Source organism: Bactrocera dorsalis, chromosome 6 (assembly GCF_023373825.1).
Source record: "Bactrocera dorsalis isolate Fly_Bdor chromosome 6, ASM2337382v1, whole genome shotgun sequence".
Classification (NCBI taxonomy): domain Eukaryota; kingdom Metazoa; phylum Arthropoda; class Insecta; order Diptera; family Tephritidae; genus Bactrocera; species Bactrocera dorsalis.
Window position 1 is genome coordinate 35731448 of NC_064308.1, and position 72089 is coordinate 35803536.

A 72089-nucleotide genomic window follows, 5' to 3' on the forward strand; every position below is an offset into this window, starting at 1 on the left:
GGTCGTCATCAAAAGTGGTCTCTCTTCTTTTCCTTGGTAGGGTTTTTTCCGTGGCGTATCCCAAACGCAGCGCACAACCTTGTGGAGGGGATGTTTCCCCTTTTCAAATGGATGTTTTCTGACTATCCAAAAAATACCTGGTCAAAGACCGAAAGTCGTGAGCTGCTTCACCATATGTAAAGGAATCGTTTATGACCACTCCTAAGTAAATGGCAATCGGAGAACTTTAAGGTATAGTTGGGCACCTCCATTAATAAAATACTTCATTTTTAGCCACTAAATTGGGGTTTGCAGTTAACAATTCAGTAATCGAACGCAATAAATCAATAAAATATCAATTCGTAATGACTACTTTTGTGTTAATTGCGTTTTTTGCCTCGCTTGTGCAGAATAAACTTAGGAGTATAATTTATAGTTGCGTCGCTATTGCTGAGACAAATCGTAAATATTTTGCTGTATTTAGCGAAGTTGTGTCTCTTTATCTGAGAAAGAGGTAGTTTAAAGATCTCTTTTATTTAAAATGTGTCACTTTATTTAAATAAGATATTCTACAGTATGGACGACGATTTGCTGTGAAATTTCAACAGCAATCGTCATTCGCGTTCTGTTTTTGTGGTTAGTGTGCAATATACATATGGTGTATTAACAATATCCTTATATTATGTGCGATTTATTTCTTCTTGAAACCACATTCTTTTCACCTTATCATGATATGAACTAATTTTCATATATATGTATGTCGAAACTGCGACAAAATAGTTACACCCTACCAAAAGTGTTAAATTTGTTCCGATTATATACGCGAATATTTACAGTTAACTTTAACCATGTAGCAAAACTTAAACAGGTCATAAATAAAATTATTTATTTTTATGTTTTATTGACTCCTTAGAGTAGTAAATAGCAACTAAGTACAAACCAGACAGTGACTGGGGTTGCGGGCATCACTACTAATGTGACATACTAAATTCAGATATTCAGTGGGTAAACGTGTGGGTAGCGTGAAGATTCTACCCACTCACGTACGTATACATGTGATCATACATCTTTGTTGCGCTCATTCAGCAGTGTCATGTAAAAAAAAAGTATATCTGTCCTGCTCTAATATACCCAATCGACGGCTGATACAGGGCATTTTTTGATTACTACTTTAAAAATTTCTAAAATTACAAAAAAAAACTTTTTAATTTTTAAATTATAAATTTTATTATTTTTAATACATATTTAAATAAAAATGTAATTTATTGTAATTAAATATCTTAACGCTAACATTGTGTAAATAAAAATATATTTAATTAAAAAAAATAATTTCATCAAAAAAAAGATTACATAAAGAAAAGAATTATTAATAGCTGAAAATAAAAAAGGGAAAAAAGATTATAAAAGACAAATACCTGAAATAAAATAAAGGTTATTAAAACCTGAAAATAAATAATAATTATATTGAATTTGTAATAGCTAAAAGAAATGAAAGATTAATTGTATAAAACGATAATAATATCTGAAAGAAAAGATTAATATTATCTGAAAAAATAAAATATATTAAATACAAATAGAATTCACTCTGAAAGAAAAGGTAAATATTATTTGATCATTTAAATTATAAATCAAACCTTTGTTTTCACATATTATATTGGATTGTGCAGGCCGCCTTAAACGCATAAAATACATATGTATGTATTTATTTTTTTTTATAAAAGCTTACATAACAATAAAATTATTACATAAACTAAAGATAACGCAGCGCTAGCATCGGAGGCTTTCGGCTTTTTAATAATTTGCCCCTACCCAAAAGTTCGACCCAAATTGGGGGACATCAAAATTCGTTTTAGAGCAGCCTCGACCAGCTCCTACTATTTTTAGTCATCGTTTTTTCACACCTACAGTTGAGCGATCGTTTTTTCACACCAACATGCCCGAAGCTTCGCAGCAAATTAGACACTCGCTACGGCAAAATTTGTTCTTGCACTGAGCAAAAAAATGGATAAATTTTTTATGCATGAAAATGAAAATAATCTTGCGCAATGTATGTTGTGCAAGAGTACTTTTAAGAGTAAGCGTCTTTTCAATTTAGAAAAGCATTTTTTAAATTCTTATAAAGATATTTCTAATCTTGAAATTTCCGAAAGAGAAAACAAATTAGCGAATTTAAAAAAAATCAACATTTACAAAGCAGTTGATACTGAACAAAAGGGTAAATAAATAAAAAGGGGTCGTTTATAGTTGTTCTTTATTTTCGGTGTAGCTGCTTTGTTTACTTTTTGTTTCGCTGCTTACTTCACTTCTTGTTCTTCTTAACTAACATTTGTATAATTTTGTGCGTGTGGTAGTTTGGTCGACACTGTTTTAGAGGTATGGTTCCTTCGGCAAAGTTTCTTATTTTGATCCCTAGAATACGATTTTCACAGAGCAATGAACGATTTTTAAATCGACACAGGCGAAAGCTTATAGAATGACAGAAATTATATTAAGAATGCCATAGAGAGAGACTCACGGCAAAAGGCCAGGCACTTCATTAGGGTTTCCTAAATATTCTACTACTAAAACGGCCAAATGCCTTAGAAATGGCAAGAATGTGTTGCCGTGTTATGCTATCCGCTTTATTACTTTAAGGGGGTATTCTACTGTAGATTTTTAAAGTAACGCAGTACCTAGCCCGGTTCGGCCGTATCGAATTTTTTAAAAGCGTTTTTCTCGAAACTACTTTCCACACGGTACCGGCATTATCTCAAGTTCTATACAACCAATTTACTTGAAATTTTGTGAGAACCTTCACTATATAACCCTTTATCGTTCCTGCCAGCGTTGTGTGAAATTTTTCGTTTTTAGTATTTAAAAAAAAATCAGGAATTCCAAAAAAAGCGTAAAAAATTATTTTTATTTTCAGGCAGTCGCCATTTTTCAAAAAAAATTTTTCGTGCTCCATGAGGTAGGGCATCCTTACTGATTAAGAATTTCTTTTGATTTTTTTTCAGACCACCAGGAGAGTCAGGATCAATGTCACCAGGATGCGCCATTTATTTTTACACCTGTCTCTCCCCCCTCTAATTATTTTAATTTTTAATATTTTTTTGTAAAATTTTTTTTCTGTATTCTTAAGATGTCAATAAAAACACCATACAAAATGGATACTAAAAATATTTTTTGGTTTATTTTTTAATAAAATTCAAAAAACTGCTGAAAATCTGATTTCTAGACTGGAATATCCCCTTAAGTACGTTTTTGTTAAATTTTGAAATATTTTTCGAAAATTAAAGTTCATAAAGATGTCATTTAAATAAAATTTTATTTATTGTAACAAATTATTGGTAAATCTTTCCTATTTTATTAAAAATATTTGATGAATATATCTATTTTTTTATATATATTATATGGGTATCCTGGAAAACCGAATACCCAAAAAATATCGGTAACGCGCCTGTATTGCAATTTCTTTACTATTTTTAAGTCCTTTTATTTAAATCTCTGTGCCGAAAAATCAACTATGTCGATCAGGTGATCTCAGCTGTTGACGACCATATGATTCTTTTGTTACTTGTATGATTCTACAATGCTCTCGAATAACTAAACGGTTTAATTCTCTTCACTCATATTTATCACTGTTCCTTCAGAAATCCGCAACTGCACTCATGTGCTGAACACAATGGCGACGACAGACTGCAAACGACATCTGTCAAATATTGAAATACACACGTTCTTAAGTTATTTTGACAGCTGCACGACTACACGACTGCAGGCCGACAGTTGTCGCTCTCGCTAACTTCATTATATTCTTATATTTGCTAACGACAGTATTACGATAGTAGACTTGACAGTAGAGTTGAAGGCAGAGAGATGAGGTAGAGTGGTGATGCCACTAAAAATGTAAAATTATTGACAGCTCTAACAAACTTGACGTTATTTTACAAATAAAAGCATTATATAACTCTATTATATCATTTTTAATAAGTGTGTTAATAAAGGTGTGGTATAGCCTGTGTGGTATAGCCTAGAATGCTTTGAAGCTGCTGGAGTGTGGCTACGACGCTGCTAAGGCCTGAGACGCGGCGTGGACGCGGTCGTGGTTGCTGGCGTCGTGTTGATGCCCCATTGTGTGGCCGTCGGGCACGGGATGATGATGGCCCACTTGTTCGACGGGGCCGTGCATCCCGGCTTACTGGAGGTCGTCGTATTGCGCCGCGGTTGCGGCCGGAAGGTTGTTGACGGGTGTCATTCCGAGTGATTCGGTGCAACATGGTGTGATGCGGCCGCATACAAATTTGGCAGAGATTGCCCGACGTACACTCGTGCGTTTGGTGGACAGGCGTCAGGCAATTCAGACAATGGCCGTGCGCCTGCACGACCAACTGGCGTTGTTGAGGTGGCAATCCCTTAAAGATGACGCATTGTGGCAGCCGGTGGGGTCGACGACATAGGGGACATCTACGGCGTGGTGGGTCGACGACAAGCGCGGGTGTTGACGGCAATGCGGCCGTTCCACTCTGAGGCACCGTTGGGGTGGTTGTTCGGGGCGCAGCAACTGGGGCAGCCGCTTGGCGTGGCACATTGACAGCCGAACGAGTGGTTGGTGCTGGCATGTCTGCATCCATATTTATCTGTTTGGAAGAGTGTCATTTCAATTAGAATTTGGTTGCTTATAGGATATATGAGCATGGCTGCCACGTTATGCGGCATGAGTGGGTCGTTAGATTAATCGACTACATTTGTGTGGTATTTTAAATATATGTATATGTGTATACGTATTTATATAAATTTTTATTTTATTTGTTTTTATATTCGGTTTATTTAGCGGTTTATCGGTTTTTTTGTTTCGCGGTTATCGGCGATCGGTAAAAAGCATAGTTTGACGAGCGGTCTTGTTAGCTTTCCGGATTGCGTACGGAGATCGACTTCTCCTATGCGGCCCAGCCGCCATTCGGTAGGTGGCAGGCAATCGTCGTGAATCAGGACACAATCTCCAACTTTTGGCGCATTTTCTGTATTTTTCCATCGGTACCTCTTGTGGAGGTCCATTATATAGTCCTCCTTCCATCGGCTACTGAAATTATGATGGAGAATTTTAATTCTTTCCCATCTATTTAATAAGGAAAGCGACTCCACGCCTGGCTCAGGTGAGGCCAGAATGGGTGCTCCTTTTAAGAAATGCCCTGGAGTTAGGGCTGTGAAGTCGGAGGGATCTTGTGATAGTACTGTGAGCGGCCGTGAGTTGAGAACGGCTTCAATTTTAGCTAATAATGTCGTGAATTCTTCATAGTTAAATTTATAGCTGCCGGCTAGCTTCTTGAAATGAGATTTGAAGCTCTTTACAGCTGATTCCCATAAACCACCCATATGAGGAGCGCTTGGAGGTATAAATTGCCAATTGATACCTTGAGGGGCGTACTTTTGTACGATATCAGGGGACACTTGTTTTAAGAAATCCACAAACTGTGGCTCGTTGGGCTCCTATGAATGTTTTGCCATTATCGCTCATGATTTTGGAGGGGAAGCCACGTCGAGCGACGAAACGAGCAAATGCCGCGAGAAAAGCCTCCGTCGTCAGATTAGTACACAGCTCAAGGTGTACTGCCTTTGTCGTGAAACATACAAAGACAGCCACATAGCCTTTCATGAGAGTGGGAGATCTTAGCATGGACGCCTTTATTTGAAAAGGCCCAGCAAAATCGACACCTGTGGTCGTGAAAGGCGGAGCGAAATTGCAGCGTTCAGGTGGAAGTGCTGCCATAATCTGAGTTCGCATTTTTTGCTTATGCATAGTGCAGATTTTGCACATGAAAATGCATTTTTTGATCTGGGGCTTAAGACGGGGAATATAATACTCTTGGCGTACCATATGTTGCATGAGGCGCTGCTCTGCGTGCAACATTAATATATGGATGTAATTCAGGAGTAATGTGGCAAAAGGAGACTTCTCAGGTATTATGATGGGGTGGCGTTCGTTGTAAGTCAGGCTTGAATTAGCGAGCCGACCATTGGCACGAAGCAGACCTTTCGTGTCTAAAAATGGGTTTAGTACTAAGAGTGAGCTCTTTTTGTCAATTGGCTTCGATTCTCTTAGTAACGATATGTCGCGACTGAAGTAGCGCGTTTGGGTTGAGGCGATAAGCGCGACCTTTGCTTTTTGTAAGTCCTGGTGCGTCAATGTATCGCAATGAGTGTAAGTTACTCCTTTAACTTTAAGTTTAAGTTGCTCAATGAATTTGAGCATATATGCGACAACTCTGAGGGCTCGGGGGAACAATGAAAATCGTTCAAGGATTTCATTATCATCCACTATTGTATGATAGGTGTCGATTTTTCGACTTTCTGGGGCGATTATGTTGCGCATTGTCGATTGTGGCCAAGAATCTGAGGATTCGGTTAACCATCGGGGGCCATTCCACCAGAGCGTGGTGGTGGCAAGATCCAGGGGTTTGCACCCTCTTGTACCTAGATCAGCAGGATTGTCGGCACTGGCTACGTGTCGCCATGTGGCTGCTCCTACTAGGTCAAGTATTTGAGAGGTTCGATTAGAAATATATGTTTTCCACGAGTGTGGTGGCTTTTCTAACCAGGCTAGAACGATTTCGGAATCGGACCATAGATATAATTTGCATTTGGTCATGTTCATGTGGGTCTGCACTATGGAAACCAGCTTGGCTAGTAGCAGAGCGCCACAGAGTTCAAGTCGTGGTAGACTTATCGTTTTTAGAGGTGCTACTTTTGCTTTTGCAGCTAGTAGGTGGCTTGTGGTTGCGGTGTCGCTTTGTGCGCGCACATAGTTCGTGGCACAATATGCCTTTTCAGAGGCATCGCAGAAGCCGTGTAGTTCCACTTTGTATTCGGGGGAATAATTTACCCACCGTGGAATTTGTATCTGCGAGATGTCTTTTAGATTATTAGCAAACCGGGACCACTTCTCTAAGCGAAGAGGTTTCACTTGTTCGTCCCAGTCTGTTCCGTCTAGCCATAATTCTTGAATCAGGATTTTCGCTTGTATCATAATTGGCGCAAGCCATCCTGCGGGGTCAAAAAGTTTTGCCGTTGAGGATAAAATTTGCCTCTTTGTTATGGCGGATAATGCGGTTATGGACTCTGTCGTGTATGAGAACTGGTCCGATATCGCATTCCATTGGATGCCCAGTGTTTTTGTTATACTTTCCTTTTCAAATATAAGGAAATTAGTATCCAATTTGTTATCGTTTGGTATATTTTTTAAAATACTTGGGTGATTAGTTGTGATCTTTTTTAGGGGAAACCCTGCGGTGTTGAGGGCCTTTATCACTTGTGATAAGGACTCGTATGCTTGTGAGAGGCTGTGGCTCCCAGACAGAATGTCGTCTACATACGTATGTGTTTTTAAGACTTGTGTTGCCAGAGGAAACTCTGACTTTGTGTCTTCTGCCAGTTCGTGGAGTGTACGAATGGCGAGGTATGTGGCACAGTTTACGCCAAAGGTAACTGTTTTTAATTTAAAGTCGCGTAATGGACTATTGGGAGATTTTCGGAAAATAATCCGCTGAAAATCTTGATCATCTTTATGAACGACTATTTGTCGATAAATTTTTTCAACATCCCCATTGAATACGTATTTGTATATACGCCAATTTTATATGAGGAGCATTAAATCTGGTTGGAGTGTGGGGCCCGTGAATAGAATATCATTGAGGGAATTCCCCGAACTAGTGCATCTGGAGGCATTAAAGACAACTCTAACTTTTTGGTTTTTTTGTCAGGCTTTACTACTGCATGGTGTGGCAAGTAGAATGAGTAATATTTGCCTTTTATGATTTTTTCGCATGGGCTTACTTCCTCCATGTGATGTAAATGGAGGTATTCTTCTAAGACACCATCATAATGTTGTTTGAGCTCACCTTTTCTAAGTAGGTTTTTTTCCATACTTAGAAACTGCTGTATTGCAGAGGTGCGAGAGTGACCTATGGCGAGTGTATCTGGAAATTGTTGTTTAAATGGTAGTCGTAGGACATACCGACCATTTCTTGATCTAGTAGTTGTGGCTTTGTAAAAGTCTTCACAATACTGATCTTCTGGCGTTGTAATGGTAATGGGGGGGAGTTCTTCTAATTCCCAAAATTTCCTTAATTGTGAATTAAGGAATTCATTGGATATCTCTTCCACTTGAGTTGTCATGGCGGTAACTGGTTCTGTTACTAATCCACTTAGTATCCAACCGAATATAGTATTTTGTGCTAGAAGGGTGTTTGAAATTTTCTCAACCCCTTCTAGAATAATTTGAGGAATAAGGTCGCTGCCTAATAGAAGATCTATTTGAGCGAGGGTGTTGCAGTTAGGATCTGCTAGCTTTAGGTGTGTAAGCTTTTGCCAATGCTTGCTATTTATATGATAGCTTGGCAGCATGTTCGTAAGTTGCGGTAAGACTATAGCTTCTGCTTGAATGCGCTTATCCGCTTGGGGGGAAATTAGGGTAATGGGGCAGATTTTATTTGAGTTTTGTACTACTCTTTCACCCATTCCCGTAATTTCATAATTGGCATGTTTTGTTGGCAGTTTTAGCCTATTTTGTGCCCTAGACGCTATGAATGATCGTTGTGATCCTTGGTCTATTAGGGCTCTCAATTTGAAAAGTTCTCCTCGGTGTTCGATGGAGATAACTGCTGTGGGTAGTAGTACCCTACTTTGGTTCTCGCTGTGAAGCGTTTGTGTTTTTAAAGCCTTTGAGCAACATGGTGTCTCTTGGCAAATTTCGGGATTTTGTGTTTCGGGAGTTGCGGTTGCAACTAAACCCGTGGCTCTTTTGGAGAAAGCGCTACTTTGGGGTGTGCTAGGAAAGTTATTGAAATGCAACATTGAATGATGCCTCTTGTGGCAATATACGCAATTGAATTTGCTTTCGCAATTATTGAGATTATGTGAGTGGGACAAACAGTTTGTACAGAGTCTTTTTGCTCTGACAAAGTTGTTCCTTTCATTGATATTAAGTTTTTTAAACTTTTCGCAAGCTTTCAGCTTGTGCCCTCCTTTACACAGTTCGCACGACGTTTGTTTATATTGTTCGGATGTGAACGTTTGATTTTTAAAGAAGCTTCTGTTTAAATTGTGGTATTACTAGCTTGGGGTCTAATAAAACTTCGATTTAGGTCTTGTTGAACGTTTTTAGTTCTGACCATTTTTTTATCTACCCTTTCCGCAATTTCATATTGGGCAGTTAAGAAATCTTTCATTTGTTGCCACGTTGGGCATTTTCTTCGTGATGAGAGCGATTGCTCCCACAGAAGCAAAGATTTTTCCGGTAATGCCGCGGAGCATATATTTACTAGTATGGGGTCCCAATTGTGTGTAGGAATATTCTGTGTCGCTAGAACCGACAAGCAATTTGAAACAGTGGATTGAAGTTTTATAAATTCTTCACTTGTTTCTTTCTGAATTTTTGGTAAATTCATTAATATTGTGACTTGTTTGTCGACTAATATTCTTTCGTTTTCGTAACGAGCTTTTAGAGCTTCCCAAGCATAATTGAAATTTTCGTCATTAAGAGCGAACTGTTTGACTATTACGCCTGCTTGACCTTTTGTTTTGTATCGGAAGTGATACAATTTTTGCGCTTGTGATAATTTAGGATGGTTTATGTACACGGCCGTAAACATGTCCCGGAAGGACGGCCATTGTTCATAACCTCCGTGAAATATTTCTGTATCACACGCTGGCACTTTAAGGTGAATGCCGGAACTCGCCTCTTGGCTTTGAATTGGAGGCAGCTCTACTCTTGGTTGTGGAGTAGGTGCAATTGCTTTTATTAATCTCAATTGATCGGAGATCATAGCTCTCGTTTCCTCGTACTGGTCTAAGCAGTTTTCGTATTTGGAGCAAGCCGAGGATTTAAAATTTTCCGGAAGATCTGATTCGTCAGATTCTAGAATTGCGTCATACGCAGCTTGGAGACGTGTCCAGAAATTGCTTAGATTTTCCTTTTTGATTTCTAGTACCGATTCAGAATTGTCCTGAATCGGTGAAGATGAAAATCGAGTGCAGTAATGAAATGTCTTTAATTTTTTTTTGCTTTGTAGCACCTTGCTTTGAGCGTGTAGCTTCAGCAGGTGTACATGGGCTCTTTTCTTCAGAAATCATTTTTTGTACTTTTAGATATTGAATCGATTTAGATTCCTTAGAATCTCCGTTCATTTAGATAACCAAAAATAAATATAAATAAAAATTGAAAATATGAGACAGAAAAAACTTCTCTCAGTGTATTTATGGAGGTAATAAATACGTTCGAATCTTTAAGATACGCGGTTTGTATGGTTGTTGTATACACAAGTATCTAATAACGAACGCGTATTTCGTTTTCTTTATTATAATATTGTATTTTTGTTGTATCCGCAAGTTAGGAACCAACGAACGAGCGTTTCGTTTTCCTTATTATAAAATTGTATTTTTGTTGTATCCGTATACGCAATGGCCGAACTAACGAGCGAGTGTTTCGTTTTCGTTATCCCTAATAGTTGTGCTATTAGTTTGTTTTGTTTTCTTTTTATTTTATATATTGTTTCGTATTTCTAATAGTAGTGCTATTAGTTTGTTCTTGTTTTTTCAATTTTATTTATTGCTTCGCACTCGTTCGTTTATAATTGCGTATACGGGCGATAATAAGGAAAGAGAAAAGGGTTAATGACCTTTGTATATAAAAGATTTTTTCCGTTTGCAATCCTGCTTGCTTGTGCTTTAGCAAGAACAAGAGGTATTGCTTGAAATATGCCGATTTGGCCTTTGGATATATAATATAAAATGAAATGTTAATATGCCGTATATATTTGTAAAAAAAATTTTTTTTTTTTGTTATAATTGACAGAATGTAATTTATCCTTATTAAACGGTTGCATTTACCGCACCGAATTTTTTTTTTTTTTTTTCGAAATATTTAAATTGTAAGTTAAGATTTTATTTAATTATGTACCCTATGTACATACGTTATATATCTATATCGGCATAAGCAAATTGTATGCCGTGTGTATGTATATATATTATTTGCCGTACAAATAGCGCGGGAAAAAAAATTGGTTACATGCAGGTATGCACTCTAAGTACACATGAGAACATATGTAATCTTGCAGAAATTTATAATTGTTATTTATACATACATATGTGTGTATGTTGTTTTCCAACTTTGGTTGGTACTTATATGTCAATATATGTATAAATAAATATAAAATATGAATATAAGTATTTGCATATATGTATGTTGTATTTTATGACTTTTATTTTTTCTTTTACGGATCGAATTTGTCCAAGCTTACTATTTAAGCAATCCTGCTTATACTTTTGGAGTATAAGGGGTATTGCCGGAAAACGGGGTCAAGTGTATACTTGAAAAATTTTTTTTTTGTTAAATTTGTGTGTTTGGATACACAAGGGTAAGCGTAAATAGGACCTTTTGTATTAGATATGTATATGCCAGTATATATATAATTATATTATAGTATATACTGTTCATACATATATGTGGATGTACAAATATATATAGCGTACCAAACTGTTCTTCGGTTTCCCGGAAATTAACCGTAAGTTGAAACAGTTTGGCAGCAACCGTTCTTTTAAAAAGTTAACCGACTTGAATACAGTTGTTATGTATATAAACTGTATCTGTTAACCAACATACAAATATGGAAATATAATTTTTAATAAAAAGTGGAGTCGATACAACTCACTTTGAGCCGCTTCAAGGGGCTAAGGGATGTTTCTGCAGATAAAGGTGCCGATGCCTGTTATTCGTTTCCTTCCGTTTTTTATGTTTTTTGGTCTCCAATCTGCTTTTTGTTGTGTTGTTGCCGATGATGGTTTCCTTTCCTCTTTTTTTCTCTCCGGTTGTTGTTTGGTTCGTATTTACATATGTGCAGATGTCTTTAGTAGATATACTTTATTTTCACAATTATTAATTTTATTATTTATTTATTTTTCTTTTTGAAAATTATTGCACTTTGAAGTCACCTTTCTTGTTTGTTTTTAAGCTTCGCGCCCGTTTTAAAGTTGAGTTAATTTTCGCGCCCGGGTTTTTTTTTTTTGTTTAGTTGTTCAGCACAGTATTGAATTTTTGTATTTATATGTATATTTATACATTTATATGTCACACTGTTATATATTTTCCTTTTTGATTTTGATAAAAATTATAATTTTTTTTTTTATTTTTTTTTGATTTTGATATAACGGTAGGGAACCGTTTCGTGTTTTCCGTTTTTCAACTTTGTATGTATGTAAGTTTTTTTGTATGTATGTAAGAATTTGTCACTTCACTTTTATTTAACTTGCATTAAATTTTGGTATATATGTATGTATGTATGTGTAGCCTCACTTAAATTTTTAATACCAAGTTTTGTAGGCTAGCCTCACCGCACTTTTTTTTTTTTTTCAATAGTGCCGTTCTTTGCGGCTCGAAGGACCAATGTTTTAATCACTGCCTGCTTCAATTACCACACTTGTTCGCTTTGTTCAATTTAAAATAAAACACCCAAACTCCGATTTTACCACTTTATTCGTGTAGCTTTGGATCGTATAAATTTAGCACTTATTTGGTACGTTTTCTCACCGATTAGTGATTATGTTATACAATATGTATAAATTAGTTTCCAATTGACTCTATTTCATCAACACAAGCACTACTATGATATAAGTAAGAGTTGGCTTCGAATGATGGATCGAGCTGGAGCGCTGCGTAGCGGTGGCGAAAAAGCGACGTAGATTCAGAGGCGGTTGAATCAGAACTGACAGGTGTAAAGCGGACCCTTTTTTAGTGGAGTGATGTGGTGTGTGTTTTAGTGTGTGGATCCTGCGCTCGCGCGTGTGGGTGGTGTTGATGTGAAGTGTGGTGATGTCGAGGTGAGTGTGGTGAGTGTGCGTGTTATTGATGGGTGTAGGTGTGGTGTGGGGCAGGCGACTAAGGCTCATTTAGCCAAAAACAAATAAATTTACCTATTTACTTATTTTTTGCATAAAAATTTTCACTTTGAACCTGTTTAAATGAGTTAAACTTCCACCCACTCTAACAGGCGCACCCTAATAAGGCAGCTAAGTTCACCACAGCTGAGAACCCAACACACAACTCACCATGCCTATACACCAACAAACTCCTCAAGAATGGAAAACGGGAAACATTCAACATTCCATTTTATCACTTTTCGTTTTGCGACTCATCCCGCGCGTTGGCAATAACATCGTCTGGACAGCTGATTCGGTTGTTATACCGCTTCGCACATATGTTTATTCGCATGTGCATGTTTTTATTATACTCGATTAGCTGGAGGGGAATCGGAATATTGGCGAAATTTAAAATGATATACTGACGTATTGGTACTTTGAACTTTTCGCCATACACTCGTCGCATATCAACATATGTAAACGCTTCTACGTAACTTTGGATAAGCCGTGATCCTGAACTACTTATTTAGACATCGCTTCGTTCTATATCGATCCCGCATTTGTTTCCCTATTAGAATAAGTTGTAGCCGGAGTTTATATTACAAATAAATTAACACTTGTGTATTTCCTATCCGCTAAAATAATGCTTTTTAATTTGAAATATTAGTCGTGAGTGCTAGTGACTCCTAAAACTTAAATACAGTGGTGTGATTCTCACTTAAATATGGTCCTTCGAGCCATTCCGAATGGCACTATTGGTTTCGTCCAAGAAATCAAAGATACATTAAAATCGTGATGGCAAAATTTTAAAAAAGGCAAAACAAAACAAAACCTGGTGCAGTGCGGTGATGTGACAAAATAATAACTAATAGATGTAAAAACATAAGTAAAATATACAACAAAAGAAAAAAAATAAATAAGTATAGTGAAGCAAACAAAAAGCAAAAAAGTTTAGTGACTCGGCAAAAATATACTTATGCATATATGCAAAACTGCGGAGACAAAAACAAAATATACAAAATTTTACAAACACAAAAAAAAAAAAATAAATCGGGCGCAAAAAGTAGAAGCCCTAAACAATAACACAAAAAAAAGAAACAACCAAAGTGCGATAACGATGGTGAAGTAAAACAATATCCAGTGCAGTGCGAGAGCTGACAAATAAGTGAACAGAGTGGAGAAAAACAAAAACAAAGTGCAACAAACAAACAGTTCCAAAAAACAAAAATAAAACACACAAACCGGGCGCGAAACCACCAAAATAAAAATATTATAAATCCAACAAACATACGGGCGCGTATTTAAAAACATAAACATACATACAAACAACAATAAGCACAAGAAGTCAGGCAGCTGGAAGACCTTGGAAGGAGGAAAGGGAATTGCCAAGAAAAGGGGCATATACACACATTTTACGTTATACCCTACAAAACCCAAGTGAGCGTATTCAGTTCATACAAACTTAATTTATATCACATATGTATGTATATTTACCAAACTTTTGAAAAACCTTTAAAACAGTTCGGTAATATACATACATAACCACATATGTAAATATAATAAAAATCTCAGCTCAATGCCTATTCTTGCTTAGCTTTGTGTATTCAATCACACTTTTTCCAGCAAGACAATACTGCTTATTTCAAATATTTACTTGCAAACATTTTTGGAAAATATTCTTCTGTTTTATAAAACAGTAAGCTGGATAGCAATAAAGAAATAAGCAGAGGCAATTTGCAGGTATGAAATGCAAAAACATCAAATTGAAATAACATAAAAGTAAACGTATATACACACATATTCCTGTGTAATTGCCTTGCTATTTTTTATATATTAAATTACATATATACATACATACATATGTATATACAAATATATAAGAGGACGACAAAAAATATCAAAAATATTTTTTCTATTCCGTTTTCGCGCCTCTCTCCTCTCGAAAGAATATAGACACTCATACGGGTGATTTTTTTGAGGTTAGGATTTTCATGCATTAGTATTTGACAGATCACGTGGGATTTCAGACATGGTGTCAAAGAGAAAGATGCTCAGTATGCTTTGACATTTCATCATGAATAGACTTACTAACGAGCAACGCTTGCAAATCATTGAATTTTATTACCAAAATCAGTGTTCGGTTCGAAATGTGTTTTTTATCGACAAATTTTGTTCAGCGATGAGGCTCATTTCTGGTTGAATGGCTACGTAAATAAGCAAAATTGCCGCATTTGGGGTGAAGAGCAACCAGAAGCCGTTCAAGAACTGCCCATGCATCCCGAAAAATGCACTGTTTGGTGTGGTTTGTACGCTGGTGGAATCATTGGACCGTATTTTTTCAAAGATGCTGTTGGACGCAACGTTACGGTGAATGGCGATCGCTATCGTTCGATGCTAACAAACTTTTTGTTGGCAAAAATGGAAGAACTGAACTTGGTTGACATGTGGTTTCAACAAGATGGCGCTACATGCCACACAGCTCGCGATTCTATGGCCATTTTGAGGGAAAACTTCGGACAACAATTCATCTCAAGAAATCGACCCGTAAGTTGGCCACCAAGATCATGCGATTTAACGCCTTTAGACTATTTTTTGTGGGGCTACGTCAAGTCTAAAGTCTACAGAAATAAGCCAGCAACTATTCCAGCTTTGGAAGACAACATTTCCGAAGAAATTCGGGCTATTCCGGCCGAAATGCTCGAAAAAGTTGCCCAAAATTGGACTTTCCGAATGGACCACCTAAGACGCAGCCGCGGTCAACATTTAAATGAAATTATCTTCAAAAAGTAAATGTCATGAACCAATCTAACGTTTCAAATAAAGAACCGATGCAAATTGCAAATTTTATGCGTTTTTTTTTAAAAAAAAGTTATCAAGCTCTTAAAAAATCACCCTTTATATACAAGCATACGTCACACAATCTTCTTATGCTATACCCTATCAGCATTGGGTCAATTAGATATGAAACTTATTTAAAACATAAATAAAAGATCAGGAAGAAATTAACAGTACCACAGATTATGAAAACAAATATATAATTTATTCATTTATTAATTCAGCATATATATGTATACATATTCGTATATATGTACATATAAATCTTCAAAGTCCACATTGGCATCTATTCGGCAATACCACTTGTTCTTTGGCAAACAAAAACTAGAAGGATTGCATACAAAAAGCAAATTGATCTCTCTAACGAGCTCTCAATTGCTTACGAATAAAACATAATCATAAAATCACACAAACAATTGGTGCATACTTATGTATGTAAATAGCGCATTGATTTGTTCAACGAGCTCTCAATTGCACAAAACATAAGTACTTTCATAAGCACATACATACAAGTCCAAGTATGTATTAGGGTATACCTAAATATAAAATATTCGGACATCAAATATTTTAATATACATAAAGCGCGGTTTTGAATAGTAATTAACTATTCACACATATATTTAAAATTAAATAAATAAAAATAATATTGTATTAACATTGCAAGTAAATACAATACGATATTAATAAAATATACGTTTGTACCGATATAAAAACTCTTATATATTTAAAAGGGTATACAAATTATTACACTGTATCGCTTCGAATAGATACTACAAAGTAGTTTACACAAAGAAAAATTAAATTTATTTTGACAAATACAAATATTTTTATAATATAACAAAAATGGTTAATAACGAAAAAAATCAAAATACACCTACAGGAGCTACACGCTCAAAACAGGTTGTTAAATATATTTCACAAAGCGACAGTTTATTACGATACTGCACTAGATTTGCCGCTTCACCGATTCACGAAAACTCGGAATCGTTATTAGAAATAAAAAGCCAAAATCTTAAAAATTTTTGGACTCGCCTCCAAGCGGCTTATGTCGCCATACTAGAATCTGACGATTCAGACTTGCCACATAATTTTAAATCATCGGCTTACGCAATATACGAAAACTGCTTAGACCAGTACGAAGAAACAAAAGCTATGATCTCCGATCAAATAAAGCTAATAACAGAAATTGCAGTAGAGTAGAGCTGCCACAAACAGACAGTCAAAAGGCAAGTTCAGGCATCTACCTCGAGCTGCCCGCATGTGACACAGAAACCTTTTACGGAGGTTATGAAGAATGGCCGTCCTTCCGGGACATGTTTACGGCCGTGTACATAAACCATCCTCAATTGTCACAAGCGCAAAAATTTTATCACCTCAGATAAAACAGTTCGCTCTCAATGACGAAAATTTCAATTTTGCTTGGGAAGCTCTTAAAGCACGTTATGAAAACGAACGAATATTGGTCGATAAGCAAGTAACGACACTATTAAACTTGCCTAAAATCAAGAAAGAAACAAGTGAAGACTTTGTAACACTACAATCCACTGTTTCTAATTGTTTGTCGGTTCTATCGACACTAAATATTCCCACAGACAGCTGGGACCCGTTACTTTTATGGGAGCAATCGCTCTCATCACGAAAAATGTGCCCAACGTGGCAACACATGAAAGATTTTCTCACCACCCATTATGAAATTGCGGAGAGGTTAGAAGAAAATATAATCAAAACTAAGAACATTAAACACGACCAAAATAGAAGCTTAAATAGACCCCAAGCTAGAAGCAAAACCAAATCAAACAGAATTTCTAACAAAACACAATCGTTCAATTCTGAACAACGAAAACATACGTCATGCGAACTATGTAAAAGAGGGCATAAACTTAAATCTTGCGAGAGGTTTAAAAACTTAAAAGTTAACGAACGAAATAATTTTGTCAGGTCAAAAAGACTTTGCACAAATTGTCTGTCACATGCGCATACATATAAAAATTGCAAAAGCAAATTTAATTGCTTACATTGTCACAAAAGACACCATTCAATGCTTCATTACAGCAGACATCCTAACTCACTCCAAAAAAGCGCTTACACAAAAAGAACCACGCGTTTAACAAAAGCAAATTCCGAAATCCACAATTCTAAAAATTGCCAAGGCACACCATGTTGCCCAAAGGCACAAAAAGTTCAAACGCTCCACAGTGAAACACAAAGTGGACTATTACCGAACTAGTCACCACCATACCAACTCAAGTTGAGTATAATGAAAACAAATACCTTAATTCACAATTAAGCGAACTGCAAACGTTAAGAAAACTACCAATAACAAACAAAACTATAAACGATCAGTATTATGAGCACTTCTCTAAAGCCACAACTACTCGATCAAATAATGGCCGGTACGTCGTACGACTACTACTAGAGCCACAATTATCCAATACCCCACATAAAGGTAGAAAAAGCAAGGTCAGATTCCCTCGGACAACCTCATTTAAAAACACAAATATATGTTCGTAACCTTTCGACCCCGCAGGATGGCTTTCGCCAATAATGATACATAAATCCTGCATAAAAAATCACAACGCCAAATTAGTGTATAGGCACTAAAACATACCAAAATTATCTCAAAAAAAAAAGAAAATCGACACTTTTCTTACAATATTGCCCCACAGAGGCTTAAATTTTCAAAAAACAAATAAAATCTCAGAAGCAGGTTAAGGGATCACCATACTCCCAATGCGATACATGGACGCACCTACTCTTACAAAGCTAAGGTCGCTCTTATCGCTCCTTATATGGGTGGGTTATGTAAATCAGCTATACAAAGCTTCCAATTAAGTACACAAAATTATCTACTCCACGAATCGAAGCCGTTCTCTATTCACGGCCACTCTTTCGCAAGATCCCCCTATTGTCACAGTCCTAACTCCAGGGCTACGGAGTACCTATTCTGGCCATATCTGAGCCAGGCGTGGAGTTACTATCCTTTATAAGCCGATAACGCAGAAAAGGCAAATAATAAACAACCGGTATATCATACCAATGAAATAAGAAATTTTAATAACCGCTAATGAATTGAATAAAAGCTAAAAAACGCATACACATGTTTGCTATAACAATAAGCCGGATAAACCCGCTAAATATAGGTCCTAGCCATACGCACCTAAAAGTAAATAAATAACGAATATTATGTTAATAACCAAAGGCATTTTCAGGATTCACAGCATGTATTCTGCGCCCTCGGCAACTCTAATAGCAGTACGCCGAAATACATGCAATAGCATATACATACATGCGGAATACTAGGCAAAATATTTGCCTAGGAGGCCCAGGATGTTTAAATGAGTTAAACTTCCACCCACTCTAACAGGCGCACCCTAATAAGGCAGCTAAGTTCACCACAGCTGAGAACCCAACACACAACTCACCATGCCTATACACCAACAAACTCCTCAAGGATGTTCACTGTCGTGCTGGTGCAGTCTGTCGCGGTCATTGTGTTCAGCACATCATCCAATCTAAACTAATTAGATATTACGGGAAACCTCCACAAGCAATAGATGTTCTCGACCCTACAAGAACTGAATGATAGAAACTAACACAATAGCAATTTTCTCACTAACACAAATGCATAGACTTCAGAAATTATTGTATACCTATCCATAAATAAGAAAGAGACGATTCAGATTATTTTCTTTCGGGCTATGATTACACGTGCAAAACTGAAATAGCTGATATACACACAGTGTAGACATACATGCATACATACATTGTAAGCCGTTGTAATGCTCGAAAATTCTACGAAAAAATACAGCGGCTTCAAGATATCTTATTCTTATTAAAGACGAAGATATAGTGGAAGTAAATAAAACAAGTGCAAGTTTGAAACAATAAAAAAATAAGTGAAATGAAAAGACATTTTCATAATTGTCTTTCTAAAGAAAAAAGGACTTTCCAGTCCAACATAAAAGTTTTTCAAAAATATTTGAAAGGGGAAAGTGAAAGAGGAAGTGGAAGTTCTAGTGCGTTTTTTGAAAGGATTCCTCTTGTAAGCAATAGGGAACCTGGTCCTTCAGTGGTAGGAAATTATGAAAGTGATGCTAGTGATACTTTGAGCATTTCTAGCGATGTATGTAGGTACTGATTCTGAGCCCGAAGCGTCCACCTCTATAGGGTTTAGTGTCGTTTCAGAAAATAATGGCGAAATAAATAAATACAATGAAATCAAGTCGTGGGCTATCAGAAACAACATATCGCAAATCGCTTTAGAAGATCTTCTAAAAACATTGCGCAAAGTAGGTGTTGATGGTATGCCACTATCTGCAAAAACACTATTAAATACTAATTTATTATTTGCTAACACCATTTTTACACCATCTTTTTAACACATTTTCCCATTAACTACTGATTTGCACATTCCACTTTCAATTCCACACCTTTAGCAAATTAATATACAATTTTGGTTTTATTAATATGACTAAAACTGCATATAAATGCAATATAATAAAAAATATAATAACAAATATAAAACAAGCAAAAACTCCAAATGCAATATGTGAAGGTGGTAAGTTAAAAGGAAAATACTCATCGAAATAAGTATAAATATATCAAAAATTATTAATTTTTTAGTAGAGATTCCAATCAGTGAGAAGATTGAGCGGCGCCAATATCCAGTGGGAATATCAAGAACATAACAAAACACAGGTAATTTTTAACTTAAAGCTTCTAATAAAATATATAATAACCTTTTAAATTTAAGATATTCTTGAAGCGTTAAAAAGGATCATTGCGGGCCGAAAGAACATACATGAAAGGCTAGACAAATTGAAGGAAAATGTATTTTTAAATTTCATTTTGCAGAACCAAAAAACCCTTAGTGAAGGCCAATCGTCACTAGTTCACAACCAAACCGCTTTATTTGAAAAACTTAATGAGATGGAGTCGAAAGTAAGTGTTTTACAATATTGTATGTATGTATACTCAGTAATAAAAGTAAATCTAAAACTTTATTTATATCTTTTCGTCTACAACAGTTGCGAAAGCGGAAGATAGACTGCAAAGCCAAGACAATAGTAACCTAAAAAATAAAATATAATAAGTTTACTACTAGTTACAATACTTTTACTTCTTTTAAGACTACATTCCTCCATAAACTTAAAGGCGCCAGTGATAATGTGGCGGACGTAATACCGAAGGTTTTCTCAGTTGAGCTCTTGAAAGGATGTAATTGGGATGGCAGGTGGACCAAGAAATCCCTATGCAAGTTGACGCTGGTTGATGCCATTTTAAAAAGTACATCTTCTTCTTCTTTACTGGCGTAGACACCGCTTACGCGATTATTGCCGAGTCAACAACAGCGCGCCAGTCGTTTCTTCTCTTCGCTACGTGGCGCCAATTGGATATTCCAAGCGAAGCCAGGTCCTTCTCCACTTGGTCCTTCCAACGGAGTGGAGGTCTTCCTCTTCCTCTGCTTCCCGCGGAAGGTACTGCGCCGAATACTTTCAGAGCTGGAGTGTTTTCATCCATCCGTACAACATAACCTAGCCAGCGTAGCCGCTGTCTTTTAATTCGCTGAACTATGTCAATGTCGTCGTATATCTCGCACAGCTCATCGTTCCATCGAATGCGATATTCGTCGTGGCCAATGCGCAAAGGACCATAAATCTTTCGCAGAACCTTTCTCTAGAAAACTCGTAACGTCGACTCATCGGTTGTTGTCATCGTCCAAACATCTGCATCATATAGCAGGACGGGAATTATGAGCGACTTATAGAGTTTGGCTTTTGTTCGTCGAGAGAGGACTTTACTTTTCAATTGCCTACTCAGTCCGAAGTAGCACCTGTTGGCAAGAGTAATCCTGCGTTGGTTTCCAGGCTGACATTGTTGGTGGTGTTAATGCTTAAGAAGTACATACATATATATAATTTCAACTTAATGTTTACTAAAAATGTTTACTAATATATATTTTTTCTTTAATTTAGATGTGTTTCAACAACAAAGGTGTAGGAGTTTCGAACAAAATATAAAGTGGTCAATACAGCTCAGCCATCACAGATTAAAGCAGCGTACTTATTTAAAAAACAAACGGAAACAATAATTAAATTTAAAAACTAAACAAGTTAAAACAAAAAAAGGAAGCTTTAATTTTACATTAAGTTTTTTTAGACACTCATGCATGATGTTGACATCAAGCATAACAGGCATTCATGACAGAGATTTGTATCATTAATAACACAAATTTTTATTCTAAAAACCGTTGGAGTGAGCAGTGTAGCTATATGTTGTTCAGGTTGTTAAACCCAGTATGTAAGAAAGAAATGCAGTATCACATGTATGCAAAAGTTTTTGTCAACTTTTTCATATTGCCTTTGATCATATGATTATCATCGTTCTTGTAGGGGAGACAATTTATTGCCAGCAAACTCGTCAATTAAGACAGTTTAAGACGAACAACAATAACATTGCTGGCTATTAATGGTGATGTTGACGATTTTATAGCTGTGCTTTCATTTCAACAAAAAATGCAGAAATTGAGAAACCGTTTTTCAACTTGTTTCCGATAAAATTCTGGTTACGCATTTACCTTATATTGAGAAAATCTCTCTAAATAAAGTTTAGACTTGACATGAAAGATATTTAAAAATAAGATTATCGGGAATAGCCGAGAGTTAATTAATCACAAAAACTGTATACATTTCATTGAAACCTACCGAACGGTTTTCGAGCTAGAGTGGTAATCAGTTTAAGAGCCATTTTTTCAATGTCAATATTAACAGCCATCTGTCTGTTCTGGTTAACTTAAATAAGACACCTTCTTTCGGTAAAGAGAAAAAACGCATTTGGAGTTTTACGCTCAATGTACTGGATCGCTTGCAGCTGCTGCTAATTATCTGATCTCAAAATTCGGACTGCCCCTAATCCCATAAAAACATGAATGGTCTGAGTGTTTTTCCAAAGAAGGCCTCCGTTCGGACCTTCAACGAGACTGAAAAAGTGCCTGGGCAAATTTTAACGTCTTACCATGCTGTAGTTCGGTCGTTATGCGGGCACATAACGGGACATATCGACAGGATAAAATTTGTAGCATACTAACTGTCAAACGTACTGCTATTGTCATTGCCAAATCTGTATGTGGGCATTTGCTATCATACTATAATCATTTGCGCAAAGGCGTAGTGTAGGTATGTTCGAGCTGATGCAGCGCATGCTTTGAACTCTTGAAAAATTTATTTTATCATTTGCGAAATGCCGTCGGGTAGGTAGCTGTGTGGCGCACGTTTTAAGCTCTTGAACTCCTTAAATTTTTTGAGTGGAAAATAAAAAAAGGATAAATATCCTTTTTTGTAAAAATGTATATCTGGGAAAAATTAGAAAAAAAGAAAGGGAGAAAGTTCCTTTTTTTACAAATGTATTTCTGGGAAATATAAGAAGCCATATTTTTGAACTACTACATATAAAAATAGCGGCTTACATCTTATATACCAATTAAAACAATAAATTTAAAATGAGCAATAATATTTTGATTTATGCTAGTATAAGTTTATTAAATTTAAGACTTCGCTCATTCACAATCCAATTCGCATAATTTTTCTGTAAATTGACAATATTAAACTAAATATTAATTTTTTGGAAAAATGTTATTTTGAAAATGTACTTTATTTTTGTAATATAACACAATCGTCTTAATACTCGCTCTTCCAAATTACATATTACCCAATTGAAAATGTCGTCGGCATATGTGCAAATGGGATATGTTGCCTTTTCGAAATTTTCATAAAAATAAAAACTGCGCTGTCAAACTGCTGAAGTGACAGTTTATAGTTTACAATATATGGCAAATTAATTAGTATTCTATATATAGTAAGCAATGAGCAATGTGGAGTCTCCACTGGCAGTAGGCACAGCAATACAGTTAGTATGCTATAAATTCTATCCTGTCGAGATGCCCCGTAACAAAATAGCGTTTCATCAATACATAGTATCGGGCATCTCGACAGGATAAAATTGCCTGTGGAGACTCCAAATTGCTTATTGCTTACAATATATGGAATACTAATTAGTTTGCCATGTATGGTAATCAATAAGATGTCACTTCAGCAGTTTGACAGCGCAGATTTCATTTCTATGAAAATTTCGATGAGACAACTGGGATATGCACATACGCCGACGGCATTTTCATTTCGGTAATAAGAAATTACCTCATGTGTAGAAGTTCACGCAAGTGAGGAAAGTACTCTGATTGCCATTCACTTGGGAGTGGCCAGAAACGATTCTTTTACATGTGACTCAAGCAGCTCACGACTTCCGGTCTTTGACCAAGTATCCTCTGGGTAGCCTAAGAACATCCGTTTGAAGGCGAGCTAACGTGAGAAGGCGAAGCATACCCTGCATAGGGTTGTGCGCTGGGTTTGGGACCCGCCACGTAAAAAAAAACACCCCCAGTGAATAGTCAGAACCAGCCTCGGATGAGAGACCCCCCTTTTGATGACGACCATGGCAAACGAAATAAGGACTACGAATTGAGGGCATGCACCTGGAATGTCCGGTCCCTTAACTGGGAAGGTGCCACTGCCCAGCTGGTTGATGTCCTCGTGAAAACAAAGGCTGACATCACCGCCGTCCAAGAAATGAGATGGACGGGACAAGGACAGAGACGAGTAGGTCCTTGTGACATTTACTACAGTGGCCATATAAAGGAGCGCAGGTTTGGTGTGGGATTCGTGGTGGGAGAGAGACTCCGTCGCCGAGTACTATCATTCACTGCGGTGAATGAACGTCTAGCCACAATCCGCATCAAAGCGAGGTTCTTCAACATATCGCTGATTTGCGCCCACGCCCCGACGGAAGAGAAGGACGATGTGACCAAAGATGCCTTTTATGAGTGCTTGGAGCGCACTTATGAGAGATGCCCCCGTCACGATGTAAAAATCGTGCTTGGCGACTTCAACGCCAGGGTGGGCAAAGAAGGTATCTTTGGTACTACGGTCGGTAAATTCAGCCTCCACGACGAAACATCCCCAAATGGGTTGAGGCTGATCGACTTCGCCGGGGCCCGAAATATGGTTATCTGTAGTACTAGATTCCAGCATAAGAAGATCCATCAAGCTACCTGGCTGTCTCCGGATCGAAAAACTACCAACCAGATCGATCATGTTGTGATAGACGGAAGACACGTCTCCAGTGTTTTAGATGTGCGTGCGCTCCGAGGTCCTAACATCAACTCGGACCACTATATTGTTGCAGCCAAAATTCGCACCCGCCTCTGTGCAGCAAAAAACGCACGCCAACAAACACAAGGAAGGCTCGACGTCGAGAAGCTGCAATCACAACAGACAGCCGAACGATTCTCTACTCGGCTTGACCTCCTGCTCTCTGAGAGCACTCGTCAACAACTCGGTATAAGGGAACTGTGGGACGGCATTTCAAACTCCTTACGTACAGCTGCAACCGAAACAGCTGCCTACCTCGCAACGTTACGGTCGACCACAACACGTGCGGGATGGGATAGATACCGAGAGTTGAAGAGGGAAGCGAGACGCATTTGCAGACAGAAGAAGAAAGAGGCCGAAATGCGTGAGTATGAAGAGCTGGATAAGCTGGCTGACAGGTATAATGCTCGAAAATTCTACGAAAAGATGCGGCGGCTTACAGAAGGTTTCAAGACCGGAGCATACTCCTGTAGAACCCCCCAAGGTGATCTAGTTACCGATGCCCAGAGCATACTTAAATTATGGAGGGAACACTTCTCCAACCTGCTGAAAGGCAGTAATGGCACAACACCGGGAGAAGGCGAACCCGATTCCCCAATCGATGACGATGGAGCAGACGTTCCACTCATCACCTATTTGTCGATTTCAAAGCTGCTTTCGACAGCACGAAAAGGAGCTGCCTTTATGCCGCGATGTCTGAATTTGGTATCCCCGCAAAACTAATACGGCTGTGTAAACTGACGTTGAGCAACACGAAAAGCTCCGTCAGGATCGGGAAGGACCTCTCCGAGCCGTTCGATACCAAACGAGGTTTCAGACAAGGTGATTCCCTATCGTGCGACTTTTTCAACCTGCTTCTGGAGAAAATAGTTCGGGCTGCAGAACTCAACAGAGAAGGTACCATCTTCTATAAGAGTGTACAACTGCTGGCGTATGCCGATGATATTGATATCATCGGCCTCAACACCCGCGCCGTTAGGTCTGCTTTCTCCAGACTGGACAAGTAAGCAAAAGAAATGGGTCTGGCAGTGAACGAGGGCAAGACGAAATATCTCCTGTCATCAAACAAACAGTCGTCGCACTCGCGACTTGGCACTCACGTCACTGTTGACAGTCATAACTTTGAAGTTGAAGATAATTTCGTCTATCTTGGAACCAGCGTAAACACCACCAACAATGTCAGCCTAGAAATCCAACGCAGGATAACTCTTGCCAACAGGTGCTACTTCGGACTAAGTAGGCAATTGAGAAGCAAAGTCCTCTCTCGACAAACAAAGAACAAACTCTATAAGTCACTCATAATTCCCGTCCTGCTATATGGTGCAGAGGCCTGGACAATGTCAACAACAGATGAGTCGACGTTGCCAGTTTTCGAGAGAAAAGTTCTGCGAAAGATTTATGGTCCTTTGCGCGTTGGCCACGGCGAATATCGCATGCGATGGAACGATGAGCTGTGCGAGATATACGACGACATTGACATAGTCCAGCGAATTAAAAGACAGCGGCTACGCTGGCTAGGTAATGTTGTCCGGATGGACGAAAACACTCCAGCTCTGAAAGTTTTCCTCGCAGTACCCGCCGCGGGAAGCAGAGGAAGAGGAAGACCTCCACTCCGTTGGAAGGACCAAGTGGAGAAGGACCTGACTTCGCTTGGAATATCCAATTGGCGCCACGTAGCGAAAAGAAGAAACGACTGGCGCGCTGTTGTGGACTCGGCTATAATCGCATAAGCGGTGTCTACGCCAATTAAGAAGAAGAATAAGAAATTTAGAAGAGCGAGTATTAAGACGACTGTGTTATACTATGAAAATAAAGTACGTTTTCAGAATAACATTTTTCCCAAAAATTAATATTTAGTTTAATATTGTTGATTTACAGAAACATTATGCAAATTCGGTTGGGAATAAGCGAAGTCTTAAATTTATTAAACTTATACAAGCATAAATCAAAATATCTATGCTCATATTAGATTTATTATTTTATTTGATATATAAAATTTATGCCACAATTATTATATAGTAGTCCAAAAATATGAATTCTTATTTTTCCTAGAAACACATATTTAAAAAAAGAATTTTTCGCCTTTTCTTGTTTTCTCCAGATATACATTTGTAAAAAAAAGGATCTTTCAACGTTTTTTATTTTCCACATAAAAGATTTAAACATTTCAATAGATCAAAACATGCGATACATACATACATCAGCTCGAACCTACCCGACGCCTTTTCGCAAATGATTATGTTACGATAACAAATGCCCTCATACAGATTTGGCAATGGCAATAGCAATAGATTTAACAGTTAGTATGACATATATTTTATCCTGTCGTGATGCCCCGTTTACAAGCAAGTCGATTGTTTCGTCCCTAAGTCCCTTTGTATGCTTAAATCTTTAAAACTACGCATCATTAATCATAACTTCTTACTGACTACATTTTATAATCTTAGTGCTATTTATACTTGTGGAGTGCGGCTGCTGTTATCTGCTTGCAACTTATTTGTTGTAATTCGATATCTGTTATCTTGCTATCACTTGTTTGTTATTGTTGAGATGCGGAGGTGGTTATCGCAGTGAATTATTCCATTGCCAGATGTTTGTTGTTTATATGTCGAGAATGCATTTCTAGATAATGCATGTTTGGTTGGTATTGCAGGCATAGTTCATTTCTATTGTTCGACTGATAGTGCATGTCAAAACAAGTTCTATCGGTTTACATAGTTCGTCTTCGTTAAACAATAATACTATGTTCAGACCGAAAATTTCAAAGATTAGATTACATTTAATCATTTCATAACCCAACAGTGTTCTCACTGCGGTTAGAAAGATCAAAAAACAGCTGTTATTGTCATTCAAGAATTCACATGGCTTAATATTTATCAAAAGAAAAGATTGTCATATGATATTTTGAAATAAAAGCCGTCTTTTTTAATATTTTCCATGTAATAGAAATAATGGATGCATTTTTCATTTGTTAAATCGATTTTCAGGTGAAATTAGATTCATTGCTTTAAAAAAAATTTGTTTGTTTACATTTTTTTCCCTTTGTAGTGTCTAAATCAGCTGTGATAACGTAACAGATTTCCAGTGCTGACTAGTATTTTTCCAGTGCTGACAAGTAGATTGCGCAAAATCAGAGTCGCACGGACAGATTTAGCGTGGATCAGTTTCAAATCATTTCAATGAAGTGATTTGGAACTGTCATTTCTGTATGGCGAAATCTTGATAAATTTTTAAGATTAGTGGGATAATCCATGCAACAGCCGAAATCGTGTGATTAGGTGTCGGTCTGAACATAGTATAAGATGTATGTGAGTGTGTATGTGGGACCCGGAGCGAGGCTATGTCCTTAACTCGCGGCTTACAATTGAAATTTGGATATTTTCCTTCCTATCTTCCCTGACATTGGCTCCATTTGCAACTTTGGTTTATATTTAATTTTCTCATAAATTTTTATTTGCTCTTCCCTTATACTACTCATCGTCATCGTTAAGAAGATCGTAGTGTGTCAGTAGTCTGTCTCGATATTCTTTTTTGCGTCCATTTGTTGGTAGTTTGTTTGTTGGCTGTTTCTTTTAACATTATCACCGTCATGCTCAAAATAGGCGGGGCCTCCATTTTGAGTACTCTTTTACAATTATACAATACAATACAAGGCATAAGTACTTATCTTAATATATAAAAATCACGTGTCACGATGTTTGTTTTCGATGGACTCCTAAACTACTGAACCGATTTTAATGAAATTTTCAACACTGTGTGCAGTTTGGTCCAACTTGAAAGATAGGATAGTTTATAACTCTCCTTATAGTCGCATTATTTATTTATTGCAAATTATTTGTTTATTATTAGCAAAGAGCGGTGGTGGCGCTAACAGCGGTATTGAGTGCGCTATGTTACAGTAGATGGCGCTACAAACATTAAAAACATTAAATACGTTTTTTGAAGTTTATATTATTTGTGGTAAAGTTATACGAGTCTATGATTTCCAAAAAAAAAAAATAAAAATTGGGCGGGGCGAAGATCGCCGGGTCAGCTAGTAATCATATATAATAATGTTAATTTAATAAAAAAAGGTGCGTGGAGTCCCTACGCGCGGAAGAAGTTATTCTTCTTAGTGATATTCAGAAGCAAAATGCTAGACAATCATACATACATACATATATTATGTCGTTTGCACATTTGTCTGTATGTTTGCGAAAGCAAGTGTTCTACAAAGGAATATTTCTATACTTAAACAAAATTATAAGAACCATCGTATGTTTCTTACATGCATAACCAAACCATACTTAAGTCAGCGCATCCTAAAGCTCTTGTTATGCATGCTTGACTCAACTCAGCTTCGAAAAAGGTGACTTGTGAAACGTAACTGCAATTATACTAAACACAGCGCGTAGAAATCAGCTGTTTTTGAATGTTGAGAGAGCACACAAATGTGACATTTGACTTGATATGTGAAGCTTGTGAAAATTTAATCAATATTAAAACAAATTGTTTTGCTGAATATATTAACTTTAATAATGGATAGTGATTTATTCCATGAACTATTATATTTAAATATTCTTCGCCTTCAAAGAAGAAAAGTATTAAGAAGACGTAAACGCCGCTGGTCCGTTCATCCAGCAAATCGGGATAGAAACCCAAATGGTTTCTTCTGGAAGAACTTTTTAAAATTAAAAGAAGACGACCAAAAACTATTTGCTTTAACACGGATGAATCGGCCAGTATACAACCTTCTTTTAAATATTATTAGTCCGTTTTTAAAAAAACCAAAACAACAAATTGGCGTCGAGGAGCGAGTGGTTATAACTTCAATGTAAGTAAAACAATCCTTGAAGTACATATATTCATTTAATTGTATTCTCATTTATTTTTTAGGTACCTCGCTTATGGAACACCTTTTGAGATCATAGCCTCGATGCATAAATTAGGGAAAACAACAGTGCGGAATATCGTACTTGAAACGTGTGAAATATTTTGGTTACACCTGTGTCCGATATACCTTAGCGAGCCAACTACCGCACAATATAAAGACATTGCTGCAAATTGTTTAAAACTGTGGAATATACCCAACTGTGTCGGAGCAATTGACGGGAAGCATATAGCTATTATTCGTCCACAAAATTCAGGCTCGTTATTTTATAACTATAAAAAGGTTTATAGTATAGTTTTAATGGCATCCTGCGACGCTAGGTATACGTTCACCTCTGCCAGCATTGGTAGCTATGGCGGACAAAGTGACGGAGGTATTTTAAAAGATTTGCAATATTTCAATATTTACTTATTTTTATTTTATTTCAAGGTGTCTTTCAGCAAACTAAATTTGGTCAAGCACTCTTGGAAAACAAATTGCCACTACCACCAAGAGCTCCATTATGGAATGAATCCTCAACAGATTTTCCACATTTTTTTGTGGCCGACGCAGCGTTCCCATTGAAGGAAAACTTAATACGGCCTTACCCCGGTGCACAGCTGCCACGAAACAAAGCAATTTTCAATTACCGGTTATCCCGAGCTCGTAGAGTAATCGAAAATAGCTTTGGTATTTTAACTGCTCGATGGCGTGTTCTACAAAAGGTAATAGACTTTAGCCCAAAAGAACTGCGAAACAATTGTGTTAACCTGCTTGGTTTTTCACAATTTTGTAATGTTGAATGACCATGATCGTTGGTATTGTCCAGATACATTTGTAGACACAGACACCGCAGACCATGGAATTTAATGAGTGTTGGAGGTGCATTACATTCAATAAGTACAACTCGACGCATTCCGTGTAAGGGATTTTTTGGCAGATTATTTTATAAATCAGGGAGCGGTTTCATTTCAAGAAGATCGTATTTAGTGTATAGCAATGTTTGTGTATTTTATGCATTTGAAATATATACATATTTTTATGTATAAAATTGTAATCTAAGTACCTTTATACTATACTTTTTGTTACGTTAACTTTTTTGTGATATTTTATTAAACCATGGATATATCTATAAATATTGTTTTATTTACTGAAAAAGATGGTAATTATCTGTATTAGGAAGATTACACAGGCATATGGCAAATGAATTCTGTAAAGTAATGCTTCTAACGAAAACATATGTATAGGGTGATTTTTTAAGAGCTTGATAACTTTTTTTTAAAAAAAAACGCATAAAATTTGCAAAATCTCATCGGTTCTTTATTTGAAACGTTAGATTGGTTCATGACATTTACTTTTTGAAGATAATTTCATTTAAATGTTGACCGCGGCTGCGTCTTAGGTGGTCCATTCGGAAAGTCCAATTTTGGGCAACTTTTTCGAGCATTTCGGCCGGAATAGCCCGAATTTCTTCGGAAATGTTGTCTTCCAAAGCTGGAATAGTTGCTGGCTTATTTCTGTAGACTTTAGACTTGACGTAGCCCCACAAAAAATAGTCTAAAGGCGTTAAATCGCATGATCTTGGTGGCCAACTTACGGGTCCATTTCTTGAGATGAATTGTTGTCCGAAGTTTTCCCTCAAAATGGCCATAGAATCGCGAGCTGTGTGGCATGTAGCGCCATCTTGTTGAAACCACATGTCAACCAAGTTCAGTTCTTCCATTTTTGGCAACAAAAAGTTTGTTAGCATCGAACGATAGCGATCGCCATTCACCGTAACGTTGCGTCCAACAGCATCTTTGAAAAAATACGGTCCAATGATTCCACCAGCGTACAAACCACACCAAACAGTGCATTTTTCGGGATGCATGGGCAGTTCTTGAACGGCTTCTGGTTGCTCTTCACCCCAAATGCGGCAATTTTGCTTATTTACGTAGCCATTCAACCAGAAATGAGCCTCATCGCTGAACAAAATTTGTCGATAAAACACATTTCGAACCGAACACTGATTTTGGTAATAAAATTCAATGATTTGCAAGCGTTGCTCGTTAGTAAGTCTATTCATGATGAAATGTCAAAGCATACTGAGCATCTTTCTCTTTGACACCATGTCTGAAATCCCACGTGATCTGTCAAATACTAATGCATGAAAATCCTAACCTCAAAAAAATCACCCGTTATATACTCGTATTTTATTTACCGACAATAAATCATGATTATGACGGTATGTAATTAGTAAATAAGGCATAGGCCGTATAATCACAAGTACATACTTTAGGCAAAATAGGATAAGTTTTCCCTATCAAAACGCTATCATTCTTTAAAAATATTTGGTGAATGTTTTTTGCAACTACACAGTGACAACAACCTTCCAATCATTAATCACTACCAACATAACCACATAGCACACAATAAATAAAAGACAGACAAGAGTTATAAAAACAAATTATTTTATTTTTTCAAAAACATTCTTAAAACCCTTTTGAACATTCTTAAAACTATTTAAAAAAATTAATGTTTTAAAAATTTTAAAACTATTTTTGAAAAATGAGATACATTGTTGTTTCTTATGTCTAGGTAACAAGCCTTTTAAACATTTTAAAACTATTTTTGAAAAATGAGGTACATTGTTGTTCCTTATGTCTAGGTATCAAGCGTTTTAAACATTTTTACATATTAATTCAATATATGTATAAAACAACAAACAAATGATTTAAAAATAAAAAAAAAATATTCGGGTTCCGATTTAATAGCAAATAACGAATTTGTTAAAACTTGTATTGCTTTCATTTGCTTTACCTCGCTCATACCGTTCATGATAGAGGTCAACATAACACCAAACGACCTCACCGCCTCGCTGCAATTGTTCCTCTCTGCACACATGCTTTTGTATAGCTCGCACGCTTCTTTGAAACAGCTGTCGTCATCGCTGTTTGTTTTCTTGACTCTTTTCCGGATCGGAGTTGAAGACGACAACTCCGAAGGTGTACAGAAAAAACAGTCTTTGCTTAAGTCTGTACTGTGAGAGTTCACTTTTGACTCTGATTTTCTTTATTAAAATTTCTTCCCTCAATACATTTCTTAATTCTAATTTCTTAACTATGTATATATGTATATGTGTGTATGCTTAGTGTGCATACACATGTGTAAATATGTATTATATTTTTATTGCATTTTTCAGATACCAACGCATTGATATTTTATAGTTTTTTTAGATTAGTGCATCTAACGCACTTATCCACATACGTACACACGCTTGATACTTTCTTATCTGTTGCTTGTGTGCATTAATATTTCGAGTATGTATATTTTGTATTTTAATATTAGTATTATGTATACTCTAATTTATGAGTTTTCTTTTATGTGCAATGATTTTCACATTTTTATGAGCAAGTCTCATATTACAATTTTGTTGCGTATCATTGCACTTGACATTTAGTGGACTGTATATACTTTTTATTTAATTTATTGTTTACATGTATATTTTTATGTATTAATGTAGTTGTGTCAAAAATATAATTTTGTATATATAATTCTATCTTAAGGTTACAAAACTTTCATGTTCATATCTTTATGAACATTCTGCCAGGGGCCAAAGTTGTATCTTAACTTTACTTGTATATTATGTTTTATCTATATCTATATCTACATATATACATATATAAAAGAAAGTTGATGTTAGTTACACCATTTATAACTCAAGAACGGCTGAACCGATTTGGCTGAAAATTGGTGGGGAGGTAGCTTAGAACCAGGGTAAGGACATAGGATACCTCTCTCTTTATGTCAAAGTTTAATACACCTTATAAATACAAAAAATGTATTCAAAATCATAAGAATTTATTCAAAATTCATGTTTGTAGGAATCATTTAAATATACATATGTATGTTTACAATTAACAGAGTCTTCTCAAAAATAATAGAATTGCTAAATATTTGGAATAGAAGAAAAGAACTGCAACCAAATACGCAGTGAAATAGATTATAACTGGCTCAGGAATCAATCACTGAGTATATATTATAACACATGCATCCCAAAATACTGATGTCATAACCTTTCCAGCCGACTTTTTCGTCTTTCCACGCCTGAGAACCGGTTCATCATGTGCAGTCCTCTACAATGACTGTCGATTGGACTCCGGGGGGAAATGATGGAGCTATGTTTCTATCACTGACGAAAAATTTCGGCTTTATTACGATTAGAGAGCACTTAAACACTTCTCAGAATCAGTTATTCGTTGTTTTTGTTGGATTATGAACTTGCGAGGCACTCACTTTGCACAGAGCTTTCGCCTCTTTAAACTTAGCAAATATCTTTTCATCGGTGGATTTCCCTGAGCCCAAATTCAACAGTATTTTCCTCCAAAAAGCAATGATTTATTAACACACGAAATGCTTTATGATCCATTTTTTTTTAAACTAACACAAGTTGCTTCACAAAATATTATATCCCATTAACTAATAATTATAATCCAATTAATAGAAATCACATAGATGGTAGTAGTATTATCTATTTATTAGCCACAGGGAAGCGTGGACGGGTCCTCTAGTTATTAATATTTTTTAATTATGTCTAACTGGAAGTTCAAATGGAACAGTCACAGTTCTTGTTACACATTTGGATCTTATATATAAAATAGTAATGATTAATGCTATTATCAAAACTAATGTTAGCGAAACGTGACCACTTACGTGATGAAAATTTATACTTTTTAATTTTATATTTTCTGTTTTGAAGAGTTCTATTTGTTGTTTAAGATGTACGATATCTTTGGTATTGTTTATTAATGTTGAATCAAAAGGTTTTATTTGTAGTTCTGGAATATCTTCAATATCTTTAACCCAAGAAGAGGATAGCAATTCTTTTTTAATTTCAGATTGTACGTGATGAGATGCTGTTACAGTTACTCCTTCATGCCGGACTGTGCATCCTTCTCTTATTGTCATAATGCCTTGACTAGGGATTTCCATATGTATTTGTTGATTATTATCACATTCTAGATATATCATTGCTTTGCTAAATAATTTGTAAAGCCACCGATTTTGAGAAGATAATTTTATCCAAACGTTTTCATTTGTAGAAGGTTTGAAATCACATGCTTCATTTTCTAATTGTTTTAAAGCTGCTACATCACATGAATTATCCGTCGCTGATTTCCAAGCTAAATTTCCAGGACATTGGTAATGATTCTCTGAGTTATTAGAACATTTATCTAGATCTACTTGGTTTATAAGTGAATATTGATTCAAATCAAACTTGTATATTAAATATTCTGCCTTTATTTCTGGAATAATCATATTCCCTTTGTAATTTATTGGAAGTGGATTTAATTTATATACGTTTGACGGTTCATACGATATTAAGGGAATTTCTAGGTTTATGACTAGCCGTGAATCAACAATTAAACCTTTAGCAGTCATCGATTTATAAATTTCTTTTAATTCGTTACCCGATTGTCTTCCAGGTAGTATTAATTTGTGTGGTAGTTTGTTTCTAATAAATTCAATTTTTTTATTAAGTTTCGAAGGCTTTAATAGTTTTGGATTTATGCGACCATGATTTATGTCAATTAGAAGATTAATTATTGAAGTTCAGATTTCTTCACATTCGTCCATAACTATTCCTATTGAAATGGTTAATATTTGAAACATCAAGGTCATTCGTTCAGCATTTTGATCTTTTATTAGTTCGTTATAAAATTTATTAAGTTGTTGATTCATTTTCTCAAAATTACGGTTAACTTCATCTGTTGTCTTTTTTAATATATTTATGGTAGAATCAACTACCGATGTCTGCCTTTTAAACAATTTTGCTATATCTTTTTGGTTGTCGAAAATATTTCTAATATTTGATTCCATATTTTCTCGGTCATCAGCATCCATAATTCCGAATAATATATGGTAAATTGAACCAACGAATTCGAATGGTGCTCGCTTTTTTCTATTTTGTTTTTTCATAAACAATTCATTATTTGCTTTAAGACTATTATATTTGTCATTTAAAGTTGCAGTAATCATTATGCAGGCATCTTCGTAATAGGTCAATATTTTGCATTGATTTTCAAGTCTGTTAATAAATTCTTGTATTTTATGCATCCGATCATAATAAGTACCTAATTCGTAATAGACTATTAAATTCCATTTTGAATTTATTATGTCCATTTTACTAATCGGTTCCAAATATATTGCTGTATTATTTTTTAGTTTAGTCACTGAAGCTCCTGATTTAGATGTATCATTAATGTATAATGACTTAGTTTGTGTTGCAAGCATGAGTATCGTTAAGAACCACATCATCAATTTGCTTGATTTACTCGGTCGTTCTGAGGTTGCAGTATTTTTTGTTATTCTCGAAGTCAGCAAACTTGTCACATGATTTGCTTCCTCTGCTCTACTGCTGTTTGTTACCTCCAGTGGGCATAATTTGTGAACGGGCCGTTTAAGTATGCCAGTTTGTAATTTTAGAGTTACAACTCTTATATTTTCATCCTTTACCGGATGAGTTTCAATAATTTTTCCTAATGGCCATTTGGCTGGATGAGTTTCTTCATCTTTAATAATAACTATTTGTCCTTGTACGAGATTAGCTTGTTTGGTTTTCCACTTCTTCACTATCTATCGCACATAAAGGTCGTGAATTCAGTACTGCTTCAATCTGTGATAGCAAAGTAATCATTTCTTCAAATGTCAATTTAGTTTCGCCTATCACTCTTTTTAAATGATATTTCACCGACTGCACTCCTGCCTCCTAAATTCCTCCGAAGTGAGGAGCTGCCGGGGGCCCGAAATGCCATTGAATTTTATCTGCTTCTAATATGGGAGCTACGGCTGAATTATTTTTGATTGCCATTTTAAAATCTCGGTCTAATCTTCTACAAGCTCCGACAAAATTTGTTCCATTGTCCGAATATATATGTTGACTTTTACCTCTTCTAGCAAAAAATCTTTTCAAAGCAGCTAGGAACGCTTCGGTTGTTAAATCACTTACTGCTTCTAAATTAATAGCTTTTGTTGCCATACAAACAAATACAGCTATATATCCTTTAAATGTTTTTTGTCCTCGTCCTTTTGAACATTTCATATGAATCGGTCCTGCATAGTCTATACCAACGTGTGTAAATGGAATTGACATAGATACTCGGAATTCTGGAAGATTTCCCAATAATTGTTTTGCTACTTCTTTGCGGTAACGTACGCATCTACTACAAGTTCGAATTGTCTTTTTTATAGAATTCTTCAATCCAACAATCCAGTAATTCCTTCTAATCATTGATTCCATTAACTTGTTTCCTCCATGTAAAGTTATTTTATGAATATTTTCAATTATCAATGATGACAAATGTGACTTATTTAATATTATTGGGTGCTTTTGATTAAATTGAAGATTTGAATTACCCAATCTACCTCCTACACGAAGGATTCCCTTATTATCCAAAATTGGATTTAAGCTTGCAATGCTACTTTTATGATTAATTTCTTTTTTTATTTCTAAACTTTCTTCTCTAAATTGTAATTTTTGCTGATATCTTATTAACATTTCTTCAGCTTCCTTCATTTCAGATTTAACTAAGTATTCAGGGCATTTTTTCCCTCTTATTCTTTTTACAAATCGCAAAATATAAGCTACTACCCTTATTAATTTGCTAAACTAGAATATTTAAGTATTACCTTTTCCAAGAAATGTAATTCCTCTGAGGTTGTCACATACGTTGCATCGATTTGAATAATCTTCTTTATTGGCCAATGATGTTCCTCTTCTCGCAACCATTTTGGTCCCTTCCACCATAGATCGTGTTCTATTAGTTTGTTCGCCAGTACCCCTCTGGTTGCTACATCAGCTGGATTGTCCTTTGTTCCAACGTGTTGCCATTTCGCATTGGAAACAAGTAATTTGATTTCTTCTATTCGTGTTCTAATAAATCTGTCTTTACTTTGGCAATTATTTATCCATGCTAACGTTATAGTTGAATCGCTCCAAGCAAATATTTTCATTTCTCTGTTGATGACTGTTTTTATCCTTTGCAGCAATTTAGCAAGTAGGTGAGCCCCGCATAGTTCCGGTTTTGGTAACGTTTTCTTATTTTTAATTGGATTCACTTTAGTTTTACCAGCAACAATTGTTATAACTGATCCAACTTTAGCATATACAACTGCTGCATAAGCTTTCTCTGAAGCATCTGCGAATCCATGTAGTTCAAATTTAAAGTTGTTTTTAGTTTCAAACCATCTAGGAATTTTTATTCTTTTCATCTCTGGTATATGCTGCATAAACTCTTGCCATTCTTTTGTTAAATTCTCGTCAAGTAACTCGTCCCAGTTGAGTTTCATCTACCAAAGTTTCTGTATAAATAACTTTGCTATAACGGTTGTTGGTGAAAGCCATCCCATTGGGTCGAAAATTCGCGCTAAATCAGATAAAGCTTGTCTTTTTGTAACCAGCTTTTGCGTTGAAAGATTCGTATTAAATCCAAACATGTCTTTGGTAGGATCCCATTGAATACCCAATGTCTTTATTGTTTCGTCTTCTGCTATTTTTATTACTTCATTCGCATTATTTACCGGAATTGTTGCTATGATTTCATTGTTGTTTGACATCCACTTCCTTAAGTGAAATCCATATTTTTGTAGTTGTTTCGATATTTCATACTGAATGGCCTTACATTCATCTATTGAATCTGCTCTTGTCATTAAATCTTCCATGTAGAAGTCGTTTTTAATGATGTTTGAAAGCAAATAGTTGTGGGGCTCGCATAGTTTGGCAATTTCTTGTAAAGTTCTCGTTGCCAAAAAAGGAGCTGATGCTGTCCCATATGTAACTGTTTGTAGTTTGTATTCTTCTATCGGCTCTCCTTTTGTTTCTCTCCACAATATACGTTGGTAATCTTGATCACTATCTGTTATTTTAATTTGTCGAAACATCTTTTCAATATCACTAGTTAATACATATTCATGTATTAATATGAAGAGGATGTCATTTAAACTACTTCCATTTGTAGTTTTTGCAGACGCATCGAAAACTACTCGTAGTTTAGTCGTTCTACTGTCTTCTCGAATCACTGCTTGATGTGGCAAATAGTATTTTCCGCATTTATTTTCACTTGCTTTTTCCATGTGGCCCATTTCTGAATATTCTTTCATAAATTGCACATATTGTTGTTTTAACTCGTTATTTGAAGCGAACCTTTTCTCAAGACTAAGAAACCTCGCCATAGCTTGTTTGCGAGAATCGCCCAATTCTTTTTCTTGTTTAAAAGGTAGATTGACGACAAATCGATTATTTCCATCTCTTACTGTTGTTTTTTCAAAAATTCTTAGGCATTCATCATCATCTGCTGTATCTGCTGGAGTTGTAGTGTCTTCTATTTCCAAAAACTTCTCCAATGTTGTAGTAACCGCTGCTAAAATTGTACTGTTTTTTCTCGGTTGTTGTAAAACTCCCGACAATATCCAGCCCAATTTCGTAGCTTGACCTAGTATTCGATCCTTTTTAAATATACCTTCTTCTAGTATGTCGGCATATATGTCACTTCCAATGACAATATCGATTCGATCTGATTTATTGAAATTGGGATCAACTAAAGTGTAGTTTTTCAATTGTTCTACATCCCATTTAAACGTTTTGTCTGGTTGAGCACTCGCTAATTTCGGCAAAATTAGTGCTTCGACATTGTACGCCTCGTTGCTTAGGAATCTCGGCTTGATTTTAATGTTGATTTTAAATTTGGACACTCCCACTGCGGTATTTCCTAAACCTTGTAGTTCAGTTACTTCTATTCTTCTTGGTAAATGAAGTATTTGAGATGCTTCTTCGGAAATAGTAGTTTTTTTTGGATCCTTGATCGATTAGAGCTCGCAATGTCACATACTCTCCATTTGCTGCCTTCACCCTTATCTGTGCTGTTGCTAGGAGTATCGCCATTTCCGAATGTTTCGTCATCATTGTGGAAGATGTTTTTGTGACATTTTCTTTACTTCCTCCTTTTCCTTTTTGGAATTCATTGAAGTGCAATAAATTATGTTGATTTCTTTCACACTTATTGCACTTCTTTTTATACTCTCGCAACAAAGTTGCTAAAGAGAGTATTATAGTTTTGTTCACATAACGGTTGTTTGTAAGTCCTAAAACTAAAAGAGTCAGATATAGGGTTATATATACCAAAGTGATCAGGGTGACGAGTAGAGTTGAAATCCGGATGTCTGTCTGTCCGTCCGTCCGTGCAAGCTGTAACTTGAGTAAAAATTGAGGTATCGCGATGAAACTTGGTACACGTATTTCTTGGCTCCATAAGAAGGTTAAGTTCGAAGATGGGCAAAATCGGCCCACTGCCACGCCCACAAAATGGCGGAAACCGAAAACCTATAAAGTGTCATAACTAAGCCATAAATAAAGATATTAAAGTGAAATTTTGCACAAAGTATCGCATTAGGGAGGGGCATATTTGGACGGAATTTGTTTGGAAAAGTGGGCGTGGCCCCGCCCCCTAAACAGTTTTTTGTACATATCTTGGAAACTGCTATAGCTATGTCAACCAAACTCTACAGAATCGTTTCCTTCAGGCATTTCCATATACAGTTCAAAAATGAAATAAATCGGATAATAACCACGCCCACCTCCCATACAAAGGTTATGTTGAAAATCACTAAAAGTGCGTTAACCGACTAACAAAAAACGTCAGAAACACAAAATTTTACGGAAGAAATGGCAGAAGGAAGCTGCACCCAGGCTTTTTTTAAAAATTGAAAATGGGCGTGGCGTCGCCCACTTATTAACCAAAACCCATATCTCAGGAACTACTCTACCGATTTCAATGAAATTCGGTACAGAATATTTTCTTAACATCCTGATGACATGTACGAAATATGGGTGAAATCGGTTCACAACCACGCCTTCTTCCAATATGACGCTATTTTGAATTCCATCTGATGCCTTCTCTGTATAATATATACATTAGGAACAAATGATGATAGCGGAATAAAACTTTACACATATATATAGCTTTCCAAGGTCCCTTATATCGAACACGAAGAACTCAGTGCCTAATCTAACCTAACCTAATTTTTCACCGAAAATATCGGTAAATTTCTCAGAATTTAATTCTAATTAATTTTACAGCAAAATAAAAAAAATATGTAAATGACGGATAATGAAATCTCGATTATCACTTTATCATGCGAGAGTATAAAATGTTCGGTGACACCCGAACTTAGCTCTTCCTTACTTGTTATTATTACATTTTCCTTCATATACGTGATCAAGGCAAATGTAGCATAACTTGTTGTTTGTTATGAATCTTCTTCGATTCATCGTAGTCAATGTCTGAAACTTTCTGCATTCACCAATTTGATCCAGGAACCTTGCAGTATACACAATTATTTTATGCCGCTGTATAAAATGTAGGTGTTCGCTGTGGTTGCTTTTGATTGTTCCATTTAGTTGGTTTTCTGTCGCGTATTGCTTCTAGAGCTTGATATTGCTGTTCCAGAAAACTGAAGACGTCATCTAGGATTTGCATATCCATACTTTTTTTTACGTTTTGCTCGTATAAACGTAGACTTTCTTTGTCTAGTTTTCGAACCACTATCCGAGCTATGATGGCTTGTTCGTCATTTAAATTTAGATTTAGCCCTTTTAAAGCATAAATGCATTCTTTGGTGGTATCTAACAGCTGCTTCATGCTTTGTGCACTTTCTCCATTTGCTGTCGGTTGATCAAGTAGTCTGTCTACTTGTGCTGTAAATTGTAGTCTTCTATTCTCATACCTTTCCTTGAGAATTTGCCAAGCAGCTTCATAATTTGTTGCTGTTACTGGTAGATGTTGAATTAATCTACCAGCTTCTCCACCTAATGATGTCTTCAATCGGAACATCTTTTCCACTTCTGTAAAGTGCTTCGAATCATGCACCAAACTTTTAAAAAGATCGTGGAATGACGACCATTGTTTCATTTCACCGTAAAACATCGGAATTTTAATTTCCTGCAGTTTTATATTGGAATACATTGTTTGTGGTGAATTATAATTATTTAATTTCTCCGTTATCCTTTCGATGATGATTTTGTATTCTTGACGAAATACATCTATTTGTTCCTCAATAGATTCTTCAGTTGTTTCAACTTATTTGATATTTTGAGTTTCAAAATATGATTGTTCAACATTTTCTAATTGTATTTGAAGCTTGGTTTTGAATTCTCTCATTTGCTCGAGAGAATCTAATGCATTTCTTCGTATTTCATCCATCGTGCTTTTGAGCATTTTTGCTCGACGTTGATATTTTCTTTCAACGCCAGACGCGGCTTCAGGTGGTGCGACCTGAATAGTTTGTGGCGTAGATTCTATTTGCCACATGCTGCTCACTGCTGAAACACCTTCGGCAGTACTTTGAATTCTTAAATTCTGAATAGAATTCTCCATTGTTTGCATTACATGCTCGAAGTAGTTCTTCGCAATGTATTCCTCAGCTTCTTGACTCTTCTTAGCCATTATTTTATTATGATTTGCAGTAAAATCTTTCATAACAGTCTGAATATGATACATATATTCCAGACATGAAGCCTTTCTTATCTTTCCGCTCAGGATTTTCTGCTCCTCCAACGCAGCTAGATCTCCCAACTCCTTCTGTCGTGTTAGCAAATTCTTCATATTTGCTTCTTTATAGATGGTTTTGTATATATATATTTTTTTTTTTTGTACTGTTCTTGTTGTTATAGCCACAAGGACGCTTTCAAAAATTTTTTTAACTTTTACTAAAAGTAATTTTTATAAATGCAGGTAGTCTTTGCTATTCCGGCTTACATTTATTTTTACTTGGCTAAGTAATGCTCTTTTTCTTTTAAGAGGCTTCTAGTACTTGCACTTGCTCGATTCTTTTTCAAAAAGAGGATCGAAGGACCAAATGTACAGAAAAAACAGTCTTTGCTTAAGTCTGTACTGTGAGAGTTCACTTTTGACTCTGATTTTCTTTATTAAAATTTCTTCCCTCAATACATTTCTTAATTCTAATTTCTTAACTATGTATATATGTATATGTGTGTATGCTTAGTGTGCATACACATATGTAAATATGTATTATATTTTTATTGCATTTTCCAGATACCAACGCATTGATATTTTATAGTTTTTTTAGATTAGTGCATCTAACGCACTTATACACATACGTACACACGCTTGATACTTTCTTATCTGTTGCTTGTGTGCATTAATATTTCGAGTATGTATATTTTGTATTTTAATATTAGTATTATGTATACTCTAATTTATGAGTTTTCTTTTATGTGCAATGATTTTCACATTTTTATGAGCAAGTCTCATATTACAATTTTGTTGCTTATCATTGCACTTGACATTTAGTGGACTGTATATACTTTTTATTTAATTTATTGTTTACATGTATATTTTTATGTATTAATGTAGTTGTGTCAAAAATATAATTTTGTATATATAATTCTATCTTAAGGTTACAAAACTTTCATGTTCATATCTTAATGAACAGAAGGCGACGATAAAATAGTCGGAGAACTTTCAAAACTAAATGGCACCAACAGCTCCTGCGAATACATATCTTCTAAAATGTTTGTGGTGCAGCGATTTCTGTAGAAGGGAAATAAATATTTAATACGTATAAAATATTAAAAAAAAGATTAACTTACGGTCTGGGCTGTATATATAGTTTTAAAAAGCTCATATTATCGAACAATGGCCAGGTTTCGGTGTTACTCGCCCCACTGAATCTCTCCCTTAGAGTCAGCCACCTCTTCGAACATTGCTCAGCTGTAAAATAAACCCAACATAAACTATTAAATTCTACCTATATATATATGTACATATATACAAAATATATTAAAATCTTATAAATAATAATAACAATTACTTACCAGTAGCACCTAGCTCCTTTGCCACGCTTACCCTAGCAGCCTTCTTCTTGCTCGGCACCCGGTAGCCTACGCAGGCCTTGTTATACAAAATTTCACGCGCACGCACTTCTTCTATTAATTTTGTCATCATTCATTGTGATTATGTCGATTATTTATTTCTGGCAAATTAAATTTAGAAAATTAAAAGAGACGATTAAAATGAAATGATGAAAATGAAATGAAGCGTGCTATGTAAAAAAGCGAGGGAAAGAACCGAGCTGACACTCTCTGAAATGTCAAAATAAAAGGAGAGAGCAAAGATGCCACTCTCTGAAATGTCAACGTAATTTGAAATTCTAAATTCAATAGACTTTCAAGTCAAGTCAAGCGTTCGGTAATCAAATACATGCAAGGCTCATTAAACAGATCTTTTATGTGACAGTTCTCAAGTCTGGCTAGGTCAAGTCAAGCATGCATAACTGGAGCTTAAGTGTCAATGGTGGTGTTGGTGGTAAGCGCTTGGAAAGTCAAGATGCTAACATCTCGACAGAATAAATTTTCAGTTTTTTGCTTTTAACATCGTATACTTTACAAAGAAATATTTTTCTTACTAATAGAAATTAAATTTATCACAGCAATATTATGTATGTATATGTATATTATGTGTATTGCTGTGATAAATTTAATTTATATTAGTAAGAAAAATATTTATTTGTATAGTACACGATGTTAAAAGGCATACATCTTCTATCCTATCTTGTGAATCTGCACATGCTCATATGAGTGTATGTATACGCATGAGCGCGTTCAGAAATTGAAATCATATTTTCATACTTATTACATGTGCGCGCATTGACTTGCATGTTCATACATTCCCTGCCAACCATGAGTGGGTAAACATCCAGATAATCGGCTGGTTGCATGGTGGTAAACGTGGAGATAAACATATAGAGTATGTCTTAGGCAGACCGAATATTCGACCGTCTTTTCCCCTCACACGTACGTATACATGTGATCATACATCTCTGTTGCGCTCATTCAGCAGTGTCATATAGAAAAGTATATCTGTCCTGCTCTAATATCCCCGATCGACGGCTGATACAGGGTTGCATTTTAAACAGCTGATGCAGGGTTGTATTTTAAACAGCTGATGCAGGGTTGCATTTTTTAATTCCTACTTTTAAAATTTCAAACAAAACTTTTAATTTTTTAAAATTTTTATTTTATTTTATTTTTCACATAATCTCATAAAATTTTTATAAATTATATAAATAAAAATATATTACATTTAAAAAATAATTATCTATTATCTGAAAAAAGATTTATTAGAGAGAAACATTATTGATACCTGAAAATAGAAGACAAATATCTGAAAAAAGATTGAAACAAAATAAAGGTTATTAATACCTGAAAATAAATAATAATTACATTGAATTTGTAATATCTAAAAGAAAAAGAAAGATTAATTGTATAAAATGATAATAATATCTGAAAGCAAAGATTAATTAAATAAAAATAGTGATTAAATCTGAAAAGAAAGAATAATTAAATAAAAATAATAATATCTGAAAGAAAAGATAAATATTATTTGATCAAAATATAAAGCAAACATTTGTTTTCACATATTATATATATGGATTGTGCAGGCCGCCTTAAACGCATAAAATACATACATACGTACATATGTACATATTTATTTTTGCGTATTATATTGGACTGCGCAGTTCAATTTCAAACAACACACACTTTTTTTCACATACTTACTGAACAGTTGATATTTGCTGCTTCCGATGGTATTGCTGCTGCTGCTATTTCCAATCCATTCTGATTTCCAATGCTATAAAAACAAATGATATAATTATTTGCAAATTATTTTAAAAAAATCACATAAAATTCACTTACTTCTTCTTGTTGTACAAGCACGAATGACATGCGTTTTTCAATCGTTTTTTTATTACCCTTTTTGGGATTTTCTTTTCGCACTATTGACAATTATGTTTTCTCCTTCGCACTCATTCAAATAAATCAAGAAATGAAAAAACTTTTTTTCATCGCTTTTAGGTAAACAAAAAATAACCCGAAAATGTGCGTTGGTGTTAGTGAATAGACAAAAAAATGTGTAGTTGTATTGGAATATTTGTCTCAAATGGGTAGCCGTGGTTGGCAGGGTTCATATATACTTATATGTACATATATTTGCATACATTGCCGAACAAATAATGCACAAGCATACAAACATACATATGCGTACACATATGAATATGTCACCAACAAAAAATTGATCTTCACAAGTCAATATGGCAGTCAAATTGGCGAAGAACAAAAGAGAGATGATTACGCTGCAAATTCTCTTCCGCAACGAAGAGACAGAACTACTTTCCGAGTCAAAATTCCTTCATTTAGACTTTGCTTTATTCTTCCTTTTATGTGCATAATAAATTTATAAAATGTGAATTTAAGTTTTCTAGTTTTCTTTCATACAAAATGATATGCATTTCTGAATATCAGTAAGAAGTATAACTTCTTCCGCGCGTAGGGACTCCACACGCACCCTTTTTTTGTGTAAAACCTTGGAATTTATTCATTAAAATCACCACTCAGAAGTCGTTTTATCCGTTGTACGCGAACGTTTTTCAAAGAAACGTAATTTCTAATATGCCACAAGTCAAAATTAGAAATGAACTTCTTAAACCTCACGCTGTCAGATAAAACGATATACCTCGTCATCGCGGGTCGATTTTCAAAAAATGTAAATGAATTTTTCAAAGACCAACGCAGAGTATTTCAACAAAAAGTCACTCAAAATAGTTGAGAATTCGCAGAAATGAAAGACAAACGAAAGAAAAAGAAGTATAACTTCAATAATGCACAAGCATACAAACATACATATGCGCACACATGTGAATAGTCCCCTCGTCATCGCGGGTCGATTTGCAAAGAAAGTAAATGAAGACTGACCAGAGAACTTAAAAGTATAGAAAAGGTGCAGGTTCGACTGCGAACATTTGATAGATTCAAATTAGGGAATTCACCGCATTTGTTAACATTGTAGGTCGGAATTCGCCTCTTTTAACATTTTTTACAATTCTCTCACATATTCTAACCGAGAATATGAAGAGAGAGAAATATATGTATTTATAAAATAATTTCTTTGATATTCCATAGGATGGAAATATGTATGTAGAACTTTTTTTATTTTTGGTTTATTATTTTTCAAATTATTTAATGTTAATTTGATCTTATTTTATAATAACTCATTTTAAATATATAAAAGATTTACCTAAACATTATGATTATATTTTCATGATTCATACGCAATGTACGAATGTAAGCAATTTCGTTTTGCCGTCGGCATTTCCATATTGACATGCAAAAGTAATTATGTATTTCATTGTTTCGTTTTGGCCCAATTTTGTATATTAAGACAAGTGTCAATAAACGCGCCAAAATCAAATATATTATATATTCATATGTTTTAAACTTTACATAAAATTGAAGTGTCAATAATTGCGCAAATTTTCATAAAGTTGGAAATTTTGCGCGAATAAGACGTGTGCGGTTTAAGTCGTGAATTTTACTTACAAATATTAATTAATTTGAAAGTGCCGAAAAATGCGAAACGGAATTTCAATAAATTTAAGTAAATTTACATGTATTTTCATTTATATTTAATTATCAATAAATGTTTTAAAAATTATTTGCCCTAGTTGTCCATTTTATTTTCTCACACATTTCAGCCGATTTTTGTATAGAAATTTGACCGACGTAGAAGCAAAATGCGAAACAATCATACATACATATATTATGTAGTTTGCACATTTGTTTGTATGTTTGTGAAAGCAAATGTTCTACAAAAGCATATTTCTATACTTAAACAAAATTGTTAGAACCATCGTATGTTTCTTACATGCATAACCAAACCATACTTAAGTCAGCGCAACCTGAGTGTCAATGGTGGTGTTGGTGGTAAGCGCTTGGAAAGTCAAGCTACCACAGGTTCGAATCTCGACAGAGTAATTTTTTTAATTTTTTGCTTTTAACATCGTATACTATACAAATAAATATTTTTCTTACTAATAGAAATTAAATTTATTACAGCAATGTTATGTATATGTATATTATTTATATTGCTGTGATAAATTTAATTTCTATTAGTAAGAAAAATATTTATTTGTATAGTATACGACGTTAAAAGGCATACATCTTCTATCCTATATTGTGTATCTGCACATGAGTTACATATATAAATAAGCCACTAACAAGTAGTAAAACTCATAAATTTGCTGAATTTCTTAATGAAATAAATAAATAAAATTAAAAGGTACAAAACAAAATCATTTTATTAACAATATTTCCGAGAATCTGTTAAGTTATGAGGTTATCACTTTAGTCAGCATTTAAGTAAACATATGTAATAAGTATAATAAGTATTTATGATTTGTAAGCAATAATTCATTGCAATAGTAACTAAAAGTGAAGTTAGTCTGATTCAAGTATCCAAACCAACTGGTTTAATTTCTCTAGGGCAGTGTTTTTCAATCTTTTTGATTTCGCGACCCCTTTACAGGTTGAAATATTCTGTCGACCCCCTTGTGTCATAGTAAGTCAAAGAAATAATTTAATTTTAATTAAAAGACTACATACGTTAGGTAATAAGTTTTTCCTATTTTGGCAAATTTATCTATTGGGTTGTCAAAAAAGTCTTGCGGTATTTTCGAGAGTTGGCGCTGAAAGCGCGTAGTTCTAGTTTTCTTCGTCGCAACGGATCATGCTATACCTTTTTGAAAAGCTCATTTCACGCGCTAACATGTGTTTGATTGATTGTCGTTTCTTTTAAGTCGTTCGTGAGTTATAGCGTCGCAAACATGGGGCAAAATAAAGAGAAAATACGGCATATTTTACAGTACTACTACGATAAAGGCAAAAATGCATCTCAAACCGCCAATAAAATATGTGCAGTTTATGGACCCGATACATAGAATCTCGATGTATGGGTGCCACACGAATTGATTCAATAAAAATACCGCAAGACTTTTTTGACAACCCAATATTATTCGCGCGGGTCATACGACGTCGGCGACGGTGACGTGAGAGTATGAAACCGTCAAAGCTTATGCGGCATCTCACAACCAAGCATCAAAAAGAAGCTGATAAGCCGTTGGATTTCTTTGAACGAAAGTTGAAAGCTCTTAGTCAGCAGCAAAATACTATAATTCAGGTAAGTAAGAAAATAATGAAAAAAGCGTGTAGTGCACTATAAATCAGGGCCCGAATCGCGGCACACGTTAACGAACGAAATTTATGAAATTTTTTTGTTTTCGGATCGTTGTACTCGCTATCGAATGCGCACTTTCGAAATTTGAAATTTCCTCATTCGATAACGTGTTCTCGTTTGTACGAAAGAATCGAAATCTCACTCGTTAGCTATTTGAGAACCGTTATAGTACAAATTAAAAAAAAAAAGTTTGAATATAACAGTTAAAATTAATCGGAAGTGAAATATAAGTTATTTTTCTTTTATTGAGTTTATTTAACATGTATTATAATTATAAATAATGATTTAAGGACAAATATGCACCAAAAAAATTTGATGAGTAATTTTATACTACAGCATCAGAATTTAGCAAATAATATTTTGCCTAATTGTGGGCAAGGCAAAGTTGCATTAAATAAGCTATGGGGTACATTGACGCTAAAACTTAACGCTGCCGGGCCACCGATGAAAGATGCTAAATTTTGACGAAATGATGAATAGAATGATAAAGATAATAATAAAATACAAAAATAGGTATTTGCTGATCAAAAGCACAATATAAAAAAGAAAATTTCTTTCAAAAAAGCCTCGAAACAAAAGACTGGTGGTGGTCAGTACGAGGAAAAGCTTTTAACTGTAGCAGAAGAGCAACTCCTCCATGCTACGGGGATAGATGTTGCAGTAGAAGTAAAAATCTTGAGAAACTAATTGCTTAAAAGAAGAGATCGCTGCAAATAAAAGAAGATGTACATCAAGCAGATATGCAAAAAAGCTGTAGAGTTGCAGATTAAAACTCATGAGCTTGAAATTTTAAAGAGAAAAATTAAGAAATAAACACCAATATATACGATATGTTAATTCCAAGTTCCTGCTTTTATTGGAAATATATTTATTAGAACAAAACATGAATTCAAATGTTGTTGGAACGTTTAATTCATTTAGATAATAAAATACTGGATAATATTGTTACAAAAAGTAGTATTAAGTTTTATTTGTATTGCTATATGCATCCCTGATTATGAACAATAGCTGTAGGTATATGGAATAGCATTTGTCTTGTTGTAGACATCTGGCGCCACGGCTGTCTGCTCGTCGAAACAATAGACATCTGGCGCCGCACTGTCTGCTTGTCTAGGTAAACAATTGCTGAGTCTGGCGCCGCGACTGTCTGCTTGCGTCTGGCGCCGTATAGCCGTATGTTCTGGTAATTTCCAGACGCGATATTCTAGAAGGACACGTCGGCATCAGCGAGAAGTGCGTGGCTATATAAGCCGTGGCAGCGCCAACGTAATCGATCAGTGCTAAGAGTAAACTGCTATAGTGTAGACGAGTTGTGAAATAAAGAGTTGTTGAATTAAATTAAACAGTGTTGATTTTATTTGTCAATCCAGAGATACGAACCTAACAAAGTAAACTAGCAAGAGTAAATTCGTAACAATATGATCTCTAATTTTATGACCAATTTAGTTAATTGAGTCTCATTTCCCGTATCTATTTCTATATTATTGTCTTCATTTACAAAATATTTTCAATATGTTGAATTTTTTAACTGTATGCAACACTGCACATACATTGCCGAACTTTGCCACCTTTTCAGGAATATACCGACTTATGTTATCTTTACTTAAAATTTTCCACCGGCCCACTCTTTTAAATTGAATGCTGAATGTTCTGGCATTGTTATCTGGTGTACGATGCCGATGAGTTTGTGTTTCCGAGAGAAAAGCACTTGGATAGTGTTTCGTGCATTTATTATCAGATATACAAACCGAAAAGCGATTGTAGTGGATGCAAGGTCCATGAACCATATTGGTTTCTACCACTTCGTATAATACTGGATCTTTCTCTGGATCACGAATTTCCGCAGAAATGGTTTCATCAATATGATCTGGTGTAACCACCATCCACCATCCAAAGAAGAATGTATGCGTGCGGCAAACCTCTCTTTTGCCACTCAAAAGAGTACATCTAGCATCTAACAGCACCATATATACGTTGCTTCAAGATAAAGTCCATCGAAGCTGTTGTTTGAAAAGTCTTGCTGTGACATCGTGACGATCGCTTGCTAATTGACCGCGATCCATAACACCGCACGTATGTCATCGCATCCTGGGAATACTCGGTCATGTGCCTTGGGCTACTAATGTATGTTGATGCCAAAAAGAACGCCGACCGATATTAGCGGGACCTCTTCGTGACATCGTAGCAAATTTCAATCTGTAATTGATCACTTTGTATGCAACACACATAACAATTTCACTGAATAATTTTCAAAAATTTTTGAAGCAAACGACAAATTTGAACGATTCAAATAATTGAAAAACAAAACAAAAAAATTTAAAAAAATTTGTATGGAAAAAATTAACTTTTTGGAATTGTCCAATTTTCCGACTCTTCCTCACGAAAAGCATACAGGTTTTTTTATTTCTATACCTTCCCCGATCCTCCCAGAACATTCTCTGAAAATTTCATCAAGATTGGTTCAGTCGTTCTCTCAGCGTTACTAATAAACAAACATTCACTCGTTTGTATGGGAAAAAGAAAAGGGCTGGTTTTAAGGGTTTTCCGTCAATTATTCGAATTTTTCTTGCCGTAAAAACCTTCCTTGAACCTCAAAGAACATTTTAAAAAAAGAATTGGCAAAATTGTTCTAAGCGTTGTTGAGTTATGCGCTTACCAACACATTTTGCGATTCATTTTTATATATAAGATTTGCATTGAATTCAAATTCAAATACTTGTTTTGTTTCGTATTTGAATGTATTCGAAAATGTCATTTACAGCTACACCAGGGAAGTTATTTCATAAAATTTCTATTCGTTTCGTGTCGAGTGCGACGATCCGCACACTCGACACGTTACGAAATTTCACTCGATACGATTACTTGCTCGCTCACGACTGCCGCGATTCGGGCCCAGCTCTTAAAAAGCGCCCCACCCTTTTTTCACAATAATACTATTTTTTATTTATTTATTTATTTTCCATATTGACAAATATTTTTGATTTTTTAGTTTACGTTATCGTCAAAGCGTGTTTTTTAGTTTTTTTTATACTATATTTTTACTGTTGGTGTTTATTTATGTGTTATTTGCATACAACTTTTGATTATACTTAATTTCGGTGTGCAAAGGTTCCGCGTCCTTAATTTTTATTGACTGTTCACTTGTATAATATTTGGTTTATTTTCAGGCATCCAGTGTAAACGAGTCAACATTATTAGCTGGCTACAAAGTCGCATATCGAGTTGCTAAAGCAGGGAAACCACATACAATTACCGAAAATCTTATTTTGCCAGCGGCACTCGATATGGTTGAAATTATGGTCAGTCAGCAGGAGGCAACCAAATTAATAAAAATACCACTTTCTGACAATACTATTTTACGCAGAATAAACGATATGGCCAAGGATATTCAAGAACAAAAATTAAAGAATAGCCAACATTTTGCTTTGCAGTTCGATGAATCTACTGATATTTCCGACTGTGCACAGTTTATAGTATTTGTGCGCTTTGAAGCAGATGACAGTATTACGGAAGAAATCTTATTTTGCAAAGCACTTCCTGCAAACACTACTGGCCAGTGTTTGTACGATATGTTTTTAGAAAGCACTTGCGACTACGATATTGATTGGAAAAAATGTATCGCTATTTGTAGCGATGGCGCTAAAGCTATGACTGGCAAAAATAGCGAACTCATTGCAAAATGAAAATCGATAATACCAAACATATCCTGGACACACTGTTTTCTTCATCAACAGGCTCTAGCTGCTAAGATAGTACCTTCTTATTTAAATGACGTGCTCAAGGAGGTAATAAAAATTGTGAATTCTATCGAAGGTAAAGCTTTGCAAACCCGGCTATTTAGAATCGTTTGTAAAGATATGGGATCAATTCATCAAAATCGTCTTTATCACACAGAGGTCAGGTGGCTATCCAAAGGAAAGGTATTGACAAGAGTTCTGGAACTGAGAGCTGAATTGTTAATGTTCTTACAAGATGCAAAATCAGAATATGCTTACCGTTTTTCTGACCCTATTTGGCTCTTGAAATTAGCATTTTTGGCAGATCATTTTAGCCACCTTAACAATGTGAACAAGAACCTTCAAGGAAGAGAAGAAAATATTTTATCAGCTAAAAATAAAGTAAAAGCATTTCCGGAAAACTTCGTTTGTGGTCGACGTCTCTGCAAAACAAAATGTTTGAGTCTTTTCCCTGTGTTCAGAAGATTGTTGAAGATAATGCATCAGACAAAACTTTTGCAGTATCGGCTCATATTCCTTGCATGATACAAAGCTTGCGTAATTTACAAGAGAAGCTTTTGACATACTTTCCAGACTTGCACTCTGAAGCTGACAATGGGCGTAGATGGATTTTAAACCCTTTTTTGGACAAATAAATAGATCTGACTGATGTCAACACAAAAATGAAAGAATGTCTTCTAGAATTAGCTACTGATGGCATGCTTAAAAGGGAATTTTATTCGCAAAGTGTCGACGTATTTTGGATGAAAAGAAAACACGAATATCTAGAGCTGGCAAGGGAAGCTCTTAGATTGTTAGTGCCATTCGCCACTTCATACTAAAAAAAAGAAAATGATTTAATTATTAATGTTTCAAAAATAACACCACTAATGAAAAATAAACAAGCACATCTTTCTCAATAAAATTATGTTTTTGTTGTGTAAGAACCTCGACTTTTTCTTTCAGCTGGCGACCCCCCGAGTAAGGCTTCGCGACCCCCTAAGGGGGTCGCGACCCACAGATTGAAAAACACTGCTCTAGGGTAAACTCGGTACTCGGTACTTTTTAAAAACGCTCGAACGCGACGAAGATACAAAATTGGTGCAGTCGGTAGGATCCTTAGAAAGTATTAAGGATTCAGTGATACGAACCGCATTCGAGAAACAGACAAATTTTTTCCCTCCTGAAATCGCTATATCAAATAGTTTTCATAAATCCCCAAACTAATTCGGAATCCGGAAAGACGCAATAATCGGCACCACCGAGGTGCAGTGAACGTTAATTGTAAATGTAAAAATTAAACTAAAAAGTTGAGAAGTGAAAACGACCTTAAAAATTAAAAGGCGTTAATTTACCTGATCAAGTTAAAAAAAAATAAAAAGTTTTTGTGAAAGTTTTTTGCAGTGAACACGATTCAAAACAAGAAGAGCGTGAATTCACCAAAAAACAAAGTTTATAAAGTGAAGTAACCGAAACCATTGAAAATAAAACTAAATCGTCAAGGAACCGAGCCTACGATAGCAGTAGAAACATGGAGAACGATCAGACTCAGATGGCGCAGTCAACCTGGTAGAGGAACTTGCTTGCAGAGAGCAACAATTAGAGCAAATGCGGCAAGCTTACCTTGAGTTAAGAAACCGGGCAGAAGGAAACAACAGTAGCAGACACGCACTCATAAGAACAGTAAATGGCCTGCAAATATTTACGGGGACAGGCGATATTTCCATAAATTCATTCTTCAGCAGTATTGAATACCTACTATCAACAACGAACGACACAGAACTACAAAAGGAAGTGACGCGAACAATATACATAGGACCATCCAGGGAGAGGCGAAAAACACCATAATCAACATACCTCAACCAGAGAACTGGCAGCTGATAAAGGAAACATTAAAATTGAGTAGAGACCCGAAGTTGAGCCACATCATCTATATAAAAAGATTGGGAATCTTAAGGTAAGTTCTGTTAATGAACTTATGAGAGAAATTCAGAATAGTAAATACAAGTCGGACGAACTGACAGTGTACTATAGGGGTGACAGCTACATTGACTTAAGTAACATGGACAGTTTGTTAGTAAATAAAGTAAAGGAGATGACTCAAGGAGTCTTACTAGATAAAATCTATAAAGAAGGGAACCTAAATGAAATAATAAGAATAATGGCTAGTAGAAGATTCGAAGACAGTAATATTAAGCCAGAATACATGAAATTTAAAGCAAAAGGAGATAGCTCAGCGGAAAAATATGGTAATAGGCATCCTGATATTTTTTTTGGGCGGGTGAGGGGGTGGAAAATGCCTTCCGCATCATCGGCGCTGTCGTCACAGCAGCGGTGTGTGCCACTTGCAGGTCACTAAAAATCCCCCCTCTAAGGAACCGTCGTCCACCCTGGAACCGTTTTTGCATTACTTCAGGGTGGCGTTCCATTTTTCTCATTGAGAGATTTACGTCTGCGCACCTGCGTCCAGGTCCCGCTTTTTGCTGCGTAGCAAGAGTGCAGCGAATTTCTTGATAATCCCCCAATTTGCTTCACTCTCCAACATGACGCTGCCTACATTGTCCGCGTTTATTGGGCCAACCAGGTTCTCTACGGCGGTGCGTTCTTCTTGCCAGTGTACACATTCGAAGAATGTGTGTTCAGCGTCGTCTTCTGTCGCGTCGTTGTATGGGCATGACGGCTCTTCGACTTTTCCCATTCTGTGGAGGTACTTTTTGAAGTACCCGTGCCCGGATAACAGCTGGGTTGTGTAAAAATCTACCTCTCCGAATTTTCGCCCTGTCCATGAGTCTAGATCTTTTATAAGCCTGTCCATCTGCCGCGGCTTTCGGTGTCCCATCTTTGTTGCCATGTTATTATTGTTTCCTTCTTTATTTGTTCTATTGCACTCTTGTTGTTATCATGTGACTGCTGTAGCTACCACAGCTTTTTTCTTTCGTATGCTAGAAGGTCAATTGGGGCATTTCCGCTTATAACTAAAATTGCCTCGCCGGACACTGTTCGGTAGGCTGATGCAACTCTGAGGGCTGCAGTGCGGTGCACTCTGGCCGCTACCTTACGCCGGTTTTCCTTTTTGAGCGTATCTGCCCATATCTCAGCTCCGTATAATAAAATGCTGATTTTTGTCGACATTAGGAGTTTTCTTTTTTCTTGGCTAGGGCCTCCTATGTTGGCCATTAGTCGGCTCAGTTGAGAAGTGATCTTCGCTGCCTTTCCTGCGGCGTGCTGGATTTGTACCCAGAAGGTTAGTCTGGGGTCCAGTCTTACGCCCAGGTAGTTAACTGCTTTTTTTGTCCTAAGAATATCCGTAGTCGTGTGCATGCCTATCTCGAGAGGTATGTGCTTGTTTGTTAGCAGCAGTAACTCTGTTTTCTCCGTTGCGAGCTGGAGGCTGTGTGAGTCGAGCCATGCTTGCGTCCGTATCATGACCTAATTCAGCTTTCCTCGCGCTTCTTCCGTATCCCTTGCTGTGATTACTGCTGCGATGTTGTCCGCGTATCCTATTAAATATGAGTCATCTGGCATTTCTAGTTTTAATATAGCGTCGTAGCTGATGTTCCACAAGTCTGGTCCGAGGATGGATCCTTGTGCTGCTCCTGACGTAACCGCTATCTGTCGTGATCCCTCTTTAGTTTCGTACAGCAGTTTCCTATTGCTAAGGTAGCTCCGCACCACGGCCCTGAGGTAGTCGGGTAGCTTAAAAATTTTCTCGAGGGCGTCGATCATGTCTACCCATCTAGCGCTGTTGAAGGCGTTTCGGACATCTAGAGTCGCCAGAAACACTATTCTCTTGTATTTAGGCCATCTACGCTGTGCGGCTTCTACGCTTTCAATGACGCATTTTATTGCTCCTATGGTTGATCTGCCGGGTCTGAAGCCATATTGCCTAGGGGACAGTCCTCCAGCTTCGTTGATGGCCGCTTCAAGTCTGGGTTTAAGCAGGGTTTCATATAGCTTTCCCGCTGTGTCAAGCATACATAATGGGCGGTATGCTGATGGCGAATTGGGGTCTCCTTGCTGATTAGCACCAGCCGTTGCTTTTTCCACGGTTCAGGGAATATTCCGGCTTCAAGGCAGGCGTTGTACATGTTCAGAAGTACTGCCGGGCGCTCTGCAGCGATTATTTTAAGAATTTCGGATGGGATCCCGTCCGGTCCGGGTGCTTTGTTGGCCTTGAGCTTGGCAGTGGCTAGTTGCAGCTTTTCGTGGGTAAACTGGGGGATTTGCGTCGATCCTAGAATGTATTCTGGGTCACTAGCTCTTGTTTCGTGTGTGGGGAATAGTGCGTTCACAATGTTATCCATTTTCGCAGCGGTTAGGTCAGGTGGCTTTGCTCGAGCGCCGAGTTTCTTCATCACTATTTTGTACCCGAGTCCCCAGGGGTTTCTGTTTATATCCTCGCGTAGTTTCTCCCATTTTTTCTTTTTGCTGTTGTCGATGGCAAGCTTCAGCTCCGTTTTGCTAATTTGTATTGATCAGCTTCTTGAGTTGCGGCTCCTCTACGCCTGGATCTTGTGTAGGATCTGCGAAGGCATGTTCGTCTGAGTTGGGCTATATTTTCAGTCCACCAGTAAACTGCTGCTTTCGGTGGACTTTGCTTTGTTTGCTGTGGGAAGCCTTGGGCATTGCTTTTTGACAGGCTCTTGTTATATTCAGCATTGTGTGCTCGACAGTTTTTCTTGCAATTGTGGGGGAGTTGCTAGATGGGGTTTGGTCGTCTATTGCGGAGATTAATTTCGAAGTATCTAGTTTCGCGATGTTCCACTTTCGTTTTTTAGTTGTTTTTCTGTGCTGGTCAGCGTTTGTTCCCTTGTCGGTCATAAATGCAATGTAGTGATGGACACTGCCAGTGTAATCCTCCAGGACTTTCCAGTTCTTTATTAAGCCTGCCATGCGTTCATAGGGTGACGTCTGGTGTGGTTTCCTCGCATCCCGGTCTTCTAAACGTGGTTGCGTTCCCCGTATTATGCACTACTAGTCCTAGTCGCGCTGCCATTTCAAGAATGCGCTTTCCTCTCGAGTCCGTGTTTGGCAAACCAAACTCTATCGCTCTGGAATTTAGGTCTCCGGCGATAATCAATTGACCTTCTATAGACCTGGCTGTGTCCTCTATGTTGTCGAGCTTTTCTTGGAATTCCTGTATACTATCGCTTGGCGTCAAATAGCAGCTAATTACTGTAAAGAGATCGCATTTGGCCCAGACGAAGCCGTTGCCGTTCCCATTGTTTGCAGTGCTGATATTACTCCCTGGTGGTAACCATATAGCGGCGGTTGAGCTGCTATCTTCTAGCCAGGTACCTCTCTCTTTCTTTTTGTATTGCTCGCTTATGATGATCATCTCGTAATCGCTCTCCGTCACCATTTGCGAGAGTAGTGCGTCGGCGGCCTTGCATCTATGCATGTTGGCCTGTAGGATATTCATTTGCTTCGGTAGTTCCTATATACCGTGCATTTTGCGGAGCCCGGAATGTGATCGGTTTTCTCTTGTTTGGCCTCTTTGCAAAGGCAGCATGAAGGAAGCTTGTCGCATTCTTTCAATTTATGACCTGGTTGGCCGCATTTTATGCAAACGCCTTGTTCTCTTCTATCGGGCCCTTTGCAGTCCCAGGTTAAGTGTCCTAGTCCAAAGCAGCGGAAACATATTTTGGGGGTTTCTTTCAGCCGCAGCCTTCAGCTAACCCAGCCAATTTTAATGCGTGCCTATCGCATTAGTGTATCAGCTCTATCCTGGTCCAGCGTTACATATGCCCTTACCTGCTCTCTTGTGTTTGGAGCTGTTATGTTAATCGCCAAGCCTTCGGTGGGGTCCTGTAGCGCTTCTTTGACAGCCCCTGCTACTTCATCTTTTGTTGTCAGCGAGTCGAGGTCTCTGATTTCTATAGTAACTTTAGCTTTAAGGTCGGCTACCGTTGCAGTCTCTTTCAGAGTGGACTTAAGTGCCTCACAGAAGCTGGCCTTTGTGGACTGTCCCTTTTCTAGCTCTAGTAATAGGGCTCCGGCCTCTGTTTGTCGTTTTGGCCTATTATTTGCTTTCTGACTTGCGGCCATGCTGTTGACTAGTTGCCTCTTCTTAGGCGCTTCTTCGCTCGCTCCTTCTTTTACGTGGGTTTTCTTGGCTTTTTTAGGCAAAACTTTTTGCCCCAGGCCGTCGTTTTCGTGTCGTGGACGCACTGTTTCTCGCGGCTCCACAGGGCTTGTCGCACGCCGCTTCGATGTGGCTGACTCGGGGGTCGTGATGCGTCTGTTTAGATGTGCCACCCTTTTCTCGGTTTCTGCAGTGAGCCTGCGATAGCTCTTAATGACGTCGAAGAGTTCGTCTAGTTGTGCCGCTCCGTTCTTTACGTCCATGCTAACGTTCTTTTGCTTCGCCATCGCCAATTTCAATTTTTGCACTATCCCTTTGCACTTTTCAAGGGATTCTTCTTCTGCTCGTCTCATTTGGGTAATGTATTCCTGTTTCGGCGAGCTCTGAATTCCGTCTTTTGTGGCAGCTGGGGTGCTCTTCCTTTCTCCTTGTTTTGCAGGTGCTGCTTGTGTGGCCGGCGTCTCCCTTGAGTCTGTCTTTTCACCAGTCTTGTCTGTCTGCTTTGGAGTAGTGGTGAGTATGAAGGATATGAGGTATCCTGCTGCTCCTGCGGAAGACCGTCCCGTATTCCTCGTCTTGTCCGTCTTTGTTTTGTTGTTCCTTCTGCTGGTTTTTATGTTGTTGTTGTTGTTGTTGTGGTGTATTCATTTTTTCTGATGGGTCTCCGTTTCAAGCCGCTATCTCCGCACGTTGTGGCAGTTGCTCTTTATGAACCCCGTGATTATCTATGCACCCCTACTTAGGGTTGTGCGCTGGGTTTGGGACCCGCCACGTAAAAAAAACACCCCCAATGAAAAAGAAAACACAGCCTCGGATGAGAGACCCCCCTTTTGATGACGACCATGGCAAACGAAATAAGGACTATGATTTGAGGGCATGCACCTGGAATGTCCGGTCCCTTAATTGGGAAGGTGCCGCTGCCCAGCTGGTAGATGTCCTCGTAAAGATAAAGGCTGACATCACCGCCGTCCAAGAAATGCGATGGACGGGACAAGGACAGAGACGAGTAGGTCCTTGTGACATTTACTACAGTGGCCATATAAAGGAGCGCAAGTTTGGTGTTGGATTCGTGGTGGGAGAGAGACTCCGTCGCCGAGTACTATCATGCACTCCGGAGAATGAACGTCTAGCCACAATCCGCATCAAAGCGAGGTTCTTCAACATATCGCTGATTTGCGCCCACGCCCCGACGGAAGAGAAGGACGATGTGACCAAAGATGCTTTTTATGAGTGCTTGGAGCGCACTTATGAGAGATGCCCCCGCCACGATGTCAAAATCGTGCTTGGCGACTTCAACGCCAGGGTGGGCAAAGAAGGTATCTTTGGCACTACGGTCGGTAAATTCAGCCTCCACGAGGAAACATCCCCAAATGGGTTGAGGCTGATCGACTTCGCCGGGGCCCGAAATATGGTTATCTGTAGTACTAGATTCCAGCATAAGAAGATACATCAAGCTATCTGGCTGTCTCCGGATCGAAAAACCACCAACCAGATCGATCATGTTGTGATAGACGGAAGACACGTCTCCAGTGTTTTAGATGTGCGTGCGCTCCGAGGTCCTAACATCGACTCGGACCACTATCTTGTTGCAGCCAAGATTCGCACCCGCCTCTGTGCAGCAAAAAACGCACGCCAACAAACACAAGGAAGGTTCGACGTCGAGAAGCTGCAATCACAACAGACAGCCGAAAGATTTTCTACTCGGCTTGCACTCCTGCTCTCTGAGAGTACTCGTCAACAACTCGGTATAAGGGAACTGTGGGACGGCATTTCAAACTCCTTACGTACAGCTGCAACCGAAACCATTGGTTTTCGGAAAGTGCAAAAGAACAGCTGGTACGATGAGGAGTGCCGTGTCGCAGCGGAGAGAAAACAGGCTGCCTACCTCGCAACGTTACGATCGACCACAACACGTGCGGGATGGGATAGATACCGAGAGTTGAAGAGGGAAGCGAGACGCATTTGCAGACAGAAGAAGAAAGAGGCCCAAATGCGTGAGTATGAATCGCTTGATAAGCTGGCCGACAGGGGTAATGCTCGAAAATTCTACGAAAAAATGCGGCGACTTACAGAAGGTTTCAAGACCGGAGCATACTCCTGTAGAACCCCCAAAGGTGATCTAGCCACCGATGCCCAGAGCATACTTAGATTATGGAGGGAACACTTCTCCAGCCTGCTGAATGGCAGTGAACACATAGCACCAGGAGAAGGCGAACCCGATTCCCCAATCGATGACGATGGAGCAGACGTTCCATTGCCCGACCATGACGAAGTTCGAATAGCAGTTGCCCGCCTGAAGAACAACAAAGCGGCAGGGGCCGACGGATTGCCGGCCGAGCTATTCAAACACGGCGGCGAAGAACTGATAAGGAGCATGCATCAGCTTCTTTGCAAAATATGGTCGGATGAGAGCATGCCCAACGATTGGAATTTAAGTGTGCTATGCCCAATCCATAAAAAAGGAGACCCCACAATCTGCGCCAACTACCGTGGGATTAGCCTCCTCAACATCGCGTACAAGGTTCTATCGAGCGTATTGTGTGAAAGATTAAAGCCCACCGTCAACAAACTGATTGGACATTATCAGTGTGGCTTCAGACCTGGAAAATCAACAACCGACCAGATATTCACCATGCGCCAAATCTTGGAAAAGACCCGTGAAAGGAGAATCGACACTCACCACCTATTCGTCGATTTCAAAGCTGCTTTCGATAGCACGAAAAGGAGCTGCCTTTATGCCGCAATGTTTGAATTTGGTATCCCCGCAAAACTAATACGGCTGTGTAAACTGACGTTGAGCGGGACCAAAAGCTCCGTCAGGATCGGGAAGGACCTCTCCGAGCCGTTCGATACCAAACGAGGTTTCAGACAAGGCGACTCCCTATCGTGCGAATTTTTCAATCTGCTGCTGGAGAAAATTATTAGAGCTGCAGAACTGAACCGAGCAGGTACAATCTTTTATAAGAGTGTACAGCTGCTGGCGTATGCCGATGATATTGATATCATCGGTCTCAACACCCGCGCCGTTAGTTCTGCTTTCTCCAGACTGAACAAGGAAGCAACGCAAATGGGTCTGGCAGTGAACGAGGGCAAGACGAAATATCTCCTGTCATCAAACAAACAGTCGTCGCACTCGCGACTTGGCACTCACGTCACTGTTGACAGTCATAACTTTGAAGTTGTAGATAATTTCGTCTATTTAGGAACCAGCATTAACACCACCAACAATGTCAGCCTAGAAATCCAACGCAGGATTACTCTTGCCAACAGGTGCTACTTCGGACTGAGTAGGCAACTGAAAAGTAAAGTCCTCTCTCGACGAACAAAAACCAAACTCTATAAGTCGCTCATAATTCCCGTCCTGCTATATGGTGCAGAGGCTTGGACGATGACAACAACCGATGAGTCGACGTTGCGAGTTTTCGAGAGAAAAGTTCTGCGGAAGATTTATGGTCCTTTGCGCGTTGGCCACGGCGAATACCGCATCCGATGGAACGATGAGCTGTACGAGATATACGACGACTCCGATTTAGTTCAGCGAGTTAAGATACAGCGGCTACGCTGGCTCATTCATGTTGTCCGGATGGATGAAAACACTCCAGCTCTGAAAGTATTCGACGCAGTACCCGCCGCGGGAAGCAGAGGAAGAGGAAGACCTCCACTCCGGTGGAAGGACCAAGTGGAGAAGGACCTGGCCTCGCTTGGAATATCCAATTGGCGCCACGTAGCGAAGAGAAGAAACGATTGGCGCGCTGTTGTTGACTCGGCTATAATCGCGTAAGCGGTGTCTACGCCAGTAAAGAAGAAGAAGAAGAAGATTATCTATGCAAGCAGGGAGGCCACGCAAGGGTTGACATAAGTTCTTATGGGAGCTTATGTTCAGAGCCAGGTTCGGGCACGAATCAGGAGTTCGTCTCAACTGAACCTGTACGGCCAAAGAAATTATGGCGACATGCATTGAACGTACTTGAAGACCTGCCATGGTTTTAACGAGACGGGGGTGAGAGCAGTATTAGCCTGCCAGCCATTTCGGTAAGATGTCACTCTTATCTACTGAGGTGACAGAATACTGCTCTCCCCAGCCCTTTGACGATCTAATCCGTTTCGGTTTTCCAGTACGCCATAATCAGAATCTTACTGGGCTCAATTCTGATGGTCTCTCCCAGGGTTTTTCATCGTTTTCTGTGCACATTTGGTGCTGGTCGCTGTATCCCTCGTCGCTTTGTTGCCTCCCTCTCGTGGGTAGGTTTTCCCTCGGTGCAGCCCCGGTGTGGGTTGTGGACGCTTAATTAAAGGCGGCGTCTTCTCGCTTCTTCGCGGGAGGTTCATTGGGCGCGTGAGGCGTTTTGAGCCAAGCCCTCCTCTCCTGCAGCTCTTGGTCGGGGGCTGCGTATTACTATTCGCAGCTGACCTACTTAGCGTAGGCCGTCCACTATCCGCCACCTGTGACCCCGGTAGTAGCCTGAGCTCAGCCTTACCCGAGGACAAAGACATAATACAAATTATAGAAGTAGAGAAAATCAAGGTTCATATAATCAAATATACGAAAATAATGTTAGACATAATACATCAGGAAAATTTAAATAATATAATAGTGGAAGATTTAGTAATAATTATAAACCAAATTCGGGTAATTTTCAAAGACCCCAAGCGGTAGGGAACCCTAGGCCAAGTTTTAATCAAAATCAACCAAATCAATATAATCCAAACTTTGGTCAAAATCAATCCAACCAATATATACAGAATTATGGTCGAAATAATACATTTAAACAAAACCAAGGCGAACCGATGGAAATAGATAATATCCAATATAGTTCAATGAGCCCTCAATTGGCAGGAAGCAGCCGCGGAATCATTACCTAAAATAAAAATTAAAATTAATAAAAAGAATTATATCGCACTAATTGATACAGGAGCTAGTTTAAGCCTGATTAATAGCGAGATCGATGATTTTCCAAATATTAAATTGAAAAATCCTTTAACATTTAGTACAATTACAAACGAGGATGAAATAAATTATGAGGTACATACATTAGCACCAGAAGAATTTAACTTACCTAGCAACGCGAGAACAAGATGGAAAGTTACACCATTAAGAGGACGAAAATATGACTTTATAATAGGCATGGACATGCTTACTTACGTATATTGATATAGAAAAAGGGAAAATAACTCTGTTTGATTTATGTTGTCAAACATTGGCCTCAAAAAAGAACTTCTCATTCCTTACCACTGGTGGGGGGAAATGAAACGTCTTATTTCGAGGGAGAATATATTCATTCTAATTTTATTATTAAATTTGTAAACCTTATATACTATTTTAGAAGTCTAACTTATCTAATTAAATATATGTACTCGTATATTTACAGCACACCACATGGGGTTGTTTTCAACTATACAATACAATACATGTGTGTGTGTGTGTGCTGTCATACAAGTATAATTTATATTGCTCGGTTTGGGTTGTTTTCAAGTGCACATGAATTAAATAAATGAAATAACGCGTGCTATTCGCTCAGTGGTCAATTTTATTCTATTTCTTCTTTTTCAAACTACATCTAATTATACTTATGCTAGTACCGACGCGCAGGTCAGTTGTTTTTCAAATCTTATGTGTACCTATTCTATTTCTAACAAAGGAAAGGAAATATTAATGGTTTTGGGACTATTTGTATTTACTTCTAACAAAGGAATGGAAATATTAATGGTTTTGGGATCATTTGTATTTACATTCTTATTGTTCTTATTTTTACTGATAATGAAAAGTATTTGTACACATGTGTGATTATCTACAACTAGTACTTATAACTATACATAAATATTTATGTTGTCTTAGCTGCACTTAGGTTGTAAACGATGTATCTGTAAACATGTACATATACATATAACTAAATACATGTGTACGTATAACTGTCTATAACTATCCCCTCCCTTAAACAGATGCGTCCCGAATCTGCTTTAGGTTACTTTCGATAGTTTTTATCATCAGGTCAAAATGCTCATTTGTAAAAAGGTTACTTGGCTGCGATGGGTTGGAAAATGTGCTGATTACTGTATCTGATCTTTTACATTTTAGGTACACAATTATGGTTGTTATTAATGTACCTGTTATTGAAATGAGGACATACCAATATATATTTCGTTTTGATGCATCTTCACTAAATTTTTCTATCTTCTGTAGGTTTTGTATGTGTATTTGATGCAGGTAAGGTAGCGTTGGGATAGTGGCATGCTCGGAGATATTCAATTTGAAGCGGTTCGTTAATTCAGGTACCATATATGGACTTTTTTCGCTCACCGGGTACTTTGTATTATTTATTAAAATATCGTTGTCGTACATTATTAAGAATGTCCCCATCAATTCATTCGTTTGGTTTCCTTTCGTTAAGATTATATTCTGGTTGTTGACTAACAGAATGTTTTCGTCGATTTGGATGACCGGAGGTACATGGTATGTTGTAGTTGTCTTACAGGTTGCCGAAATGTTGTTTAGAATTTGGTGGATGAATTTGGCAGGAATCAAATGTATCAATTTGACAGAAAGGGATAGTTACGGTTTCCTTGCAGTTATAAAGCGGACTACGGTATTTCCCGTATTTAGCAGCATATTTATTTCTTAAATCTAATATCGTGTTATTGTATACTACCGGAAAAATTTCTATTAGTGGGCAAACAGAGTACACTTTTGGTATTCTTACCAAATGTTTTAATATCTCATTATTAGAGTAGATCTTAACATTTCCAGCAGCCATAAGGGCACTTATACCTAGTTGGTAATTTTCTTGATTTAATACTTTCTTAATTTCGTTATCTGATAAAATTACATTATTTACTATATTTAATTTAGCGAGCGTAACTGAATAGACAACATTAGTGAGAAGCGAGATTACTCTTTGATTACGAACAGCTATTATCTGAAATAAGTCGGGATACATTTTATTTTCTACTTTCTCGTAATGATTGTATTTGAGTTTATTAATTTGAGAAGTTAACTCGTTTATCTTATTTACTAAATCAGCATTTATCTCTATCTGTTTTAGCGAATGTTGTCTTTATGTACTTCTTTTCCATCTACTAGGACAGTTGAACCTAAATCCTGTTGTACTGTTCTTTCAACATATCTATTGGTTACTTTAGTACCTCTTCGTTTGTCTATCTTAATATAAATTTTTTGACCTGGGAAGAATTTTCTATCCTTCCGATTTATATTATGAATCTCATTTTGTTGGTTCTGAACTTTTAGTAAAAGCTCTCGAATTCTCTCTTTCTCAGGTGTTGGTAAGGAAAATATAATATCTATCGGCCTTCGGTGGATCGTTGAATGGATTGAGTTGTTATATTTTGTAACTGCTACCTGCATTAACTCTTTTATGTCCGCAAGTCCATTTTCCTGTTTTACTGTTCTGGCAATTTCGCTAAGAGTAGAGTGAAATCTCTCAACTTGGCCATTTGTACTGCTATGCATTGCAGGTGCTGTGAAGTGCGTCATATCAAAATTGTCTCGAATGACTGACTTTAATGTTTGAGAGCAAAATGTTGCTTCATTATCTGTGACTTAAATTTTTGGGCTTTTGAAAAATCCTAATATCCTAATTATTGGTACTTTTAAATCTACAATTGAACGAGAATCTATGGGTTCAATGAATGCAAACTTTGAAAATTTATCCAAGCACGTCAAAAAATATTGGCCATTTGTACTATATATATCCATGTGCAGGATTTCCCCAGGGTAAGTGGGTATTGGGGTTGATTTCATAATCTACTTTTTAGGGTGTCTAACATATTTACTTTTCGAGCAAATGCTACAATTTTTCGCAAAGTCTGTTATCTTTTTTCTCATTCTAGGAAAAAAATATTCACTAATTAATTGGAGAATATTTTCTCCAGCGGCTCGATGAGCGCGATTATGTTCTGTAGCGATTGCTTCAATTTGATCACTTTCGTTTGGTAAGTCCATAACCAAGTTTTCTGTGTGTTTGAAGCGAACCGATGGAAATAGTTCCACAATCTCATTTTGTATTTTTCCTAGCACAGTGAGTGGGCAATGCATATCATTAACAACATCTGCATTAATAGCATCTTTTAGTAAATGATATAGGGACTGAATGTCGCTAAATTGAATATCGTGACGCTTATATCCAGGAAACGGAGAAGTTACTACACGGTCAGAAGTTTGCGCTTCTGATAAAACAATTTGATTTCTAAAACTGTTGATAGTTGTTGGTACGGTCTGAATAAACTGGGTAAAAGAAAGCTCGCTGTTTGTGCAGCATTGTGTACTGTACTGATCGTTATTATCGCTTTGATTCATGTGTTGAATGTACTGCCGCGAAAGGGCATCTGCTACCACATTTCCAGTACCTGGTTTGTAATGGAATTTGGGCGCAAATTCTTCTACAAAACTTCTCCAACGTTTTAGTTTTGTATTGGGGTTACGGTCCGAAATGGAATATGTTAGCGGCTGATGGTCTGTAAATATGTTAAGGTTGTTAACGCCGTACAAATAATTTCGTAAATTCTGCAACGACCAAACAATCGCAAGCATTTCTCTTTCATTAGTAGCATAGTTTTGCTCTGCAGAAGATAGTGTGCGGGATATAAAAGTTATAGGTCTTTTCTCCTGCGATAGTACAGCTCCGATTGCTACAGAAGAAGCGTCGGTGGTTAAATCAAAAGGTTTACTAAAATCTGGAAAGCGAAGAGTAACATCTTCAGATGCAAGGATTTCTTTTAGTTTATTAAACGCCTTTTGAGCCTCCTTTGTCAATGTTATTTGTTTACTACTTGAATGCTTCGTGTTTATATGGCCGTTTTCTCCCCTTAATATTTCCGTTAGCGGCTTTGCAATTTTCGCATAATCTCGAATAAATCTCCTATAATATCCTGACAGTCCTAAAAAGGAGCGTAATGCCCGAAGAGTTTTGGGTTCGTCAAATTTTAGTATGGCAAGTGTTTTATCGTCAGCTGTCTTAAGGCCATTCTCGGAAACTACAAAACCAAGGAACTCTACGCTAGTTCTGAAAAATTTGCATTTTTCCAATGCTATTCTCATATTAACATCCAGCAGTTTTTAATGATACTCTCTATATCGTATATGTGAATCTCAATATCGGGAGAGAAAATTATTGCGTCATCAATGTAAACATGACAACGTGCCCCGATATCTTCTCTCAATATGTCGTCTATCGCTCTCTGAAAGATACTAGGAGCATTTTTCAACCCAAAGGGTAACCTGCAAAATTCATACTTGCCGTTATTCACGGAGAAAGCTGTTTTCTCTCAATCCTTTTCAGCAAGAAAAATTTGGTAAAATCCCCACTTTAGATCGATCGTTTTGATTTTCCAAGATTCGTCAGAATCACATTTGTGTCAGGAATTGGATACCGGTCAGGAATAGTTTTTTCATTTAATTTGCGAAAATCTATTACCATCCGTAGCTTTTTGGTACCTGTCTCATCAATTCCGTTTTTGTCTACAACCCATACTGGGTTGTTATATGGAGAGCGACTTTTGCGTATGATTTTGTTAGCGAGAAGTGACTCGACTTCAGAATTTACAAATTTTGTTGCAGACATTTGATAAGGATAAGATTTCGAATAAATAGGTTCGCTAGTTGTTGTTTTGATTGTCGCCACTACTTTAGTGTTATACGGTAAAGCTTCTTCTGGGTCTGCAAATACTTTTTCATATGATTTCAACATATTTTGAAACTTTAGGTTTGCCCTGGGCGGAACATTTTCGACAATGGGTTGCAATGTATTAATTTGAACACATTCCAAAAAACTTATCTGTTCCCTGCCATTGTTATAGTTCAAATATCCTGTATCTGTATTTAAAACTCCGCCAATTTGCCTAAGGAAATCAAATCCTATAATTCCATCAAAACTTTCTAGATCCTTTAAAATATAGAATTCTGTTATTGTACCAAATACTTCTATCAAACATTTTTCGAAAATAGTTGTGGTACCATTAATGGATGATAAACTGAAAGGTTTTTCCAGTTTTTTGATTGACGTTAGAAATTCATGGTTAAATACATAATTTTTCGCAGTTCCCGTGTCAATAAGTAATTTAAGTTCTTTCCCATTACGTATTTTAATTAACACATACGGCAATTGAGAATTGTTATTTAAAAATTTAGTGCGGCTATCCTTGGAAGTATTCTTCATTCCTTCACTTTCATATATTTGATAATGATTCACATGCTGACCACAATTATTTTGTCTATTATTATTGCTCTGTCTTTGGGGATTTCCTGATCTTGTTCTATAGTTAGAACGATTGAAATTTATTAAACGCGTTTGCTGCCTATTATTATGCTCTGGTTGTGGTTGTGACAAGACTGTCCTTTTATGATTATGTGCCGTGCGATATTGAGGATGAGACATTCGGTAAGAACCACTGTTTCTATTTGCGAATGCGTTAGCAAATGTGTAGCGTTGTTGATTCATTTCTAGTTCTTGTGCTAAGGCTAAAGCGGTTGATAAATCTGCCGGGCGACTTGAAAACAAAATATCATTAAAGGGTCGATTTAACCCTGAAATGAAAACACGGAAGGCATCATTCCTATACTTCTCATTAAGAAGTTTCAAGGCTTCTCTGTCCCCGTTATATTGCATAACTGCTTTATTTGTAAGAAGTGTCAGATGCTTCTCGACTGAATCGTAATAGTCCGTAATGGATTGTCTTCCCTGTCGCAAAGTGGAGAGTTCTTGCTCTAAAAGATATAGCGGTCTTTTGTCCGAGTATGTTTGGTCAAGCCTTGCTATTATAGCATCAAAATTCAGGGGCGTACTAAATGATGATAACATGGTATCCGCCGCTCCTGTTATTTTATTTCGTATTATAGCTATGGCTTGATAATACCTATTTGAGCCTAAGTATTTTTCATAAGGCTTCATAGCTGCTTTTGCAGACTGTCGCCATGATGGATATCGAACCGACTCACCGGAAAACTCGGGTACAGTCTTCACAACATCGAGTCCAATATCGCATTGGATATTTGTATCTATCTCTATGTCCTCGTACCTCAAAACTTTTGGTGGAGCAACATTTAAATTCAACGCGTCAACATTAGCTTGAACCTGCCTAATCTGTTCAGATACGCGCTGTTCCAGCTGATTCGCTACAGCTGTAGTGATTTGAGTAACCAAATCGGTAATGGCTTCTGCGGTTAACGACATTTTACACCTATTTTTTTCGCTTGTCACAAATGTTGTTTATTTTGTTGGATCTTATTCCTAGCGTACAATTTCAATTCTCTTAGATACTAGTTATGCTTACATTAAATACAGCTTCATGTCCCGTTGTGGAGTTGTTCACTTTTTTCCTTCCCGATAGTCCTTGGCGTGGGATTGTTGACCTATTTTTTTTCGATGCACGACTTTTCCTCTTCACTTGATTTTTTTTTTTTTTTGGTGTTTTTCTGCTGTTCTATTATCCTGACATAAGGATTTTGGGAACAGACTTACAAAAACTCGTTGGGCGCCAATTAAATAAATGAAATAACGCGTGCTATTCGCTCAGTGGTCAATTTTATTCTATTTCTTCTTTTTCAAACTACATCTAATTATACTTATGCTAGTACCGACGCGCAGGTCAGTTGTTTTTCAAATCTTATGTGTACCTATTCTACTTCTAACAAAGGAAAGGAAATATTAATGGTTTTGGGACTATTTGTATTTACTTCTAACAAAGGAATGGAAATATTAATGCAACTAGTACTTATAACTATACATAAATATTTATGTTGTCTTAGCTGCACTTAGGTTGTAAACGATGTATCTGTAAACATGTACATATACATATAACTAAATACATGTGTACGTATAACTGTCTATAACTCATGTGCCTTTGCAATCAATTGCGCAAACCTAAGTAAATATGTTTAGTATGTATTTCTTGAGTGCATGCGTATCACTTATTAATGCATACGTGCCTCATATACATATATTTGTATGCTGCATATCAATGCATATATTTTTATGTGTTTTTTTGTACGTATGTTCAATATATTTGAACATAGATATCTATTAGTAGTGGACTGTATGATTCCAATAGCTAGATTATTTCTTATCTTATTTAACACTGAAATATATAAAAGGTTTAAATATAATATTGTTGTCCGTGCTTTGGCTGCAACGAACATGTTCAATTTTGAACATTCTCCCGGGCGGCAAAAGTGACTGCTGGGAAAGTGATTGCAGTTTGTAGTCGTCGCCTGGTTTTCAATCGATAGTGAATGAAGATTGCTACTAGCACGCCGACTATAAAGAATAGCAATGTTATGTGTCCGGTTGTTTTAACGCAAGCTGCCATGGTATTAGTAACTCCCAAATGGTTGTTACTACATCCGCTTTTCCAACTGGATCTATTTTTGTTTTATCCATTCGTGTTTTGGCGACACTTGTTGAGTTGCTGATTTCGTTTTTAGTGAGCTCTACTGATATTATCCGTCCATGGAGTTCGGTATGATGCAAATTCTCAATGCAACGACTGGCATTCGACGATGATGGCATTGTTACGTAGTCATAACAACGTGTACCGGTGTTGGTGACCACCTTGGCTCCGATAACTTTTCCATATTTAGAAAATATAGTTTTCAGATCCCTGGCTCTCGTTAATGAAGATAACCCAGATATCCAAAGAATACGTGAAGGTGTTGTCTGCTTTCTTGTGGACGACGATTTTGTAGAGATATTCACTGAAGACGTTTCTTTGTCATCCTTCTGCGAAGACTTGTTTGAAGATGATTTTTATTCACTAATGTCTTTATCCTTTTTGTCGCCGGACTTTTTATCTTTTCTCTTTGATTTATCGTCATCAGACTTGCTGCATTTACTGCTGCTGAATCCACTCTTGGATGTTCATGTGTCATCCAAAGCTGCAACCGTTTTTGTACTCTTTTGCGCTGAATTCTTGCCGGTAGTATCACCTTCTGCATCGGTGCATTTTTCCTTTTTATCAGGTGCCTTATCATGCAAAAGTTTTTGTTCGTCTTCACCAATAGTTACATTTATCGATTCCTCATTCGATTCGCCTGCATTTTCCTCTTCCCCCTCTGGACCATCGTTTGAAACACTTCCGTTATCAACTTCAACATCTCTTTCTGCAAGATATTTTAGTTCATCTTTTGCATTCTCCTCAATTTCCAAAGGAGACATTTTATTGTTCACATCGTTAAATGTGCCTTGCTCCTCAAAAGTAATTTCCGCTACGCGCAGCTTGTCTTCTAAAATGTATTCAATTACTTCAGTTTCGTCCTTATTTCCAAACGATTTCGTCTGTGATTGTGAGATTCCTCAGTTTTTGAAGGCTTACGAAGTTCTTCAAGTGATTCTTCTTCAGCTTCATTTTCCTTTCTATCTTTCTCTATTATTTCTGTCGTTTTTTCCTCAACAGAAGATAGAG

At 37.1% G+C, this 72089-nt stretch overlaps 1 protein-coding gene, 1 long non-coding RNA gene and 2 pseudogenes across 2 annotated transcripts; 2 read left to right on the top strand and 2 right to left on the bottom strand.

Moving 5' to 3' along the window:
• Positions 1 to 26936: 26936 nt before the first annotated feature.
• On the top strand, positions 26937 to 30951 carry LOC125779415 (putative nuclease HARBI1; annotated as a pseudogene).
• Positions 30952 to 44637: 13686 nt separating this feature from the next.
• Positions 44638 to 47537, bottom strand: LOC125779578 (uncharacterized). The gene is made up of 3 exons (XR_007423352.1): positions 45506 to 47537; positions 45368 to 45440; positions 44638 to 45168 (listed from the first exon to the last, which is right to left on the bottom strand). It is a non-coding gene; the product is annotated as an uncharacterized LOC125779578 (long non-coding RNA).
• LOC125779808 (small nucleolar RNA U3) lies at positions 46196 to 46388 on the bottom strand (annotated as a pseudogene).
• A 1161-nt stretch (positions 47538 to 48698) lies between the features above and the next one.
• Positions 48699 to 52561, top strand: LOC125779759 (zinc finger BED domain-containing protein 5-like). The gene is made up of 2 exons (XM_049461029.1): positions 48699 to 48821; positions 52046 to 52561. The coding sequence occupies exons 1-2, from the start codon at positions 48699 to 48701 to the stop codon at positions 52559 to 52561; spliced, it is 639 nt and encodes a 212-aa protein (XP_049316986.1).
• Positions 52562 to 72089: the final 19528 nt, after the last annotated feature.

Excerpts from the sequence above, each read along its gene's own strand:
- LOC125779759 (XM_049461029.1), top strand. The coding sequence starts at position 48,699 with ATGAAACCGTCAAAGCTTATGCGGCATCTCACAACCAAGCATCAAAAA. Across the intron at positions 48,822-52,045 it reads AGCAAAATACTATAATTCAG|GCATCCAGTGTAAACGAGTC; the intron begins GTAAGTAAGAAA and ends GTTTATTTTCAG.